At 44.2% G+C, this 72089-nt stretch overlaps 1 protein-coding gene across 1 annotated transcript; it reads right to left on the bottom strand.

Moving 5' to 3' along the window:
- Positions 1-44948: 44948 nt before the first annotated feature.
- On the bottom strand, positions 44949-66537 carry LOC136633596 (5-hydroxytryptamine receptor 3A-like). The gene is made up of 6 exons (XM_066609355.1): positions 66510-66537; positions 65761-65918; positions 49652-49696; positions 46927-47036; positions 45231-45400; positions 44949-45094 (listed from the first exon to the last, which is right to left on the bottom strand). Exons 1-6 carry the CDS (start codon positions 66535-66537, stop codon positions 44949-44951), a joined length of 657 nt encoding a protein of 218 aa, XP_066465452.1.
- Between the last annotated feature and the right edge of the window lie 5552 nt (positions 66538-72089).

Below are 72089 nucleotides of genomic sequence, written 5' to 3'. Positions count from 1 at the left end.
TAATACTTATTACATAAGAAGATTTGAATAATCTTACTTGAATGAATCCAACTTCTGAATGAGAGAGAAAAGTTCAGCAGATCAAATGGGAAATAGTAGATGTTAAGATTGCAGGAAGTCGTTAAGCGCATTGGATTGTTCTTGAATATAACGCCTCGATAGTTCACATAGACATAAGGGATATCTCTATACTCTCTAGAGCCCACACTGGAGACAAAGAGCAATCATCAATTATTGGGAAATACAGTAATTGATCAATGATGGTGATAGTACATATGTAGTATGGACAGAAGGCTTATGTAACAGGGTAAGCATTGTCTACTGTGTGGAGGTTGTTTGTCTATGATAATTGTGACTGAATTCATGCATTTGACTTTTGCAACCTTGAGCCAGCATCTGGGAAGGGGGGAAAGTGCAGCTAAAATGTAACGTCTGCGGTAAGGACAGCTAAAGTGTAGTGTCTGCAGTGAGGACAGCTTAAGTGTAGTGTCTGCAGTGAGGACAGCTAAAGTGTAGTGTCTGCAGTGAGGACAGCTAAAGTGTAGTGTCTGCAATTAGCAGCATTGTGCTGCATAGGAAAAAGCAAAGCTACGGTGAACCATTTGGACAAATATGGGGTGATTGCAAAGCTCCACTGCGCAAAGATGATTAACAGAGCATCCGCATGATAAGCAGATTACTGCAGCCCTGTGTCCTGCTTTTGCTATACAAGTTGATTGCTGGAAATCCCTGATAAATAAGGGCAGGCTGTGAGATACCCCCGAAATAATGGATTACTGTTTGTGTTTGCTTATTACTCCCCCGGATTAGGAAGAAAGGGCTTTCGGACTCTTGCTGCACAATGAAGAGACTTTACTTGCAGTCAGCCCGTATATGGTTTGAACCTGTTATGTCTGTTGCACTATTAAAATAAAAGTTGAACTGGTGTTCCCAGCATAGAAGATGTCTGATGCCTACGTCAGTTATTCATGATAGAAGAGAACAGCCACATCGCCCCGCGTGTATTTCAGAGACATCTGGTCACAGCCTAAACTAGATTTATCGTGACCCAAGCCGGGACACAAACACCTTGTGACCCTACTACCCACTAAAGCTGATCAGAGTACTAAGACTCGGTGTTGGGCCAAAGGGGTATGCAAACCGACACTATACTAGCTCAACCCCCTCCTGCGGCCCAGGGTAAACACCAGCCCGATCCTGATAAAAGTAAGCTGACTAGTAAACTGCCATTGGTTGAATGATTGTCTAGTGAATGATCATTACGCCAACACATATTAGTCCATATTGCCGATTACTATTATTCATACTGGCCAAACATGTTCAATAACAAAGTATAAATGATATTTCATCATGGGAATGTTCCTCCATAGAACATATGCATAAAAAGGCTTCTGTCAGGGATTGAATCTGGGTAAGGGGGCAGTCCCTAATCCTAACCGCAACCCCTGTCCCTACCTGCTTGCCCCCCAGGGCGACAACTGGGTGGCGGTCCCTACACTTACTAAGGAAGGGGGGCACAGGGACCGAATACAGACAACACTGGAACAAAACAAACACAGAGGGAAGTCAGACAGTCTGAGGCAGCAACAGGAAGGTACTCGGTACAAAAGGGTCAGGCGAGGGCGAAGTCTGGGTCAAGCAATAGTCAAAACTGGGAGGCAGGCAATACAACAAACGTGGGTGCAGCAAAGATCTAACTAACACTGGCACCAGCAGAAAGACACAGAGGCATTTAAATGCTGTCAGAACTCCCTCCCCAGCAGCTGATTGGGGCGGAGAGCCTGATAGCAACAGAATAGACTCAATGAGGCGCTAGGGAACCCACCCCCAGCCCTGCAGGACAGGCGTAGATCAGGGATGCGCGCCTTGTCGCCATGGTGAGAAGGACATGGCGTGGGGTGGCACCTGCCGCGTCCCTAGCAACCCGGCGGCAAGGAAGGATGTGGCGGCCGGGGGAGGTTACCAGGACCGGGGCTCCCCTGTGCCGCACAGCAGTAGCCTGGTTGACAGGGCCAGCGGTGCGGGCATGGAGGCCCCATGAGCTGCCGGTCCTGACAGCTTCTGTCAGCACCTTTGTGCAACATAAGCTACATTATGGTGTTCAAAGGTGAGAAAACAGGGAATGGTTTGTACTCACTTAGTCCCCCATTCCTGTGATGTATCCCTGCAAACATAGTGTATATCCCCTACTTCTCTTGGTGTTCCCTGGTTAGGCTTACAGCGCCTTCTGGTAACACCAGCGCTTTTGGGTATATTCTCCAGCCCCAAGAGTTATGTCTAACTCAGCTTAACTGATAAAGGGGTCTACCCCAAAATGCGCATCTGCTGGTTTTAATTGACACATTAAAAAGAGAAGTTGGATAAATCTTATCCCACTGCCTGTTGAAATTCATTGGAGATCAGCACCTAAATACCAGTATTGTTTCTCTATTTGCTTGACTATTGGCTCAGTGCTGTGATCAATCACAGGCAACGCTCAGCTGTCATTCAATGAATGGCTGAGCACTGCCTGTGATTGGCTGAGCACTCAGCCAATTAGACACAGCCCTTTCAGGAGGCAGGGATTTTATATCCCCGCTTGCTAAAAACTTCAGTACAATCTCGGGGAGCCAAGCGTCAAGACGCGCCGAGCCCGACAGTGGCAGAGAGGTGAGTATATATATTTTTTATTTTTTTACACAAGCTAGGGATGATTTTCAGGGAAGAGCTTATATTTCAAGCCATTCTCTGAAAGTCATTGCGGGGGTTGCATGCATCCCACTGCTTTCAATGGGGCGGTCCTCTGTGACAGCCATGGCAGGGGATACCTTCGTCCCCGCAGGGAGTCCTCTCATCACTGAACACTGTGACAGTATTAAGGGAATTCCCCGTGGGGATTCTTGTGGAGCACGGACCTATGTGCTTCACGCATGTCCTATCTTTACAGCTGCGAGCATTTTAACGCCTGTAAAACACGGACATGTGAACATATCATAGAAAACCAATGGTTCTAATAGACGCGCGGTTTTATGCGCACATACGTGCGCACAAATACACGCTCATCTGACTTCGCCCTTATACTGCAAAATCTGCAAAATAAATAGAGATGAGTGAGCACCAAAATGCTCGGGTGCTCGTTACTCGGGACGAACTTTTCGCGATGCTCGAGGGTTCGTTTCGAGTAACGAACCCCATTGAAGTCAATGGGCGACCCGAGCATTTTTGTATATCGCCGATGCTCGCTAAGGTTTTCATTTGTGAAAATCTAGGGAATTCAAGAAAGTGATGGGAACGACACAGCAACGGATAGGGCAGGCAAGGGGCTACATGTTGGGCTGCATATCAAGTTCCCAGGTCCCACTATTAAGCCACAATAGCGGCAAGAGTGCCCCCCCCCCCCTCCCAACAACTTTTACTTCTGAAAAGTCCTCATTAGCAATGCATACCTTAGCTAAGCACCACACTACCTCCAACAAAGCACAATCACTGCCTGCATGACACTCCGCTGCCACTTCTCCTGGGTTACATGCTGCCCCCCCCCCCCCATGACCCAGTGTACACAGTACACACCAAACTGTCCCTGCCCAGCCTTCAGCTGCCCTCATGCCATGCCACCCTCATGTCTATTTATAAGTGCGTCTGCCAGAAAAAAAGCAGGCACACACTGCAGAGGGTTGGCACGGCTAGGCAGCGACCCTCTTTAAAAGGGGCGGGGCGATAGTCCACAATGCTGTACAGAAGCAATGAGAAATCCAATCCTGTGCCACCTCCATCTGGAGCTGCACACGTGGGCATAGCAATGGGGAACCTATGTGCCACACACTATTCATTCTGTCAAGGTGTCTGCATGCCCCAGTCAGACCGCGGTTTTTTATAAATAGTCACAGGCAGGTACAACTCCACAATGGGAATTCCGTGTGCACCCACAGCATGGGTGGCTCCCTGGAACCCACCGGCGGTACATAAATGTATCCCATTGCAGTGCCCTGGACAGCAGAGCTAACGTCAGATTAAATGCAGCTGGGCTTCGGCCCACACTGCATGCCCCAACCTGACCGGGGTTTTTAATTCATAGACACAGGCAGGTACAACTCCCTATTGTGAAGTCCCTGTGGACCGACAGCATGGGTGGGTGCCAGGAAGCCACCGGCGGTACATAAATATATCCCATTGCAGTGCCCAATACAGCTGAGGTAATGTCGTGCTTAATGCAGGTGGGCTTCGGCCCACACTGCATGCCCCAGTCAGACTGCGGTTCTTTAGAAGTGGACACATGCAGTTACAACTCCCTGTGGACCCACAGCATGGGTGGCTCCCTGGAACCCACTGGCGGTACTTAAATATATCCCATTGCAGTGCCCAACACAGCTGATGTAACGTCAGCTGTAATGCAGGTGGGCTAAAAATTAATTTGATTACACTGTAGGCGAGGGCCCCCAAAAATTGGTGTACCAACAGTACTAATGTACCTGAGAAAAATTGCCCATGCCCAACCAAGAGGGCAGGTGAAACCCATTAATCGCTTTGGTTAATGTGGCTTAATTGGTAACTAGGCCTAGAGGCAGCCCAGTTAAAATAAAAATTGGTTGAGGTGAAAGTTTTTAACGCTTTAATGAGCATTGAAACGTATAAAAATTGTTTACAAAAATGATATGACTTGGCCTTGTGGGCCTAAGAAAAATCCGTTCGGCGTGATTATGTGAGGTTTCAGGAGGAGGAGCAGGAGGAGGAGGAGGAATATTATACACAGATTGATGAAGCAAAAAGGTCCCCGTTTTTGATGGGGATAGAGAACGATGCTTCCATCCGCCGGTGCAGCCTACGTATTGCTTAGGTATCGCTGCTGTCCGCTGGTGGAGAAGAGAAGTCTGGGGAAATCCAGGCTTTGTTCATCTTGATGAGTGTAAGCCTGTCGGCACTGTCAGTTGACAGGCGGGTACGCTTATCTTTGATGATTCCCCCAGCCGCACTAAACACCCTCTCTGACAAGACGCTAGCCGCAGGACAAGCAAACACCTCCAGGGCATACAGTGCGAGTTCAGGCCACGTGTCCAGCTTCGACACCCAGTAGTTGTAGGGGGCAGAGGCGTCACGGAGGACGGTCGTGCGATCGGCTACGTACTCCCTCACCATCCTTTTACAGTGCTCCCGCCGACTCAGCCTTGACTGGGGAGCGGTGACACAGTCTTGCTGGGGAGCCATAAAGCTGTCAAGGGCCTTAGGGAGTGTTCCCCTGCCTGTGCTGTACATGCTGCCTGATTTCCGCGCCTCCCCTGCTACCTGGCCCTCGGAACTGCGCCTTTGGCCACTAGCGCTGTCGGATGGGAATTTTACCATCAGTTTGTCCGCCAGGGTCCTGTGGTATAGCATCACTCTCGAACCCCTTTCCTCTTCGGGTATGAGAGTGGAAAGGTTCTCCTTATACTGTCGAGCAGTGTGTACACCCATTAATCCGTAGTGGCCAGAATGCGTGTAACGCGAGGGTCACGAGAAAGGCATCCTAACATGAAGTCAGCCATGTGTGCCAGGGTACCTGTACGCAACACATGGCTGTCCTCACTAGGAAGATCACTTTCAGGATCCTCCTCCTCCTCAGGCCATACACGCTGAAAGGATGACAGGCAAGCAGCATGTGCACCCTCAGCAGTGGGCCAAGCTGTCTCTTCCCCCTCCTCCTCATCCTCCTCCCCCTCCTCCTCCTCCTCCTCAACGCGCTGAGATATAGACAGGAGGGTGCTCTGACTATCCAGCGACATACTGTCTTCCCCCGGCTCTGTTTCCGAGCGCAAAGCGTCTGCCTTTATGCATTGCAGGGAACTTCTCAAGAGGCATAGCAGAGGAATGGTGACGCTAATGATTGCAGCATCGCCGCTCACCATCTGGGTAGACTCCTCAAAGTTTCGAAGGACCTGGCAGATGTCTGCCAACCAGGCCCACTCTTCTGTAAAGAATTGAGGAGGCTGACTCCCACTGCGCCGCCCATGTTGGAGTTGGTATTCCACTAAAGCTCTATGCTGCTCATAGAGCCTGGCCAACATGTGGAGCGTAGAGTTTCACCGTGTGGGCACGTCGCACAGCAGTCGGTGCACTGGCAGATGAAACCGATGTTGCAGGGTGCGCAGGGTGGCAGCGTCCGTGTGGGACTTGCGGAAATGTGCGCAGAGCCGGCGCACCTTTCCGAGCAGGTCTGACAAGCGTGGGTAGCTTTTCAGAAAGCGCTGAACCACCAAATTAAAGACGTGGGCCAGGCATGGCACGTGCGTGAGGCTGCCGAGCTGCAGAGCCGCCACCAGGTTACGGCCGTTGTCACACACGACCATGCCCGGTTGGAGGCTCAGCGGCGCAAGCCAGCGGTCGGTCTGCTCTGTCAGACCCTGCAGTAGTTCGTGGGCCGTGTGCCTCTTATCTCTTAAGCTGAGTAGTTTCAGCACGGCCTGCTGACACTTGCCCACCGCTGTGCTGCCACGCCGCGTGACACCGACTGCTGGCGACGTGCTGCTGCTGACACATCTTGATTGCGAGACAGAGGTTGCGTTGGAGGAGGAGGAGGAGGAGGAGGGTGCTTTAGTGGAGGAAGCATACACCGCCGCAGATACCTCCACCGAGCTGGGGCCCGCAATTCTGGGGGTGGGTAGGACGTGAGCGGTCCCAGGCTCTGACTCGGTTTCAGCCTCCACTAAATTCACCCAATGTGCCGTCAGGGAGATATAGTGGCCCTGCCCGCCTGTGCTTGTCCACGTGTCCGTTGTTAAGTGGACCTTGGCAGTAACCGCGTTGGTGAGGGCGCGTACAATGTTGCGGGAGACGTGGTCGTGCAGGGCTGGGACAGCACATCGGTAAAAGTAGTGGCGACTGGGAACTGAGTAGCGCGGGGCCGCCGCCGCCATCATACTTTTGAAAGACTCCGTTTCCACAACCCTATACGGCAGCATCTCCAGGCTGATAAATTTGGCTATGTGCACGTTTAACGCTTGAGCGTGTGGGTGCGTGGCGGCGTACTTGCGCTTGCGCTCAAACACTTGCGCTAGCGACGGCTGGACGGTGCGCTGACAGACATTGCTGGATGGGGCCGAGGACAGCGGAGGTGAGGGTGTGGGTGCAGGCCAGGAGATGGTAGTGCCTGTGCCCTGAGAGGGGGGTTGGATCTCAGTGGCAGGTTGGGGCACAGGGGGAGAGGCAGCGGTGCAAACTGGAGGCAGTGAACGACCTTCGTCCCACCTTGTGGGGTGCTTGGCCATCATATGTCTGCGCATGCTGGTGGTGGTGAGGCTGGTGGTGGTGGCTCCCCGGCTGATCTTGGCGCGACAAAGGTTGCACACCACTGTTCGTCGGTCGTCTGCACTCTCAGTGAAAAACTGCCAGACCTTTGAGCTCCTCGGACTCTGCAGGGTGGCATGGCGCGAGGGGGCGCTTTGGGAAACAGTTGGTGGATTATTCGGTCTGGCCCTGCCTCTATCCCTGGACACCGCACTGCCTCTTGCAACCTGCCCTGCTGCTGCCCTTGCCTCCCCCTCTGAAGACCTGTCCTCAGTAGGCGTAGCAAACCAGGTGGGGTTAGTCACCTCATTGTCCTGCTGCTCTTCCTCCGAATCCTCTGTGTGCTCCTCCCTTGGACTTACTGACCTTACTACTACCTCACTGATAGACAACTGTTTCTCAACGTCATCGTCCTCCTCACCCACTGAAAGGTCTTGAGACAGTTGCCGGAAGTCCCCAGCCTCATCCCCCGGACCCCGGGAACTTTCCAATGGTTGGGCATCAGTCACGATAAACTCCTCTGGTGGGAGAGGAACCACTGCTGCCCAATCTGAGCAGGGGCCCGAGAACAGTTCCTGGGAGTCTGCCCGCTCCTCAGTATGTGTCATTGTAATGGAGTGAGGAGGCTGGGAGGAAGAAGGAGCAGCAGCCAGAGGATTCTGAGTTGCAGCAGTGGACGGCGCAGAACTGTGGGTGGACGATAGATTGCTGGATGCACTTTCTGCCATCCACGAGAGGACCTGCTCACACTGCTCATTTTCTAATAAAGGTCTACCGCGTGGACCCATTAATTTTGCGATGAATGTCGGGACGCCAGAAACGTGCCTCTCTCCTAATCCCGCAGCAGTCGGCTGCGATACACCTGGATCAGGAGCTCGGCCTGTGCCCACACCCTGACTTGGGCCTCCGCGTCCTCGGCCGCGTCCACGTCCTCTAGGCCTACCCCTACCCCTCAGTATGCTGTATTACCAGTAATGCAGAAACAGAACGCTGTAATTAAATGTGCCGCTTATTGGCCTGTGGTTGGAGGCTGACTTCGCATACGGAACGCCAGGAAATAATTTTGCGCAAGCCTGCTGTAACACTTAGCTGGCTGCGTATGAATTTGGAGAACTACTACACCCAGCAGAGACCCAGAACACTGAGGACAGTGACAGGCAGCCCAAATAGATATTTTTCCCCAAATTTTTTTGCAAAGGCCCACTGCCTATATTCAATCAATATGTCTTCTGTCCCTGCCTAAGCGCTTCTGGCCCTGGAGTATGTCAAAGAACTGCAGAGTGTTGCACTGTGAACTGCAATACAGCGGTGATTTCACAGCCCAGACAGAGCCAGGAAATAATTTTGCGCAAGCCTGCTGTAACACTTAGCTGGCTGCGTATGAATTTGGAGAACTATTACACCCAGCAGAGACCCAGAACACTGAGGACAGTCACAGGCAGCCCAAATAGATTTTTTTCCCCAAATTTTTTTGCAAAGACCCACTGCCTATATTCAATCAATATGTCTTCTGTCCCTGCCTAAGCACTTCTGGTCCTGGAGTATTACTGCAGGGCGCAATGCTCTGCACGGCCGATATACCAAAAAAAAAAAGTGCAAAACTGCAAAAAGCAGCCTCCACAGTACTGCACACGGTTAGATGTGGCCCTAAGAAGGACCGTTGGGGTTCTTGAAGCCTAAAATACTCCTAACACTCTCCCTATAGCAGCTCCACCAAGATACCACTTTCCCTCCTCTATGTCAGAACGCATCTGTGGCGAGCTGCGGGAGGGGCCGATTTATATATTTGGGTGACACCTGATCTCCCCAGCCACTCACTGCAGGGGGGTGGTATAGGGCTTGAACGTCGCAGGAGGAAGTTGTAATGCCTTCCCTGTCTTTGTATTGGCCAGAAAAGCGCGCTAACGTCTCAGAGATGAAAGTGAAAGTAACCCGAACATCGCGTGGTGCTCGTCACGAGTAACGAGCATCTCGAACACGCTAATACTCGAACGAGTATCAAGCTCGGACGAGTACGTTCGCTCATCTTTAATAATAATCCTTGTAAAAAATCTGGGGGAGAATAGATGCCTTCTTTCCCCCTGCTTTCAAAAGAATGAATAAAAGTTCATTTAAAATAATCAATAAAAATTACAGCTCATCCTTCAATGAACAAGTCCTCCTCATATGTCTATTTCGACAGAAAAATTTAGATTATGACTTTTGAAAAGTGTTGTGTGCTTAGGTTCAAACTGGGCGGCGTCTTTAAGGGCTTAGTCACACGTGCGCATCGGTGCCCGTGTTACTGCAGGTAGGAGATGGCTGCACTTCAAGATGGACGTCTCTGTGCAGCGCCGGGAGAAAGAACATGTGACCGGCTTCATTGCCGGTCATGTGTTTTTTCTTCAGAGCTGCGGGGAGTTGTTTATCTTGAAGTATGGCCGTTTTCTTCCCTCAGTAATGGCTCAGTCACACGGGCACATCGGCTCCTGTGTACGGGTGCCGATGCGCCCGTGTGACTAAGCCCTAAAGGATTAAAGAAGTTGTCTAGTTTAAAACTATTATTGGCCTATTGGCGGGAAAGCTTGTTAACAGAGATGAGCAAGCACACTCGTCCGAACTTGATGCTCGATTCAAGTCGAGTACCATGCGGTGCTCAAGTAAATTTCATTTCCCCTCCCTGCATGTTCAGCTCCATTTTTTAGCCACTAAACATGCAGGGAAGGCATTACCAATTCCTGCTGTGATGTACGAACCCTCTGCACGTCTACAGCAGTGAGTGGCCGGCGGGATCAGGTGACCTCCGAGTACTTAAACTGTTGCCGCCCGCAGCTCGCTTCAGATGCATGCTGGCAGAGGTTAGGGAAAGAGCTGCTGCTGATATAGGGAAAGTGTTAGAGTAGGGATCCTGTCGTCAATAACCCAACAGTCATTCTTAGGGCTACTCCCCACTGTGTGCATTACTTTTTTGGCTGGGAGCAGTAGTGCACCAATTTTTTTTTTAAGCATCTAGCCTTGTGCAGAGCATCTCATATCTACCATTCTCTGTGTGCGGTGAATTAGCCGTAGTTTTTATCGCTAAACAGTGGGTTAATTTTTTGCTGGGCCAGTGCAAAGCGTCTTACATCTCCCAATCGCTGTGTGCGGTGAATTAGCCGGAGTTCTCATCGCTTACCAGTGGGCTAATTATTTCTGGGGCTGTGCAGACTATCTCACATCTCCCATTCGCTGTGTGTGGTGAATTAGCCATAATTCCCATCGCTAAACAGTGGGTTAATTTTTTCTGGGGCAGTGCAGAGCATCTCACATCCCCCATTCGCTGTGTGGGGTGAAGTAGCCGCAGTTATCAGCACTATCCACCGAGTTAATTATTTGTGCCCCTGTGCAGAGTATCTCACATCTACTATTCTCTGTGTGGGGTGAAGTAGCCGCAGTTATCAGCACTAACAACTTGTTAACAGTAGATCAACAGGTGTCTACTGCCTAGGATCCCCACTGCTCAGCTGTTCCCAGGTCAATGTGCTTGTAAACTGAGCTGACCTCTGCAGGAAGCAGACAGCTCCATTCTCACTGCAGTGGCCAGGCTGAGTATCACAGAAAAAGTTCCCATTGAAGTAAATGGGAACTTTGCCTGTAATACCAATCCTAGCTACTGCAATGAGAAATCAACTCAGCGCATGGATGCACGGCCCGGTGAGCAACTGATATGCGGAGATCCTTGGCGGCAGACCCACACCAATTTTCTACTGATGGCCTGTCCTATATCTAAATAGTTTGAGACCCCTAGACAACCCTTTAACTGTACCATTTTCAATATTTGTAGCAACTTAAGAAAGTGTTCATTAGTTTAAAAATACATATTTCACTTACGCTTCTTCAATCATAATATCTGGAAGCCATACTGAACTTGTGGGAAGGGAGACATAAGTGATGTTATCAAATTGGATCGGATCCCATGTAAGAAAATCATCCAACCATGACTGCATAAGGTAAAAATCAAACGAAGAAGTAGAAAAGATTACTACAGTGCAGTTTAATTAGCTATTTGTGTTTATGTTATAGTTAATAATTTTTGTCAAAATGTTAATAATTTTAAAGGATTTAGCTTTTTTTTTTTAACGGGAATTAAGATTAACATGCTATTATAAGGGTGCTGTTGAAGGAGGTTCCCTGTGTAGTGAACTAAAATAAAAGACTATACGTTATTGTCAGGGGTACTGTTTCTCCTTGTGGAGAGCGCCAAGTAGATGTAAGAAGACTTTTAGGCCCATTAATGCTCTTCTGGGAAATTTGGCATGCAATTTAGAGATGGTACAATGCCTCTGCACCGCCACGTATTGGAAGGTAACTTCCTTATAAGTAAATCTCTCATCTTCTAATAGGCCTTGCAACACGACAAAGGATATACTTTAAACAGCGGTTCCCAAACTGTGCTCTGCGGAGCCTTTAGGGCTCCGCGAACGACAGACATGGGCACCAACTGAGGGTCTCTGTGGTGAGCAGCCAACGGCGTGCCACAGCTTCCTGGCTGGTAATCACGCTGCAACGCTGATCCCGGCGCACACTCTGATGTCAGTGTGCACCCGGGATCCTCCTTCCCTGACTCCTCTCCTCCTCAGTTCTGCAGAGGAGGACTCAGGGAGGAAGTGTTCTGGGTGCACACACTGCTGTCAGTGTGCAGAGGAAGAGTGGTGCTGACTACAAGGAGAGGGTAAGTATATGGGTTGGGGGGTAATATTACTTCTGGAGCTACTGTAAGGTTAATATTATTGAGGGGGTTACTGTGACTTCTGTGGGGTTAGCATTACTGAGGGGGTTTATATTACTTTGGCTACCGTGGGGTTAATATTACTGTGGGGTTAATATTACTAAGGTGCTTTATATTACTGTGGAGTTAATATTACTGAGGGGGTTAATATTACTGTGGCTACAGTCAGGTTAATATTACTGAGGGGGTTAATATTATTACTGTGGAGTTAATATTACTGAGGGGGTTAATATTACTGTGGCTGCTGTCAGGTTAATATTACTGAGGGGGTTAATATTATGAATGTGGCTAATGTGGGGTTATTATTACTACTGAGGCCACTGCGGGGGTCACTATTACTACTGGGGCCACTGCGGGGGTCATTTTTACTACTGGGGCCACTGTGGGGGACATTATTACTACTGGGGCCACTGTGGAGAACACTATTACTACTGGGGCCTCTGTGAGGGCCACTATTACTACTGGGGCCACTGTGGGGGACTCTATTACTGATGGGGCTACTGTGAGGCACACTATTACTACTATGGCCACTGTGAGGGTCGCTATTACTACTGGGACCACTGTGGGATCACTATTACTACTCAGGCCGCAATAGGGGGTCACTACTACTACACAGGGCAGATTTGCTGTGGAATTTACAATAGCTGTAGCAGCAAAGTGGATGAGATTTTGAAAATCTGACCGAAACACTGTGGAAAAAGACTGCACAAATCCTGTGCGGATATTGACATGTGGTCTGGGATTTAATTCCGCAGTATGTTAATTTATATATAATGTATATCAATCGCCCATTCAGTGCTCTAGCGTTCCGCCCTGTTTTTTTTTTTTTTTAAACGGTCCTGTCCTTTTTATAACGATGTAGTTAAAAAATGATATGTTGTGATAAGATATGCCCCTATTCCCTACCCTGACGACACCTTGAGGCTCCACAAGAAACTTTTGCTTCAAAAAGGGCTCCATGGCTGAAAAAATTTGGGAACCACTGGTCTAAACCAAAGCATCTTCTCAATGAGGAAAAAAAACATGTATAGACAGCTGTTTCAGGGTTCTCGACACTCATCTTTGCACAGGGTTGGCTGGGTGAGAGGCCCACATTAGAGACCTCTCACAAAATCAACCAGAAACCTACTGTATAATGATAAGGGACAAGAACCCTGATACTGCTTGTCTGTAGAAGGTTATCTGTTCCTCATTGAGCAGATTTTGCTTTGGCTCATGTTGCAATACCTGATAGGAGGTCGGACATTGACTTATAAGGAAGATCCCTTACAATAGTTATGGCTTTTGAAAAGTGGAGATAAAAATCCTCCAAAAATCGTTGTGTCCTTCGGGCCAAACTACCAATCTGTACAAGGTTATCTGTTCCTCATTGAGCAGATTCTGCTTTGGCTCACGATGTAATGCCTGATAGAAGGTCGGACATCGACTTATAAGGAAGCTACCTTACAATAGGTGACACCGCAGAAGCATTGTACCATCTTCTATTTGCAAATGAATCATCTGTAACATTACCTGGTTGTACCAGATATAACTTTTCACAATTTGGTCTTTCTCATCCTGTTAAAAGAGGAAAAGTATGAAAGATTTAAAGAACTATAAAACAGTAACATGACTCAAATCATATAATGTCATAGAGAAATGTCTAATGTATTTCCTAGCATTATGTTTTGATTTCGGAAACTATTTTAAGGTGTGGTCAGACTTGAGAGTTTAGACTGTGAAATTGTGGCTCTTGTCACAGTCTTGGGCCCTATTCACACAAGCATTATATCACAGCTGTTAGCAGCGCAATAAAATTGCGACCATCAGAACCAATGGTCTCATATGGATTCTTTCAGACAAACGATTTTTTGGCACACAAAAATATCGTACAAAAAATATAGCACATAAGCGCGTTATTTCAGCGACCAAAATTCCACACTGCCGAAAAATATAGTTCTTGCCCTATCTTTGGACTGCACAACACTGGAGGCTCTATGAACTCCTATGGGAGTCTATGGGAGCTGTCAGAAAAAAGAGGGGGAGGAAGTTCAGCAGCGGCTAGTGCTGTTAAACACTGACAGGTGCCTCTAGTGAGGCATTTAAAAGTGATTAATAGCAATTCTGTAGACAGAGGGATTTTGGATCTGTGGTGTAATTTCCCTGCATACAAAAAAAATTGTAAATATTAGCCGCGACTAGGTCAAGGTATTTTTTTCATTGATGCGATTTTCAGCTGAGATGGTTGCAATTGTTTTGCACTATTAACTTAGCTGTGATATTAAAGGGGTTCTGACATTAAAAAAAAAAAAATTTTATTCACCTTGCCTGGCTAGGACCGATCGCCAGGCATGTCCCCTCCAGCCGGCATCTTCTTCTGTGGCTTGTAGAAGCAGAGCAGGAGCGGTCAAAATGACCGCTTCCGGCTCTGCTCCGTCCGTCAGTCACTTCCGAGGTGAACGGACGGGCCGCCCACAGCAATCACGTCACAAGCAGTGCTTGCTGTGGGCGGCCCGTCCGTCCTCGCTGAACTCCGAGATTCTGCGCGTGCGCAGTGGAGACGTGGCCCGTCCTGACTCCTGTCAGAGGGCACCTCTCCACTGCGCATGTGCGCGATCCCGGAGCAGCGTGGCTCATGGAGGAAGAAGAGGAAGAGCAGCGCCTGCCGGGAGATGACCCCCCCGATGACAACAACAACAGGAGACAAGGTAAGTATTATGTGTTTATGTTTTAGCAGCCATTAAATCGTGGGTTCCCTGTGTCCATTAGGCAGACCAGGGAACAATGGCTGCTAAAGTATAAAAACCTTATTCGTGTCAGAACCCCTTTAACGCTCCTGTGAAGTAGGCCTTGGAGTGGAAATTCACCCAAAATTATTCTCTGATAATACGTCAAAGAGGCATGTGAGAGATTAAAGGCCCATTTAAAGGCCCTGCACATACTCACTCTCGTGCTGTTGCACAGGCACAAGTATCGTTGGCTCACAGCAGGGAGGCTGCAGGGGATTTCCCTCCTTGCTCTCCCCCGCCCCTCACCATTGACTTAAAGGGGTTGTCCCGCGGCAGCAAGTGGGTCTATACACTTCTGTATGGCCATATTAATGCACTTTGTAATGTACATTGTGCATTAATTATGAGCCATACAGAAGTTATAAGAAGTTTTTCACTTACCTGCTCCGTTGCTAGCGTCCTCGTTTCCATGCAGCCGACTAATTTTCGCCGTCTAATGGCCAAATTAGCCGCGCTTGCGCAGTCCGGGTCTTCTTCTTTCCTCAATGGGGCTCCGTGTAGCTCCGCCCCGTCACGTGCCGATTCCAGCCAATCAGGAGGCTGGAATCGGCAATGGACCGCACAGAAGCCCTGCGGTCCACCGAGTGTGAAGATCCCGGCGGCCATCTTCAGCAGATAAGTAGGAAGTCACCGGAGCGCGGGGATTCAGGTAAGCACTCTCTGGTGTTCTTTTTTAACCCCTGCATCGGGGTTGTCTCGCGCCAAACGGGGGGTTGAAAAAAAAAGAAACGCGTTTCGGCGCGGGACAACCCCTTTAACATAGCGGCTGTTCAGTCCTGAACGGCTGCTATTTACACTGAGCGATCAGCGTTCAGCTCATCATCCTCCCCGCTGTAAACCAGCGATACAAGCTCCTATGCAGCAACAGTACATGCTGTGACGAATGTCGGGCATCGTTTGCCTGACATTCCTCCAGTGTAAATGGAGCTTTGCATTGATGAAGTCTGATTGCAGACTTATTAGCTCCAAAAAAGTGCTCTAAAGCACGGACATCAAGTGGAAAATTGAATGTATGTTGTCTTGTTCACATTTTTTTTGCTCTAAACACTAAAACCAACTTTACAGTCTGAATTGAGGATTTGATTGCAACACCACCTGCATTTAACAGATGCATTGAAATCGGTCAGTTGCAAAGGTGCACGTATACCTTTAAGAATAGCTCTGTTGAGTTAGAATAGTAGGCGATTTCAATAAGTACAGTGGAAACTGTACAGCCTGGAAATCTTAAGTCTACATCAACATTTTTCTTTCAGTAAATGATTCAATCTGCCAAATGTTTTCTGTATTAAAATTCAAGGATTCTAATCTTGTTTTCCTATGGAGACGACTGGTATGAAGGGTAATTTGCAAAACAAATGGTTTGTTGCCTAGATTTCAGATACACTTGTGTATAGCTGTTTTTATCAAATAGTTAACATATCATGGTTTTGAAATGATAAATTAGCACATTTTCTATTTAAATGGATGCCTCTCTATGTAGGTGCTAAGCCGGTTTGTACAGGATGAATTTTACAAGTCGTCTGAACAATTTAAATGGGTTTTCATCTTTAGTCAACCCCTACTTGTTAGCAAAGTCCCTTAACAAGAAAGCAATGTTAAAATAATAAACCCCCACACCCCGATCGGATTTTCAGTGACCATCTGGAAAAGCTGGCAATAAAGCCCCCTTTAGACACAACAATTATCTCTCAAAAGTCGCTCAAAAGCCGTCTATTGTTTCAGCTGGTATCCCTCTCGGAGAGCACAGCAGGAGTATGAAGAAGACAGTGGTCCAGCTGTGTTCTGCATACCCCGCTTGGAGCGCTCAGCTTTATATCAACTAAGCGCTCCGTGAACACAACAGGAGTATGCAGAAGACAGTGCTCCTCCTGTATTCTGTATACCCCGCTCAGAGCGCTCAGCTGTATACCAGCTGTGCGCTCCATGAACACAGCAGGAGTATGCAGAAGACAGCGCTCCAGCTGTCTTCTGCATACCCCACTTGGAGCGCTCAGCTGTATACCAGCTGAGTGCTCCGTGAACATAGTAGGAGTATGCAGAAGACAGCACTCCAGCGGTCTTCTGTATACCCCGCTCAGAGCGCTCAGCTGTATAACCGCTGAGCGCTCCGTTAACATAGTAGGAGTATGCAGAAGACAGCACTTTCAGCTGTGTTCTGCATACCCCGCTTAAAGCGCTCAGCGGGATACCAGCTGAGCACTCTGAGAACCCAGCAGCTGTATACACAAGACAGCATTTCAGCTGTCCTCTGTATACAGCAGGAGCCTTAATTTACATACTAATAAGTTCTTAAGTAGCTTATGTAAAGTGAACGCTCAAAACTGTCACTCAAACTGCCGTTTGAGTGAATTTTGAGCAATCATCTTGCCGTGTAAATGCACACAACGATTATTGCTCAAAAGATTGCCTTTGAGCGAATTTTGAGCGATAATCGTTGTGTCTAAATGGGCCTTTAGTGTTCATGTTCACTGCAGTGCCACCACAGGGGAACCTAAGCATTGAACAGTGTCCACATCAAAACACTGGACTGTCTGTGTAAAGGAACTTTTACACAGAATGACTTGTTGGGCGCAAGATGGCTGACAAGTCTGCCCAGTGTTTATCGCTCCTGTGCTTTTACACAGAAAGGATTTTTGCTAGTGATTGGAGGCAGAGCGAGTCGGGGATCATTCCGGCCCACCTGCTTCCATTCACAGTAAGCAGGTAGTCCTTCATAAGTGAAAGACTGCCTATTTACACAGGCCGATTCATCGTTTTGTTTTCTGCAAGCAGAAACTGAACAAGAAGCGAATGACTTTTCATTCATCGTTCAGTCGGTGCATTTATTTACACTGAACGATAATTGATCAGATTCTCACTGGATCGCGAGAATCCAAACTATTATCGGCCCCTGTAAAAGCACCTTAGTCCAGGTCAGGTCATGTCCTCCAGAGCAAGAGATAAGCTACACATCTACTTTCCACTCTGGCTAAGAGATCAGGATACTAATTCGGAATTCCCTAATAGCAGACATGGGCTTTTTTAGACTGGCAAACCCCTGTAACCACTTCAGTAACCACTTTACCTTCATTATTGAGTCTGTTTTGCCAATTTTTAATTTTATTTATTTATTTTTTGTATCACCATATTCAGAGAGCTATAACATTATAACATTTTCAATCACCATCGCGGTATAAGGGCTTTTTTCTGTACATATAAATCATTAATTATATTTTACCCTGTTTCCCTGAAAATAAGACATACCCTGAAAATAAGACATAGCATGATTTTCCAGAATTTTTGAGGATGCAAAATGATTTTTCAGGCTTTTTGAGGATGCTTGAAATATAAGCCCTATTCCAAAATTAAGCCCTAACAGTTCATTAAAAAAGTCAATTTAAATAGTATCCAGGCAGCTATACATGTAAAAAAAGTTAAACCTTTTTGAACAAAAATTAATATAAGGCACTATCTTATTTTTAGGGAAACAAGGCATTAACTTTTTTGAGGGTGGGGGAACATAAAACAGCAATTCCGCCACTATTTTTGGAATTTTCAAATGATACCTTTCACTACGCAGTATAAATAGGATACACATAAAGTGTAGCCTGTGGTTTTCGGGTCGGTACGATTAAGATGACACCGAGTATCTATTTATTTTCATGGTTATTTTATGTTTTACTTCTTTTGCGCAATAATAGCATGCCTATTGCTTATAATAATAAACTTTATTTGTATAGCGCCAACTTATTCTGCAGCGCTCATAGTGGTAAAAAAAAAGTATTATGTCCACAAGAGCCAAAATATTTTTCTGTTGATTTAGCCGTACCGAGGCATGTTGGTCAATGGATGTGTTATGTGTTACAATAAAGCCATTTTGAGGTACAGATACAAATTATTGATTAACTTTAATAGATTTTTTTACATCATTCATTGTACAGTTTAAGGCCTTAGTCAGACGGGCGTTTTTTCGCGCGATTTGCGCATGCGATTCGCGCATATATAGAACCAATGGTTCGCTATGGTATCGGTCACATGTCCGCTTTTTATGCGGATATGCGATAAATTATAGGACACGACGATTCGCAGATCGCGCCTATCTGCGTTCGGCGTTTTATGTGCGCACCAAAATCATTTACTGCAGCTAGCTGCGTTTTTTGCGTCGGCCAGTCTAAGTTTCATGCGCATTTTGATGTGCACGGCGATTTTTCTCCGGTCAGACGGGCGTTTTGCTGCGACGATTAACGCGGCTAGGTGTAGATTTTTCCCGCGATTTTTCGCCCCCGGTCACGCGATTTGCACATGCGCATCCGTCATGCAATCCGCAAATCGCGCGAAAAAACGCCCGTCTGACTAAGGCCTAAATGTCAACTTAACTTTATTCAATGGGTGTCTTTTGACACTTTTGCAAAATAAAACCCTTTTTATGAAAGAAAAGTTTTTTTTTACTGTAAAATTTAATAATTTAATAAACTTTACTAAATTTTATCCATTTTTTTCAGTCCCACTAGGGATTTTCACAATGCTATCTGCTGACCTAGTACTTTGGTACATTCAGTAAATCAAAGCATTATTGTATTTCAACAGTAAACTAGTGAAGTCCTAGTAATGTAGTAGTTGTATAGCAGTTCTCTAGTGGTTGAATAGGTCATGATTAGAGATGAGCGAGCATACTCGTCCGAGCTTGATGCTCGTTCGAGTATTAGGGTGCTCGAGATGCTCGTTACTCGAGACGAGCACCACGCGGTGCTCGTCTCGATTAAACGAGCACTGACCATTGAGTTCAATGGAGCCGGCAATACAGCCGGCTCCATTGAAAGCAATGGGCTGCCGGCTAGCGCGGGATGAATTTTCGGGAAGGGCTTAAAAATATAAGCCCTTACCTGAAATTCATCCAGAAATGTGTAAAAAGTAAAAAAAAAAAATATACTCACCTTGTCCCGGCAGCACGATGTTAGCCCATTGAATTCAATGGAGCCGGCAATACAGCCGGCTCCATTGAAAGCAATGGGCTGCCGGCGATCGCACAATGAATTTTCGGGAAGGGCTTAAATATATAAGCCCTTCCCTGCAATTCATCCAGAAATGTGTAAACATAAAAAATATATATATACTCACCTGGTCCCGGCAGACGGAGTTCAGCCATGGCCAGCTGGCAGTTCTCCTGAACTGCTCTCTGTAGTATTCAGCAGCCAGGGATTTAAAATCCCCGCCAGCTGAATGAGCTGCCTCTGATTGGTCACAGCCTGACCAATCAGAGGCAGTTGTCACTCACACCCATTCATGAATTCATGAATGGGTGAGTGCTGCCTCTGATTGGCTCAGTGCAGCACTCACCCATTCATGAATTCATGAATGGGTGTGAGTGACAGCTGCCTCTGATTGGTCAGGCTGTGACCAATCAGAGGCAGCTCATTCAGCAGGCAGGGATTTTAAATACCCGGCTGCTGAATACTACAGAGAGCAGTTCAGGAGAACTGCCAGCTGGCCGCAGCTGAACTCCGTCTGCCGGGACCAGGTGAGTATATATATATTTTTTATTTTTACACATTTCTGGATGAATTGCAGGGAAGGGCTTATATATTTAAGCCTGTCCCAAAAATTCATTGTGCGATCGCCGGCAGCCCATTGCTTTCAATGGAGCCGGCTGTATTGCCGGCTCCATTGAATTCAATGGGCTAACATCGTTCTGCCGGGACAAGGTGAGTATATATATTTTTTTACTTTTTACACATTTTAGGATGATTTTCAGGTAAGGGCTTATATTTTTAAGCCCTTCCCAAAAATTCATCCCGCGCTCGCCGGCAGCCCATTGCTTTCAATGGAGCCGGCTGTATTGCCGGCTCCATTGAATTCAATAGGCTAACATCGTTCTGCTCTGCTACAGCTGTTACAGCTGTGGCAGAGGAGAACGATCGTTATGCTGACAGTGCGGGGGGGGGGGGGGTCTCACTCTTGCCACTATTGTGGCTTAATAGTGAGACCTCGGAGCCCGAAATGCAGCCCTGCATGTTGCTCCTCACCTGCCCTATCTATTTCTGTGTTTTTTACATGACTTTGGTGATTTGCTAAGATTTTCACAAATGAAAACCTTAGCGAGCATCGGCAATATACAAAAATGCTCGAGTCGCCCATTGACTTCAATGGGGTTCGTTACTCGAAACGAACTCTCGAGTATCACTGAAAGTTCGACTCGAGTAACGAGCACTCGAGCATTTTGGTGCTCGCTCATCTCTCGTCATGATGCAGAAAATAATTGATTTTTCAATCGGAACCCAAAGCTTCCAAACTTTGTATGAACAGTTGCCTGTACTTCTAGATACAGAGCATAACAGGAAACCAAACGAACATTTAATCAATTGCCGAACACAATATTAGGACAATTCTAATTTCTCTACGTGGCACAGAGAAGGGAAAGAAAAAACTTACCACTCCAAGAATTGCATATACGGTTGCATCTATAAATACCATGGTAGCTTTTCTCCAGTCCTTCACAGGTCTCACCCCAAGATGGTAGTCATCCATCAAGTAGTCTGTAAGCTCTACTAATGACGATTTGTTGGATTTCAGACCATAAGACTCTGATTCACAAAGGCAAATTACAAAAAATAAATACATATATATATATATATATATATATATATATTTCTGTTGCAATGACTAACTAACTAATGTCACACAGATACTGCTAATCTCTTCCTGCAGTAGCAGTCTGTTACAGATATGTAGAAATCTCCTACTTCTGTGTCAACCATTGACTAGTATATACAGTAGTGCTTCCTCTTCTTGAAAGAAAGGTTCTCCAGCAGTTCTGCTTTGTATCATACAATATTATACACATCTTAGATGCTGCAGACCTTCTTTATGAAAAGAATGACAGTATTTTATAATAGTCAATTAATAATCTGTGTTCCAAAATTTCTGCCTTACTTTTCAAAAAGAAGTTCTGGAGCTCCTGAGCTTTACAGAATGAGGAATAATAATCCCCTGGCAATAAATTATATTGGCTATTAGAAGTCACCATAGATAACTGTACTCAAGCAGCTGCATGCTTTTATATGGTCACAGAACTCCTGATAACTTCTGATAAACCTATATATAAACTTTTAGAAAACTTCTGGCACATCATAGAGACATGTCAGAAGTTTTGATAAGTGCACGTCCAGATCCTGGGAATCCCACCGCTCACTAAAACAAAGAGGCAGAGGTGCAGCCGAGTACTGCACCCCTTTGGCTGTGATTGACAAGTGATTATGAGCTCATAGACTTTCTATTCTGCCTGTACACTGCTCAAGCACAGTGAGAAGAGCCAGTTGGGCAAAGTGCTGGAAGAGTGCTTCTACCACTTCATTTTAGCAATTGGTGGGGGCTCAGCACCCAGACTTCCATGAGACTGATGAAACATTCTGACATGTTGCTATGGCATATTAGAAGTCTTCCGAAAGCTGCACTTTAAATATAGTTAAAGGGAATATTATCACTTATATATTTTACAGAGCACATATATGAACTGTGGAAAGAGAGAGAGCCTGAAGCCACTAGAATTCATGGTAGTTAAAAAGGAAACAAAATAAGTAAAAGTGGGACCTGAAAACATATTTAATAAACAAATAAGCCTAATCTAAACAAAAAATGTAACAATAGTAAACTTCAATAGTAAATTATTTGTACCCGAAAAAGTTGACAAAACATGATATAAAGGGGCAGTTAAATATTGTTAGACACTCACCTAAGAAGCCGGATGCTAAGAGGGCAAGCTGGATAAGTGTACACAGCATGGTGGCAGTCCCTCTGAAGAAGGGTCTGGGTTTATTACTCCTCACCCAGTACCTGCTGATCTGGTGATCTGGTTTGGTTTCCACACAGGACTTCTTAGTCCTATTTTTGCTTAATTTGTTTCCATAAAGGTGTTCTTCACGATTCTCATTCCAGTTCTCTCTTGATTATGCAGTTTTTTACATTACCTATACATTCAGTAGATATTATATATTACTTCTTAAAGTGTTTCATGTACTATTTGCTGCACTTGTTTTATCCTTCCCGAAGGATTCTTTATGCCTTTATGATCTCCTTATATGTATTTATATCCATTCACGTGAACACTCCTCCTTTTGTGGTATACATATGATCCCTTCCCCTTACTTTCGTAGTAATTATTCCGTCATGAGATTTTTTTCTGTAGATCATTTATGTATTTTCTCATTTTGGTTGTTCACTGTCCTGCATTATTATATACCAAAGGTCAACAGAAGCTAATTAGGCTTTGTTTACATTGCTTCTTGAAGCCTCTGCAGGGGGGTTCAGCCTCTCTTGATAACAGGAATAGGGCCGTATGTTATTAAAACAACAGAAACCTTGAAAGACAAAATTCTAAGTCAAAGCTATTATAAACAAAAGATATGACTCCAGGCTCTTGGGTGGAGGACCTATATCTGGCAGTGTGGTCCCTTACACCAGCACGCTGAGTGGAGAGGCGGACGCATGTATAGATCAGCTGTCACGCTCCAAATACATAATGTATACATTTCTATGTTTTGCTCTACAGAGTAAATGTCATTCTTTATTTTGTAATTTCACTATGTTAATATTACCCTAAAATATTTACATTATGTTAAGAACAATAGTAGCTACTAAAAAGTAATAGAGAAACGATAAACGACTGTATTACATACCATAAAATGGTGAAAGCAAAAAATGCAAATACTCTATAAAATACAGAAGTTTTCAGACGAACACAACTTTGAGAATAAATACTTTTATGCCAGTGTAATCACAGCCAATCACAGGCAGCTCTCGCCTGTCATTCATTCGGCGAGAGCTGCCTGTGATTGGCTGAGTGCCTCAGCCAATCACAATCGGCTCTTTCAGCAGGCGGGGATTTTAAATCCCCATCTGCTGATAGATCAGCACTACAGAGCAGGGGACAGCGCAGAGAAGATGCGGCAGAGCCGCAGCTCCATTGAAAACAATACAGAGCATGGGTCACCTTGAAAAATGCTCGAGTCTCCCATTGACTTCAATGGGGTTTGTTACTCGAAATGAGCTCTCGACCATTACAAAAAGCTCGGCTCGAGTAACGAGAACCCAAGCATTTTGGTGCTCGCTCATCTCTAGTGCTGAGTATTCCGCAAGAGGGCATATTCCACAACGCTGCTGCAGAATAATTCCACGCATGCGAAAGCACCTGTATTGCTATGAAACATTTCAAGATTTATGAGCATAATTAATATTTTCTGCCGCTTAGGGCAGCTGCGCATGGGTGCATTTGCATGCGTATTTGCACCCACAAAATCTGCAAATGGAATATACAGCGAATAGAACCCATTGATCTAAATGGATTCTTTCACACTTCGCATTATGAGCACCGGTGAAAAACCATGGTGTGCTCTATTTTGGTGCGCAATTGTGATTTTGCACTTATAATCGATAACACCTGGGACTAAGTGGACTGGCCCGCCTACTAAATCAGCTGGCTGCCAAGACTGCGCTGATGTGAGCTGTACTTTTTGTGCATGCGAACCCTGTTCATATGCATGCACAAAACACCCTCACCCTGATTTACAGACATGTTCTGTTTTTCATGGAATTTTGCACCGTATTGCTCATGTTCCTGCATTTTGAGCGCACATTTGTGTACCTCCTGTAGACTTCGATGGGGCCCTTGATGCACAAATATGTAGGAAATTAGATCAGGTCCGATTTTTTTTTTCCATACAACATACAGAAATAGGAACGAACCCACAGAAATCAATAGGTTCTATTCTCTGTGTATTGCATGGGCAAATTTCGTCTCAAGGAGGTCTTAGGCCAACTTTACACGAACATATGCATTTTTGCGCATGCTTTAGTGCAGCGAATTTGCGCTATGAACGAGGCTTTTTTGTGTGTGTATCTGCGCATTCTACTGCACTTTTTGCTCATGCAGGGAATGTCCATTGGTGCACAGCAGATAAACATGCCCCCGATTTAAATGGCTTAGCCTAATGAGTTCCAGATTTGTTCTTTTGTTCACAGAATTACGCAGTGTATCGTGCACCAACATGCACAGAGATGCACAATATGCTGCGCAATTCTGTGAAAAAAAGAACACATCTGTATGAATTGACTTGTGGTGCAGATCTTCAATCTACAGCGTGTCAATTTATTCCCGAGATTTTCACTGCAGATTTCACCTCTTTAAATAGAGGTGGGATATCAGCACCAAAACCCAAGTATTTTGATGAAGATCCAGACTGCTATCCTCATGTAGTGGCCCATAAATGGGTCCTACAAAAGCGTTATCGCCATTATTTGTCTGCGTTTAGTTTCTGAAGGGCAAGCAGGGGTTAACCACTGGTTCACCTACCCTAACTGAGCTATTAATAATTTGCCTGGTGACTAGTTAATTCTCATTGGTTGCTGGCAGATTCAGCCCTGATAGGACAGAAGCACAGATGAGCTGAGCAACCTGATAGGCTGTCAAGCCATGAGGTGACAGGAGCATGGCAGCTTGTGATTGGAGCATCCATTGCCTGGTGACACGGGAGGAAAGAAAATTAAAAGCATGCGTACGCTGTGAGGTGACAGTTGGTCCACACAGTTAGTCCAGTGAGTTGGTCATAGGAGGAGACAGGAGGAAGAGGTTAGTTCAGTCAGGAGTCTAGTCCGAAGCGAGTAGAGGAAGAGAAGAGTCAGGTCAGTCATTCCTGTGAAAAGATAGTCCATCAGTGAGTTTACTACTAGCCAGAGAGGAGTCCAGCCAATATGCTAGATAGTGCAGTCTATGCCGTGTGTAAGAGCAGGAAAATAGTGAGTGGTAGTTGACAGATAGTGAGATAGATCAGCTAGTGTACAGTCAGCTGTCTCTTAATGTGCAGCAGAGACCAAGTCAGTGTCGGTATTGGAGAGAGTGAATAGAATAGTGGCAGTCGTCGGATAGTGAGGAGAGGGTTAGTGGCAGTGTAAGCTGTTGTCAGGAGAGTCACTAGACCCTCTGGTGGGTTGTGGAGAACAAGCGACCACTGAAGAGGGATAAGTACCAGCAAAACCCCCCTGCCATACACAATCTATCATCAGGATTTCCCAGGAGACTGTTTATGTCAGGAGGCCCCTTCAGCAGCGCCCCCCCCTTACAATCAGGAGAGATAAGGCTCCAAATTTCTGTTAAGGCCTAACGGTCCACTAGTGCCTGCACGGAGGAAAATTAATGTGGATTTATAGGACTAAAATTGTTTAATTGCTATGGATTTATTGTACACCAATATAATTTCTGCTATAATCTCCATCACAAAGGAGGAAAGAAGAAGAAGAATTAATGATGTTTATTTTACTAAACCCTGGCTTGGTGTGGTTAATTCGTCATCTTCATCACCTATTACATTTCGTGCTGTAAAGCACTGGCGTCACGGACAAATTAATAGCAATAGTAAACATATTCTGCAACAACACCCATTTATCATGCCACATGGAGGCTGTTGGTGTGGGATCTGCTGGACGGCCGCCAGAGAGTTCAGGAAAAGCAGACCCCCGTCAACATAACCAACCGTCCCTCCACACACAGTGAATTTTCAGGCTGCAAAAATTCGGCAGCATTAGTGCATAACCTAGAAGAGGATATCCGGGATTAGAAAAATATGGCTGCTTTTTTCTAGAAACAGTGCCACACCTGCACAAGGGTTGTAGTCCTGAGACCACTGCTTATTAGCAGAATGAAGGGGTTTAGGACTTCTTCACACGACCGGGTGTGCGTGGGTATTTGTGTAGGCAATGCACCAGCAAAATCTATGCACATTAAACACAGAGTATAGAACCCATTGTTTTTAATGGGTTCGTTGTCATTAGTGCGTTTTGTGCGCGTGAAAAAAGTATGACCTGCTCTATTTTTCTGTGTTTTACACAGCAAAGGACACAAAGAAGTCTATGGGAGGTTCGCAAATATGCAGGGTGAAGTGTGAAACACTGCGTAAACACAGGGAAAAGAACATATCTATACCTCCCTTAAGGATGCAGACCTTTTTTTTCCATTTTCGTTTTTTCCTCTCCCCTTTTAAAAAATCGTAACTGCTTTATTTATCCATTGAGGTCGCTATATGAGGGTCTGTTTTTTTTGAGACAAGTTGTATTTGTCAATGGTGCTATTTAATGTGCCATATAACATACTGAAAAGCTTTTAAAAAATTCTAAGTGGAGTAAAATGAAAAAAAAAAAAACAACCTTCCGCCATCTTTCAGTGCATCTTGTTTCTATGGAGCACAAACTGCAACAAAAACGACATGATAACTTTATTCTATGGGTCAGTACGATTACTACGATACCAAAATTGTAGAGTTTTTTTTTTTTGCTGCACTACTTTTATTTTTTTTAAAGACTTTTAATTTTTTAATTTTCTGCCGTCATTTTCTGCGTGCAATAAATTTTAATTTTTCCGTCGACCTAGTTGTGCAAGGGCTTATTTTTGCGAGACATCCTGTAGTTTACGGTGGTACCATTTCGGAAAACATATGACTTTGATCGCTTTTTATTCCATTTCTTCTGGGAGACAGGGAGACCGAAAAAGTGTGTTTCGGGCGTTCTTTCTTTTTTTTCAGACAACGTTCACCGTGTGGGATAAATAATGCGCTACTTTCATAGATCGGACTTCTACAGATGTAGCAATTCTAAATATGTATTTTCGTTTAAAGATTTCAATTTTTTTTATTATATATATGGCAAATTTACACTTTTATTGCTTTTTTAATTTTTTTTCAATTAGTAAAACTTTATTGATCTTATTTTTACTTTTTTTTAGCTCCCCTAGGGGATCACAACTAGTGATGCTTTGATTGGTCCTGCAGTATGATGTAATGCCATAGTATTACATCATACTGCATTTTGACAGGCAGTCTATCAAGCCCACCAACAGGGATAGCTTGATAGGTGGTCTGCTAAGACAGCCCAGAGGCCTTGCAGAAAGACCCCAGCTGCATGACACCCGCAATCTCATCGCAGGGGGCCGTACAGGACCCCCAGACATCATTCTAGGCATTTAAAGGGTTATAGCGCTGCTCAGCCATGCAGCTGATTGAAGCTATTGCCTGCGGGTGTCAGCCCGCAATCTCTCTTCATAAATACTCCGATGCTGCATGACATAAATGTATCTCCTGGAGTGTTAAGGGGTTAAGCTAATTAGCCTTTTTACTCCACGGAAAGAATGGCCCTGCGTGCACAAAAATACAGTTAAAAGTGGAAACGCGCACACAAATCTACCTCATCCAACCTCATTCATACACAAATATACTGATGGACACAAATGGACAAACATTTTTGCAATCATCTGAATAGGCCCTTATATTGTTACCACAGAGGCATAGCTATAGGGGGTATGAAGGTAGCAGTCGCATTGGGTGCCTAATCGGGAACAAAGGCTCCTTTGCCACATATGAAGACACCAGTATTGTCAATGGCCCATGATATGTGGGGTCCCGGGGAAGATTTTGCATTGGGGTCTAGAAGCTTCAAGTTCACTTACCTGTTGCCAATAGCCTTGGTCTTTATTAGGTATGTTTAATTCATTCTTAGGTGTAACTAGATGTCCCTCTAATGACTAATTAAAGTGTCTGACTATTAGGCCTTCTTCACCCGTACACGCTGTATAATCACATGAATGAAGAATTGCCATGATCAGGTCCCAATCTTTATTCGTGTATTTTCAGCCATTTACATTGGCTACACTAAGTAGTAAGTGCCTTGTGTGGTGCAGAGTGTTAAGCTCTCGCTCACAACCTGAAGGTTGCAAATTCAAACCCCGCATAGTTCAGGTAGCTGTTGACTCAGCCTTCCATCCTTCTGAGGTTGGTAAAATGAGTAACCAGCTTGCTAGGGGGTAATAAATAAATTACCACTGCAGAATAAGTTTGTGCTATACAAATAACAAGTCCCTTAATGTATGCATAGTTTTTCAAAAGGCAATACAATATAATGATGTTTCGGACCACAGTATCCTGCTTATTCCATAAGGTCCATAGTATCCTGCTTATTCCATAAGGTCTCTCTTCTCCATATAGGGAGCCTAGTAGTTTGCATAAAGCATTATAGTTTGGGGGCCCCAATGCAAAACCTGTAACAGGGCCCCCAAACTACAATGCTTTATTCAAACTACTAGGCTCCCTATATGGAGAAGAGAGACCTTATGGAATAAGCAGGATACTATGGAGAAGAGAGACCTTCTAGGCCGAAGTACAACATCATTCTTTGTTACGCCCCTTCTGCTTATCATGGAACCCTAATGGTTCCTGTTCTTATTCTGTTCCTGTTCTTAGGGGCTTTCTGCTTACACCCCTCCTTTGTTCTATTATATGTCTGGTATCATTAGGGTTCCATCATATGCAGCTTTACCTCTCAATTGTTTGATGATTGAGGCTGCTGTTCAAAACATCACTACGCTGTATTGTCTTTTAAAAAACTATACATACATTACTTAATCTATGGAACCTTTTCATGTGGATTGAAATAAAATTTAAAAAAATAATGTCACTGGAGGGCAACATGACCAGACTCAGGTATTTTGGCCATGTAATGCGAGCAGAGTCCCTAGAAAAATTTATAATGCTTGGACAGATCAGTGGCAAAACAAGATCTGACCGCCAAAGGACACGATGGCTGATACTGTCAAAGCTGATGCTGGTATGGATATCACACAACTGAAAGAAGCAGTGCAAAACCAAAAAACATGGCGGGAGCTTGCCTTTAGGGTCACCATGTGTTCGGGAATGACTAAATGGCTAACAACTACAACTAAATCTAGAAGTATGCGGTGCAATTGTTTTTAGTCAAGTAATTGGCCAAACAGTGGATATCTACAATTGCATACAACATTCAGTCTTTATACTATTTTTTGTTATGGCGGTTCTGCAGAGAAATCAAGCACTTGCTGCCAGGTTCTTCCACAAATTAAAGCTAATTATTTGGACTCCCCCGTAATGTGATACTTTGTGGTCAGTGAATCACTTTGGGAAGCGTTTCTAAGAAATAGGGTTGACTGAAGTGAAGATACTTTTTAAGGATTGAATCTAAGTAATACAATTGAAGCAGTCGGAAACATTTTAAAGCTATCCACACTTTAATTTTTGCATCTATTTTATAAACTTTGTACTTTTTTTCTACTTGAACAATTGTATGTGAATATCCAAACATAACACACAAAAAAGCAAACGGAGAAATAGCAAAGCAAAAAATATGATACGTGAAAAGAAAGCAGAGATTTGCATTTTATAAAGAATCCTGTTGGAGCCGAATGAGATGGAGAAATAGATGCAAAATTGATGGGATGCAAATGATGCTTAAAAGTAGACTATGTTTAAATGTCATCTTTCACGCTACGTGACCTAAGAGAAGCCATTATACATACATTGTTAAACTAATCATCCTGTATGACTTTGGAGCCTTTAGAATCTCATTTTTAAATCTTAAGGTTAAAAATATAATTAAAATGCAACTAAAGAAATTAATTATGCAAAAAATCTTTCATTCGAAACCTGTACTCATGATGACCAGGAGTGACGGCCTTCCATAGATGCACGGAGACTCCACAAAAATCAGTTGTTTTTTATGTGCTGCCTCTATAGTGCGGCAGAAAAAAGCATGGTTTGTGTTTTTATTTTAAAATTGCTCACTATTCTTGTGAGGGAGCCAGAAGGTGAGGGAGAGAGAGAATGGAGAATATGGTCACTGAGCCAATCATCACTACCAATCCAGGCCAGCTCACTATCTGTGCCAAGGATGGCCCAGTCAGAATATGCTAGAGTCAATATGCACTCCCAGCCACAGCTGTAGATGCTGAGCATTCCCCTACTTCTCTATAGCATCAGGGATTATTAGTAATAAGAGTAGTACTGCAGTTCCAGTAGGCTAAGGGTATGAACCAGGGGCAGCAGTGTGTATTACCCACATCCTGGAACAGCAGAGGGTCAATAAGAACAATAATCTCAGCATGTAAGGAATACTGTAAGAAAGCGGATCTAGATCAACTTAGACACACACTATTTTGAGTTTGGGCTAGATCTGGGGTAGCACTTGAAGAACCCCAATTTTAATCAACTACCCCTGCAATTGAGATCTAGTCTTCTATGATGGATCCTTGGGCCATTACTCACAGTAATAGTCTCAGTTATGTGGTGGCTGACGATACACAAAGCCAAGGAGCCATACCTGAGTGCGTGAACAAAGACCGAACCACGAGACTTGGACAAGGTCAAGGCAGGCAGCATATACTTCAATCTGTTAATCAAGCAAGAGGTCAAGGCTGGCAGAATAGGTTCAGTATGATAAGCAGTCTGGGTTAGGACAGACAGAGTGGTTCGATAAATGTAGCCGAAGTCAGGAATGGAGAAGTCAGGATTGTCAGAAACAGGTCGGAGTAAGGAAACCTGGAAGTCACAGTAATCACTAACATAACTAGAGGAACCAAATTGCTTATGTATCCTTCTCATGGAGAGGATGCGTAATAAAGCCAGGGCTGACAAGTAATAGATCGAAACAGGTCAGTTAAGCATGCCCGGCCCAATGGGGTCAGGAGTGTGCACAAGACTTATGGGTAAGGGGAAATGACTGAATGCTGGGGAGCACACAGTAACACCCCAGGAATGGGGACAATTATCAACCGCAGCAGCATTTGAGCAGAGGCTGCAGTGGTGTGCCATGAAACATTCATTACTCATGTTTGATGGCACTCCAATACTTAAATTTATATACATATATGGAAACAGAAACTCAAAATGTTCTTGTTGCACTTGACACACATGGAGCCACTAGTCGAGTTCCAGTCATACGTGTTGTATCACGATTAACTGATATAATGGCTTCTTTGATGCAACAGATCATGCATAGTGGGTGGTGAGGGGGGCATGTTTACTCTAACACTCCCCCATGAGTAACAAGAACAGTCTTACTGTTAGGCAGTTTTGCTAAAAGAAAATTTTGGAGTTTCTGTTTCCATTGTTTTCAATTTATGTATCTAAGTGTCATTAAACGTGAGCTATGAGGGTTTCAAATCAGGAAGATACTTATAAATAAAGACCGCTGTCACCCATATATTCTGCACTCTGTGTGTATATAGACGTAAGAGCAGTAAATAAATGGTTGAATTAATTTTTGGAGACGGAATTAATTTTGAGTTTCGATGAAGGGCTTTGAAAGGCATCTACTCATGATTTAGATCTGGGTGTTTTGGTGGCATTGCCCATATAAAAGACAGGGGACATTTTCCTAAAAATGTTCGCCTGTCTTTAATTTTTGCCTGTTATTCGTATTGACTGAAGAAGAGTTTGCTAACTCTGATAGTGACATTGGGAAGCACAGTAGCTCAGAGATGACCTGGGCCTTAATGCAAAATCTGCAACCTATAGCTCTGCTGCCTTACAAAACTATAGTTATGCATTTGAATCTGACTAAAGCAACATCTCAGGCCAGGCTGAGGCTCACGGATTTTGGCCATGTAACGCAAATAGAGTCGCTAGAAAATGCTTGGACAAATCAGTGACAAAAGAAGGCCTGGCCGCCAAAGGACACAATGGCTGATACTGTCAGAGCTGACACTGGCATTGATGGCACCCAATGGAAAGAAGCTGTGCAAAACTGAAAAACATGGAGGGAGCATGCCTTTAGGGTTGCTGTGGGTCCTGAATGACTGAAAGGCTAACAACAATGCAACATCTGAATGCATATATTGTATTTCAGTCGCACTGCAGTAGCGGTGAGCGATTTCAGCGACCTAATTGGTTGTTGGGTACACACCCCCCTTTGGAGATGTGCACGAGTGCTACTTTACGAGACCCGCGGGGGGTTAGAGTTTAGGGTTAGGTTTAGGGTTAGGGTTCGGTTTAGGGTTAGGTTTAGGGTTTAGGTTTAGGGTTAGGTTTAGGGTTAGGGTTTAGGGTTAGGTTTAGGGTTAGGGTTTAGGGTTAGGGTTTGGGTTAGTTGCTGACCCTCCTACGGCCCTGCTGCTGCTTATTTAACGGTCCGGCCACTCGTGTACATCTCCAAAGGGGTGTGTGTACCCAACAACCAATCAGGTCGCTGGAATCGCTCACCGCTACTGAAGTGCGGCTGAAATACCAAATATGCCATCTGAATAGTCTAGCCATTTCCAGGTGTGTAAAGGCATGCAGTTATATTGGGCCTGTCTCTCAACCCAGGATCCTGAGATTAGAATGAAAATTAAACTGTGAGTCCTATGGAACATATTTATTTTTTCCGGAAAGTTAATTTACAGACAAAACTCTAGATACACAAGACATATGTGCCCACTTTAATTGCATTAACCCATAATATTATATATTTAATAATATTTTGAGATCACTCTCTCTTATCAAACTTTTAAAAATAATTGCAAACAAAATGGCATACACTTACTGCAGTGCAAAACAATAGAAACTTTAAATTATAGATGTAGCAGAAATTAGCAAATTTGTAATTTACCATAGTTTGTTATATATACACTGAATGACCACTTTATTAGACACTTATTTAGTAGCCCATTGGATCTTCTTTGGCATTCAGAACAGCAACAATTTGTCCTGGCATCCATCCACAGATATTAGAGGCTCAGGTTGTGCCAAAAGAATAATTCCCCACATCATTACTTCCCCTCCATAGCCTGAACTGCTGACACCTGACAAGAAAGGTTCATTGATTCATGCTGCTTTGCTAAATTCTGCCGCTCCCATCTGCACGGTGCAACAGAAATCTGGATTCATCTGACCAGATGATGTGTTTCAGTGATACACTTTTTGTGCTCCTTTGTCCACTGCAGTCTTGCCTTTCTGCTGCTCTTAGACAACAATGGCTGGAACTGGTCATCCACTGTTATAGCCCATCTGTGCTAATTAACTATGAATTGTTTGTTCAGAGGCATTATTTAGAGCATCAGGGTTGTGTGGCCGGCTGCAATTTGTTTGAATGTTCACCACCTGGAGATGATTCATAGACTGGACAGACATCTGTCTGAAATAATTTAGTGAATCCTGCATTGAGCAGGGGGTTGGACCCGATGACCCTTGGAGGTCCATTCCAACTCTACGATTCTATGATGACAATTCTTGACACCCTTCTGTGATCCCTTTCGTCAACAAGTCTTTTACATCCACAGAATCCCCTATTACTGGATATTTCTTATCAATCACACCATTCTCAGTATACTCTCCACACTTTTGGATGAGATAACCCCACAAGGTTGGCAGTGTATGAAATTGGTCATGGCAAGTCTAGCTTCAATGACCAAGCGTCATTGGAAGTAGCTCACATTGCTGGATTTTCCCATTCAAATGGGGATTCACACTGACACTGATCCGTGGAAAACTTGTCACTTGATTTAAAGCTGCACTCCAGGACCACGGGTAAAATTTCAATACAGAGAAGCCCTAATCATGAAAGGACCGATGTTTCTAATATAGTGGCCATTCAGTGTAGTTTGACATAGGTAAATCTACTGCCCTACGGTATTTTAACCTAAAGTATTATCATGCAAAAAAAGCTCAGAGTAAATGGCAAATTCAGTTGTGCCATAGCCTAACTTAGCTTGGTAGGAAAGTAGAGTGCGATATTCACTTTGATGTGCAATAATTTATAACTGACATCATGCGGAGGACCACATAATTGTCAAAGTAAGAATAAACATTATTATTATAGAGAAATAGATTCGGAAGAGGAACACATCAAGAATGTATCCAACCAGCAGCCATTCATTGGCGCCATTCTCATCACAAGTTTTATTGATATGCTGCCTAATTGATGCAACCTCCTTCAGGATACTGGACAGAAACTTCATATTTTCCATCGTAGGCAAAACTTCAATTGATGTTCCTTTGTTGTCCTCTGAATCATAGTTTTTAAAGTAAGGGAGTTCCACTGTGGAAAAAAATTACACAACAACAGTAATTATAATAATACGATACACCAAAAATACAGTTTACACTTGGAGTGAAAAGAAGATGATAAGGCCGGTGACACATTACCATATTTCAGCCACATTTTTACTTCTGTAATGCAGATGTGCATCCCAGCTGTAGTCACCCAGAAGGTCCTACAGAGCAGGCTTCAAGTTGATAGGTCCCAAGGACTTTGCTATGAGCCCTTTCAGGTACATAGGAGGCACCCTTCAGGAGACAAGCACTGTATTCCTCCATGCAATGGGTTAAACAATAGCTGCCCAGCAACCGTGCCTTTATTGATTGGTTACCGGCAACTAAGACCCACATTGGTCAGCCACTCCAAGAGAGAGGATTATCCCTATTGGAGTAATATGTCCAGGTGACTCTGTAGAGAGAAAACCCCGGTGACTGGTTGAGGGGCCAAGTCAGCGCAAGCATGGGAAGAAGCAAAGTAGGAGATGACAGTTGGAGGAGAGATATGAGTAGAAGGAGACGTGAGGAGAGTGGCAGTTAGGAGAGACTGTATCGACCATGTCAGGGTATGAGTATAACGGGGAGATACACAACGGGCCAAACACGCCAGAGCCGGAGGGAAAACCAGACACCGCAACTGTGAGTTGAAGATGTCCTGTTGCTGTTAGGAGTTTGTGATCCCTCAGAAAGGCCACTATTTTCTCCTCCTTCAGCTTCCCCAGGCCATTCAGTACTACAAGTTAATTCCTTCATTACAGTGCCAGTTTCATTTAGTAATGTTTCTCTTCTGAAGTTCAGTCAGGACCCAGTTCAGCCTAGCTACCCAAATCACAGACCACAGGCAGAGTGAGGAAACTAATGGTGGATCCACACTGTGTTAAAGAAATACAGTGTGTGATGATCATCTTTGTTGGCTGTAACTCAAAGCTGTGCACTATATTTCTGCTACCAAGCTTCAGTAAACTGTGTGCCTTCAGTTTTACCAGCCTACCAACCGACTTGTTTCTTTATTCCGCTAAGAGAATAGATAATAAAAGGCACTCGTGTCAGGAAAATAGACAAGTCTAGTTTCATTCCCCAAAAATCCCTGTTAAAAATCCTATCTGCAGCTTGAGCTATTCAAAAGAGGCAGAGTAGCCACAACCGTGACCAAATTAGAGGTAACGCACCCACTCGAGCTACTCCCGCCAACTCCTGCTCGCTGCACAGCTGAACCAGGGCTCTCTTGACCCAAAGTCCGAGCATCATAGATTTCTATAATGCTTGGAGTTCGGATCTGGAAACCCTCGGTCAGACCTGGATTTACGTCCATATTACAGATCGTATGTAACAAGCGATAAGGCATTGCAGGACAGAAGTCCTGCAATGCCTTATCATAGCTATAATAGGTGCTATTGTACAAGTTCCCTACAGGGACATAAAAAGTATAAAAAAAAGATTAAAATAATATTTTAAAAAAATGTAAAATATCCTCTTCTTTGTGCTTTTCCCCATATTAGCATAAAATAAATAAATAAAATCCCACATATTTGGTATTGTCAGGGAATATAAGAAAAAATATTGTAACAGCCTCTTTCACACGGGCGACAGTGATATTGGTGCGAGAAAATCACAGCGATATTGCAGCTGTGTTCTGTGTTATATCGCTGCATTTTCTCGCCACAATATCACGATTTTGTGGTGCTATAAAGTCACCCATGTTGCACGACTTTGTAGCACTCTTTTATTAAGATTTTTGAGGGGGAGGGGGGGGGGCAGGGGCTTGAAATATAAATCTATCTGCCTTAAAAAAAAATATACATGATTTCCGCTCCACCACACTTCTCCTCTGCAGCTCTGGCACTTGTCTGTAGTCTTCAGCAAGTGCTTGGAAAAACCCCGCCTCCTGTAAGCGCTAGCTCTGATTGGTTCTTAAAGCACGGGTCAGCCAATCACTGCAGTGCTCGATGAACCAATCACAGCCATTTAATGTGATGGTTTATTTTAGGGCTCAAACAGTAGGACTTTCTACTATAAAAGTTGCATTGGACGAAAATCTGCGTTTTCATGCGATGTGATAGAACACAAAGGAAGGCTTTGCTATAAAACATCACAAATCACAGCTGTATAGAGCATGCCGCGATTTTGTATTCTTGCAATGTAGCAGGCTGTAAAATGGGAATTAACCCATTGGAAAGCATGGGCTTCACATACATGTGATTTGTAGCGCTGTCACATCGTGAGAAAATCGCACAATTTACTCACCAGAGTGAAATCGGTCTTATTTACATTTCCTAAACAGTTGAATAGTTGCCAGTTGAACAATAGCCTATTGCAAGATGTAAACTTCAGCCAATTATATTTTAGATCATGCTATAGGCAAGTGGTCAACTGAAAACCTCTCAATGTGTATTAATTGCAAAGTCATATCACAGCTACTTTTAATTTGAATATGCATTGCGTAATTAATTTGTTGGTTACCAGTTGAGCAACTGCCAACCATTATATAAAATATAAGTAGTCGTAACCCAAATTGACCATCAACCACTCAACAGCCCATTTTGGAGAGAAAAACAATCTCTTAAGTGTCAATTGCTCAAATGACAATTTTAGAGAGAGCGCCAATAGTTTGACATGCAAGCTGAACTGGACACATAAGCATTTTGGAAGAGGAAGCAGGGGGAGAGGAGAGGTAAAAGCAGCATATGGAGGAATTCTGTGAGGTTCAGTGCTGAGGCTGAAGGATCCATATAAAGTAATATATTTATACATTGGGGACAGGCATAATTGTATTTTCTTTCTCAGAATCCATTAGGCTAAGTCCCCGAATACCTCTTTAAGGATACAGTTGACAACAATTTCTCAGCATTCTGAAAGCCATAACTTTTTCTATTTTTCCACTGATGTAGCCATGTGAGGGCAACTTGCAGAACGAATAGTACTTTTCAGTTGCCACAATTTTGGGGTTAATTTAAACATGTTTTCCTACTTGCATAATAAATACACAGAAATTGTGTAGACTTTTTCCAAGACCTGTAACATTTGATTTTTGCAGTTATAAGAAGGTAGTGATGACAGCCCTCTCTCCTACAATAAAGTGGCTTGCCGCTGTCAAATGCACCCAGGAGTTGCGACATGTAGCCTTGCCCCTTTCAGTTCGGGACTTGGCCGGGAGGGGAGCAGAATATTGTAGACAGACAGAGTTGAAAGGTGCTTGCCCGGCAGTGAGCAGTAAAGAACCTGTGGCGTTGTGCCAGGGACCCCTTCTTCACACTAGAAAGGGCATCAACTATCATTTTCTTGTAAGCTTGTGGAGGCTGTAAGAAGGGTTCTGCCCCCATAGTGATGTGGGTGGTGACATTGCTAACATGTCACCACGCAGGCAACTCAGGGGAATGTGGAGAGGGCTAAGCCTACCCCCAGTTGCAGGTTCTCTAAATCACTAGTGGACCTGCAGGTACACTATAAAGGCACATAGAGCTGCATCACAGGAAGAGTGTGGCACAGTCCAGCAGAGAATATCAGCAGCAGTGTGTGGTGTGTGCTGCTGGCCCAGTAGTGCTTACAAAGGGTAGCAGTAACTCATAGATTTCTGAGCACTGATTGGAGCACTGTGCCCTTGCTGTGGAGGCAGCCCACTGGGAGGTCATAGGTGAAAATGAATACACCAACGGAGCCCTGATGACCCATGGGTCGCTATTGACAAGCCACATAGAACAAGAGGGAGTCTCCCTTTCCACATGGGTAGGCGCCAACAGTACCATGGTTCTGGATACAAAGCTACCAGACACGTGAGGCCAGTCTCGGATGACTAAGTATTAGGACTATTATGGAAATATGTGACTGTTCGTTTTGGGATAGATGATATGCATTAATACGTTGTACTGCAGGGGTTAAGTGCTGTGTAAAATATATGTAATGCGGTGGCAAGGCACTTTACAGAGGAGGCAGGCAACCAGTAAAAGTTGTGAGAGATGGAATTGATGAACCACATTCAGTGCAGATGCTTTTTATGTACTATGGCATCTACGGTGCATAATTAAACATATTATAATAGACATTGAATATAAACATTAAGCCAGTAAAAATGCTTAGAGATTTCAACTCTGAAACCAAAAATTAGTAATTGAAACCACATAATACCCCAAAATCTAATGCAGGGTCAACACAAGATAATGCAACATATTTACAAAGCTAGTCAACATTTTTGTAGAGTAATTATATATTTTAAAGCTGTACATAGGAAGTACTAATACTCTGCTTCAAGTACAGTTAAGCCTATTCAGAATAGTTGATATGTTAAAACTTACCAGTATTACAACCATCTATTTTCTGAGAGTATGCTGAGCTGTAATTCCGTACCATATCCTTAATAAAGAGTAAGGCGGCCATCTTTTCCAGGACTAAAGTCTTCACCCATCCTGGAATTTGTTTATGGATATTTTGCTGGTGGACCATCCGGACTATAAAGATACTTTCTATCAGGCTGACAACAAGCAGTGCCATGCAGATTGTGTAGTACGTTCCTGTGAAAATGTGATAAAAGTAATTATTTACACTATAAAAGAAGATTGTGAAAAGTGTTGAGCAAACTGAAGCAGTAAAACGCTGTTTTGAGTTGAACTTTGCTAAAAGTTTGGTTTGGCGAACATCTGAACCTGATGCGGTTTGTTTTGCCCAAATCAAAAGTTCATAAAAACCCCTACAATTAGTATTAGACACTGTCTAAGAGGGAGAAGGAGAAAAAGGCCCTCAATAAATGTGGCTCAGTGGTTATTACTCTCCCCTTGCAGTGTTGGGGTCCTGGGTTCAAAGCTGACCTAAGATAACATCTGCATGGACCTTGTAAAACTCCATGCAGATGTTTTTGGCCGTATTTGAACCTAGTACTGCAGCATTGCAAGGCAACACTGCTAACCTCTGAGCCACATCCACTGAAGAACCACCAACATTGTTTCAGGGCACTTAGATAGTGTTCAATACTATTCTTAGGGGTTTTATGAACTTTTGGTTTGGTTCAAATTAATTTGGATTGAATAAAACATTTGATGAAATTTGGACCAAACCAACTGAACCAAACTTTTTAGACGTTTCTTTATTTCTAGTTGTTAACACAATATGTTGTTTCAAACTATTTTTTTTATATTTTAAAAGGGTAGAAACTTGAATCGGACAAAAAAACCTAAGGAGGTCCCAATATACATCTATAATTGCATTATGTTAGCTCTGTACAACTTGGAGATTGTACAATATAAACATCACCATGAGCCCATTCTCTGAAAAAAGACTTCTACTATCTATCTATCTATCTATCTATCTATCTATCTATCTATCTATCTATCTATCTATCTATCTATCTATCTATCTATCTATCTATCTATCTATCTATTAATCCTGCACTGAGCAGGGGGTTGGACCTGATGACCCTGGAGGTCCCTTCCAACTCTACCATTCTATGATTTTATGATTTGCTTATCAAATCTAAAAAAGTTTTTTCTCCTTTTACATTTTTTCTCTCTAATTCTTACCTATTAATGGTGTTCCAACCGCAGGCAAAGTATCCGATATAATTAGAAGAAAGACAGAGTAGCCCAGAAGAAGGGTAATCTTGAATGATATCCTCTCTCCGCTCTCTGGTGGCAGGTAGAATCCAGCAACATCCATAATCATGAGCAACAGACTGGGTATAATCATAGTCATAGCATAGAAGAGTGGTTTTCTGCGAATGACCAGCTATAATTACACAAAGAAGAAAAAGAGGAAATGCCTTATGGAAATAATGAAATGGGAACATTCTTGTCTGATTTTTTTCCTTTGTAGACCAAAACATGAACAATAATACAGTAAACATGATAAAACTGAAAAGAAAGCTTTTTCTTTAATATTTAATGTTATATCTAGCCTTCATATATTAGTAGAATAATACTATCTGCTTCTTGAGTATGATTCAAGACATTCAAAGTGTGTGTGCCATATCAAGTATAATACAACAAGTTCAATGAGCTTTAGCTCCCTTGGGGAGAGGAGACCTGTACAAATTTTCTCCACCTAGTTCACTTTTTTCTTTTTATCCTCTCTGCACAGTGCTTTACTTGTTACAGCAGCAATTTGTGTTTAAGAGTTATTGTTCCCATTGTAACCAAGGGTTGAAAGTTGGTAGAAATGGACAATTTCAAATAAAAGGATGACATTTAAAGGACCTTTGTCAACACCTTTGAGTAGCATAAACTATGTTATGGGGCTCAAAGGTGAGAAAGTAGGGAGTCCAGGGAGGTATATTTTATACCAATCCATTCCCCTGCTCTTGTGCTGTCTCCAACAAACCTAGCGTCTGCACACAGTTTGACTCTTTTCAGACAGCTCTGTGTGCAAACTTCCCCATGAAGAAGAATTGGAGAACACATGAGTGGTCAGAAATGGCTACACATCCAAGTGGAAGAATGTCTCAAGTGGGGTACCGCAAGGCTCTGTCCTAGGCCCAGTGTTGTTCAACATTTTACAAATGATCTAGAGAAGGGAATTAAGTGGAAACTGATCAAGTTTGCCACTGACATAAAGCTAGGAAAGATTGCTAATAATAGAGAAGAGAGAGAGGATTCAAAAAGATCTGGACAAGCTTGAAAAGTGGGTGGTGACTAATAGAATGGTATTTAACAAGGCAAAATGCAAAGTCCTACATCTGGGAAAAAAAAAACACATCCAGAAGGTGAGGGATTGAGCTAAGCAGCGGCACATGTGAAAAAGACCTGGGTGTACTAATAGATCATAGACTGAACATGAGTCAGCAGTGTGATGCAGTAGCAAAAAAGGCAACCACAATTCTGGGATGTGTTAAAAGAAGCATAGAGTATAGATCACATAAGGTAATTATCCCCCTTTACTCTTCCTTAGTCAGGCCTCATCTGGAATACTGTGTCCACTTCTGGGCATCCCAATTTTAAAAAATACATCGACAAACTGGAGTAAGTTCAGAGAAGAGTTACCAGGATGGTGAGTGGTCTGCAAACCATATTCTATGAGGAGCGGTTAAAGGATCTGGGAATGTTTAGTTTACAAAAAAGAAGGCTGAGATGAGACTTAATAGCTGTCCACAAATATCTGAAGGGCTGTCACAATGCAGAGGGATCAGCCTTATTCTTATTTGCACAAAGTAAGACTAGAAGCAATGGCATGAAACTGAAAGGGAGGAGACACAGATTAGAAATTAGAAAAAAACTTTCTGACAGTGAGGGTGATCAATGAGTAGAACAGGTTGCCACAGGAGGTGGTGAGTTCTCCTTCAATGGAAGTCTTCAAACAAAGGCTGGACAGACATCTGTCTGGGATAATTTAGTGAATTCTGCATTGAACAGGGAGTTCGACCAGAAGACCCTGAATGTCCCTTCCAACTCTACGATTCTATGATTCTATGCACAGAGTCATCTAAAAAGAGTCAAGATGCTTGCATCTGTCCAGTTTGCGGGGATACAGCACAAAAACGGGGAATCAGTTGAGTATAAGAGTATAAAACCTCCCCAGACACCCTGCTCCCTCACGTTTGTGCACCAAACATAGTATAAGCTGCTCAAAGGTGCTGGCAGAGGCCTTTTAATGATGTCATTTTAGCTGCTACTGTCTAGAAATCAGCCATGTTTGAGTTATTCATCCAATATGGGGTCAAAAGCTCATTCATGAAAATGAAAGATCTTTACTCCACAAATGATTTTTCTTTAAAAGAACACTCTCAGAAAAATTGTTTCTCCATCGCCCAGTGCCATTCAACTTGTATTACCAGTTTGAACAAAGTAAACAGTCAATATGGACTAAAATGTGTATGGCCGAGCCGATTGTTTGTTCAATGCATGTCCAACCATCACCATGGGAGAAATGAAGCATTATAACAATGCTTATTGAAGTCAATAGGCTGTTATGTAATGCATGGATGTGTTAGTTCCTCCAAAAATGGAGATGCCTTTTGTAGCTTTGGCCAATTAATGGAGACTTGTCATTATTATGATCACTATCACTAAGCAAGTTTGTATTAAAAAATATAGTCTAATGCCTATTCATTTCATGTAAAACCTTAAAGTCTGCATTGGAGCAATATTAAGGTAACTTACAATGAATTCTAGCTCTCCAAGGTTTGTGACACGATTTTCAAGAAATGTGAACCTTTTAATCAAGTTGATAAGATCCCATTCGCCATCATTCATGTAAACAGAATGGAAATCTGTAATTTTGTCATCTAGCTCCATTGCTGTTACATTTATCTCCTTAGCTGCAAAAAGAAAACATGTTTTAATTTTGTAAATGAATTACAAAAAAACAATGGTATCTGCACCAATATCGAGTGAGCTAGGGGCGTAGCTGAAGGCTCATGGGCACGGGTGCAAAAGTTTATCTTGGGGCCCCCCAACTTCTCTGAACCCCTTAACGCAGAGGCGTAACTTGAAGCTCCTGGGCCCCAATGCAAAACCTGTAACAGGGCTCTAACTATAATGCTTTAGTTATAGTACTGGGGTCCTTATATGGAGAAGAGAGGCCTTATGGGCCCCCCCTAAGGCTCCTGGGCCCGGGTGCAACCGCATCCCCTATAATTATGCCAGTGGAGTGAGCAGTAAACCCCCGATGATGCATCTACTGAGCCATTAAAGATGAGCATTAGTGCACACCAAGTATAGACCTGTGAAATAGAATGGGTCAAAGCGCAACAGCCTAATCTAATAACTCAGATCAAATAATGCTTGCAAGTGTACAGTCAAAGCTTTCTTAAATAAATCAATCACAAATGATATTATATAACTTAAATCAAACTTAATAATTGCCAAAGGCAAAAAAATACCCACAGGTAATATCCCCTAAAATATAATCTAAATACTTTATTATGCAAAAAAGACAAATACAACATCGAATGATATTTAAAATAAAGGGGCAAATGGTGGTAGCAATGAAATGTGACCAGCAGTCATCAGTAGGTATCATGTGTGTAATTGTGCAGATACACACTAAAACATAGGCTGGATGGCCAACTTCCAAAAGCCTATGTGGAAATTATTAACTAATATTTGAAACCAAAGAAGTCACTCAACTCATAGATAGTATCCAGATTATACTAGTTAAATGTGCTTTATTTATAGACCAAACTGATCCAATAGGGATTTAGAAAATTGACCTAATGCACTGACCAAGCCTGGACCCTATAGTGACCTGGGGCCTGTCATCCAGCCCTACAGCTCCCTCTAGATTGTTATGGTGGTCTAGTAGCTGTATATCATTTCTAGGTCTATTTTCTACCCGTATAATAGCTAGGCCCCCACTTTCAAATTCTGTCTGTTTGTTTCATTATTAAACAAGCAGGAGGGCCTATAACCCTGAACAATATACCCCTTTTGGGGAATTCAGACTGGTGGATTGTTTCTGTAAGGACAGCCATATGTATTTTGACACCTTTTTGAAAAGCCTATGTTGTATGTGTGTCCAGGTATTCATGTTTTTTCTTCTACTGATCCAACACACTAGTCATTGACCATTAACCAGTAAGATCAACGTGACATCCTTGTCTGTCTTTAGCCCTATCTTTTAATCTACTTTAAAAAATTGAGTTTTAATACTCTCCATATTGTGAAAAATTTATCACAGTGGCTTATGCTGTGTGATAAATTTGAGATGTGGATACCTTTGCTTAAAGGGCATCAGTCACAACCTTTGAGCCTGTTCATGTCTATGGGAGAGTGTGCACACACAACCTTGGGAAAAGAGTTATGTTTTGTGCGTGGGGTGATTTAGTGGGGACACAGCGCTGGAGCGGGGCACCCAGTGAGTATGAAACACAGCTTCACGGACACCTAGATCCCTCACCTTTGAGCCCCATAATGTAGTAGTAGGGCTCAAAGGTGATGACAGATGCCCTTTAACTTTACACCACTCTTAGTTGGCTATATTTAGGCAAATTTTTTCCATGCCAAAATTATTGCTCCATTTGGGATATTTTAGCCGCAGCATTTCTGCTAAGTCCCACCTTCCCCAAGAGGCTACTCACCTTGACTAGTGAGGTGCAGACAATGTCTAAAACATCTAAGAAATCTGACAGATTTTTGAAGCTTGTTGAGACAGAATTCCATCTCATTTAACTTGGTAAATATCCCCCAATGTTTTTTGTATCCCTAAGAGGTTGTTCACCTACCATCCAAGGGTACTGTCCTGGTTTTTAATTCCAAAAACATGATTGGGGTAGAACAACTAGATGGAATTTAGCTCTGCAATTGTAGACATCTGCAGAAACAGACCAATAGGTGGCATCTGACCAATTATGGTAATATTTGCAAAAGCTACATCATATCTAGTGTTTTGATTCTGTGAAAATATGGGAGGTTCTCTAAAGTGTTTTTAAATTAGTCTCTTTCACTACCTGCATTTGACCACTGAGGCCATCACAATCAAAAATGATGAAAGATTGCATGCTCTTATGAACACCGTGCCCCTACGGCTTTCATTGGCCTTACTTGACTTTACTTTGGATACACCAAGTTGACCAAATTGTATTCCATGGCCTGCATAGAAGTAAATCAAGTGCTTTAATGATCATTGAGAAGCCCCGCAGTCTTACCCTCATGATCACAAATCTCCACTTATCTCCAGAATATGGTCAGTTAGTGTCAAATCACAGTAAAAGGATAGTCTACATACCATCGTGAAGCCAACTAGTGAAGGAGACTGAACACCTTTGTGTATCAAATGGGAAGTAGAAGATGTTAAGCCTGCAGGTAGTTGTTATAAGCAACGGTTTGGGGTTAACGACTCTTCCTGTGTTGTGCACATAGACATATGGAGTTTCTGGAGATCTTGTAGCTTCCACACTAAGGCAAAGATATTAAGCAATGGTTACATTTAACCTCAACTATGACATTCTACTCAGGATTTCACTACCGCATATAGAATAAAAGTATTGTGTATCAGTAAAACTTCAGCCTGCTCAATTGAAAGATTATCCTTTTTTTCATTTTTATATACAGTGGGACCAGTAAGTTCTCCTGACATGACATTTTTAGTAAATACTGGCATTCTCCATAAATTAAAAGTTCTGGGGCATTTTTTCTTAAAACTTTGCATTGTGCCAATCCTTTCTTAGGCTGCATACCCATGCTCAGGTACCAACTTGTGGCTGAGATCCCACCCAGCTAAGGCCACTAATATCAGAGTGATCTTGCAAATAAGATGGGCAAGATTGTGTGGCTATTGGAAGCCATGGCTGAGTGGAATCTCATCAGCAAACTGGTACCTGTACATGGGAATACAGTCTTACTGATCCTGTAAATGTATAAGTAAGTTGACAGTTGGGTGTTAACATTTTCTTTGTCAACAATGCTGATAATGTCAGACTGTAGGAACACATGTTATTGACAAGAGGAATGGTAACACCCAGTTCTCAATTTGTCCATACATTTCTGGAAAGAATAACAAAAACAGCACAATGCAGAGTTCTCAAAAAAGCTGTTTTGGTATCATTTTATGGGGAATACACGAACTAGGGCAAAAGCCCCATGTAAAAGAGTTGCCATAGTAGGGGCATGTTTTGATCACTAGGGGTCCAAAAAGCAGAAAAATTGATTAGTAGTTAAAGAGTGTTCCTTGCATTTTGGGTGGCTAATGATCCAATTAGCAGCCAGGTGGGAGAGGGCTGAGCTTATCTCATAATAACTCCAGCTTGGGAAGAGTAATGGGCAAGGGATCCCCCAGGCAACCTGAGACACTGACTGGACTTTCCAATGTGTAAGTGTGCAAACAGGTTGTGCAGAAGCATAGCTGGGGGGTAAGTGGGGCAAATGCCCTTGGCGCAGAAGGTGGGGAGGCACCAGAAGATAGGTTGATTGCATTAGGAGAAATCCTGGTGGGCCAGTCAGGTTACCAGTGCCGCTGGAGATTCCAACAGTGGCTTTTATTTTCAAGTGTGTGGTCCCCACCATTCACTGACATTGGTTGATCTCACACTTGATTGATAGTAAGCAGTGGTGACCACCTACTTGACACATTCACACCCCCTGGGATCCAAATCTAAGAACAGTTCATATAGGGTAAATGGGGGTGAGTATAAACAAAAGAAAGACATAGTCTTCAGGTAATTTATTATCCCCCAGCAAGCTGGGTACTCATTTTACCAAACTCAGAAGGATAGAAGGCTGAGTCAACCTTTAGCTGGCTACCTGAACCATCTGGAGATTGAACTCGCAACCTTCAGTTCACGAGTGAGAGCATAGAACTGCATCTCTGCTGCCTTAACACTCTGCACCACATGAGGCTTATTTGTATGAAGGTTTATACTGCTGTATATTACACATTAATATTCCCTATGTCCAATATCCCTTGGTATGAGATTGATACTTACAACTCTAAAACAATTATGTCAGGAATCCAGATAAGCTGGCCAGGAATGGTAATTTTTTTTACATTGTCATAATCTTTTGGATCCCATGTGAGAAATTCATCTTTCCAAGACTAAGTAAAAACAACAACAGGAATAAGAAAGGAGAAAAGGGTAAAACAGAGCAAAAAGTTGACAAACTATAACTTATATGAATTAATAGTATATAAATTAAATCTACAACAAGAGAGTGAGATGCGGAGTGCAGTTTTCTCTTATAAGCACCCATGGCCAGTCAACTGTTGAGCCAGTTCAGAATTCACTCCACTACTCCCAATCCCTAATAAAACTATGTAGGTGATGCAGTAAGCAGATTATATATACATAGTTGCCAATAGCAACAGGAAGTAACTGCAAAAATGGGCATGATTTGTGAAAATTGATCCCAAAGTTAGACCCCATTTACACTGACAGATGATCGCGCAAAAGTCGCTCAAACAATAGTTTGAGTGACAATTTTGAGCTATCATTTTTGCATAATCTCTAGTAGCTAAGTAGCTACTTAAGAGCTATGCTGGCGGAGTGGGACACCGCTGCTATCACTCAGTGAACAATACAGCTGTTCTGCATAAGCAAACAGCTGTATTGTTCTCTGCGATTACAGCTCGCTGTCAACTACCAGCGGGACACGAGCTGAAAGAATCTTATCAGCGCTGCCAACTGTGATAACAGCCTGCACCACTGATAAGAGTTTATTGCTCAATTCAAGAAAACTAGAATTGAGTGATGAATGACTCGTGCACGAAAATTGCATGATGTCCGTGCATTTGGACACAACGGTAAACGGTCAAAAGACGGCTTTGAGCAAATTTTGAGTGAGAATCGTTGTCTCTAAATGAGCCTTTAGCAGTCTGCAGGCATTTCTGGTTATTTTGGGGGTAATCCTGGGGCAAGAATAACCTTTTTGAATTATGTTGGAAACTGTGAGCATGCTTATGTTGCTAATCTAAATGAGAGCATAACTGAAAAAACAGTTTTTTAATCTACCACGTGTTTTATGCCAATTAGTGGCTAAGTGGCCAGTGGGTGTTCAAGTGTCCCCAATTCTTAGCTGTGAACCTTTCCAAGCATCTTTGCTTTGGTCTTGAGTGATGGCTCTAGTGGTCCTCTGCATCAAAGGTGTCCTATGATGGAGACAACCAATAGACCCTTTAGCCTTCATTTCTTAATCTGCCATGGCAAAATAAAAGTTGTACTGTGCTTGGTTGCTATGGCCAACAAAAACAGTATTTTACATAGTTTTCATAAACGTGCTGTGTCCGTCTAGAGTCCAGGCTGTTTGTCTCATTTTGGAATGGGCTTTGTACAACAGTACCCTGCACACAGCAAGTGACAGGGAATGCCTCAGTAGCTCATAGGAGCTACAGAATTTAACTAGTATTGTGGTCCCTTCACCCCCTGGATGATAGGGTTCTGGCAGTCAGAGCCCCACTGATCAGAAAGTAAATAGCATATCTTAGTTACATGCCATCACTTTTTGGCATCTTGACTTAGATATTTTTAGTGAAGTGGGTCTTCTGTACCAGTTTGACAGTCAGTGTATGGATTAATTTTTCAACGAAAAAATGGAATGTGTTTTGTGGGGCAGATTTTTTAAAGGGGTTGCCTGGTAACAACATTACCCCTCTATCTCCAACTAAAATGACAAAAGAACAGCACTTACTCTTCCTCTTCTGTGTGGATCCAGCGTTGTAGCCCCATCATGGTTCAGATGTTTGTTTTTGCTGAGATGTCATTAGAAATCACTTGACTACTGTAGCTAATCAGAGGCTGCAACATCCACATTCTAAACCCCTGACATCATGCTGGCCTGGATTTGACCACTGATGGCTGGAGAACGGGCAGGGATGTTGTAGTTTCTGGCTGAAACAGTCAGGTGACTACTGTTGGCATGATCAGCAACAACAAAATCCATAAGGACGGCAGGGCTGGATCATTGTGGGAAAGGAGGGGTAAGTACTGCTCTTCCTATTTAAGAGAATTGGAGCTAGAGGGCAATGTTGTCCAGTAAGTGGTCAGCCCCTATAATATAGGTAGATAAAAAGAGATGGATGGATAACCTATTGGTATTTTGCTCAGGGTACAATAACATTTAACAGCCTCCTCCATATCTCAACGAATCATTAGTGTGAGACCATTGCGGAAGGATGAGATAGTAGATGGAGCAGCTTACAAAGAATTATGGCCTGTAGTGGTAAATATGCCGATTTTCTTTATTAGGTGCTAAGAGTTCCAACACATTTTAAGACTGGACTAGTCCCATCGTCAGGAAATAGATGCACTCTTCTATAATTTCTTTGGAAGCAACACGATCTACTATTCAATTTTTCCAGAAAGACAAATACAGATGTGCCCTTCCTTACCATTCTCCTTGGCTCCATATCTGGAGATGTGTGATGACCAGCTTTGAAAAAAGCCTGATTTTGCAAATACTCTATTTGGAAAAGTCTATGCTATATTTATCTGTATACTGACCCAGTGATTGCGATGTAACGGTAGCCCGTTGAGAGTTTTGTTGGCATGGTATGATAATGTGACGAATGTGTGCAATGAGAAATTGGGCTTGTGGAAAGATAAGGGTGGACACATCTGTATCTTCTATGGCTCGCAATCCACATCATTGATTTTCTATTATAAGTATACATGAAGAACTTCAATTATCATTAGAATAATTTGCACTCAAGTTCACCTGTTTAAGCCACATGTAACTTTTTAATAACTGGTCCTTTTCACTCTGAAAAGAAAACAGCAAAATACGAGCAACAAAGAACTGAACGAGTGTGTAAAGATTCATAAAGAAGACATCAAAAACATCAAAAAGCCTTTTTATTACGTGTCACTCAGAGCTTCCCTTATCTCCCATTCACTTAAATAGAGAGACTGCTCATGCACAGACACTTCTCCACTAGTAGCAGGGACTAGCCTATCTTCGGCAGCTGCACTCATCATACTTTATGACATGTCATATTAAGATGTCATAAAAATATTTAACCGGAATCTGACATTTAGAGAGAACAATTTTATTTTCAGATTTTAAAAACATAATGTAAAATATAACAAGCAAAGGAAATATGTTTAATCTGAATTCTAGTTTTATTCATTTCACAAAAATATATTGACATATGCAGCTGAACGAAAAAGTAAGTGAACCCTTTGGAATTACTTGGATTCCTATAATCATTACAAATAAAATGTGGTCTGATTGTTATGTAAGTCACAATTATAGACAAACGCAATCTATGGACACATTCACGCATGATTTCGATGCATGAAAATTATACCAATTTCAGTGAGTATATGAATATGTGTATTTAGAACATTTTTGGTGCATCTGAGTTTTTTAATGCGTGTATTGCATCCATAATCAATGTGCTTTTCATGTGTGAAAAAAATTAATGTAATTATTTTTTTTTACTCAGTTTCCTGCCAATGTGTAAAAATTCAGTTCAGATGCATGTAACTGCATATATTGGTGGGTTTTTGCGCTATCCCATAAACTTTAACGACCTTATCAGACTATGATATAGGCCATTATAGGACAAGCTACGATTTTTTGTTATGTGTTTCAGTTCATCAGTATTTCAGGGACCACATTTTAGTGGTAATTAGTGCAAACACCCAGGTATTTCCAAAAGGCTCACTTAGCTTTTCTTGCAACTGTACCTGACATAGTTTTCATTAAGTTCTAAAAGATAAGGCTCCGTTCAAACTTCTAATCATGTTAGATGCAATAAGGTTTCCCCGCTTTTTGGCCTCAATAACAAACCATTATAATCCAGTAAAAACTAGTGAAACCTGATGGACTCATGATAAGTCAATGGAAACCATCAGGATCCCTTAGATCTGGGGTCTAAGAGGCCACCAGAGTACCAGAAGATCTCTCTGAAGGTCTAGGCTCTGATACTATACTGGACCTCAAAGCTGCAGCAGAATCCTATTTGAAGGTGACTTTAGAGGCAATCACTTGCTACTAGAGATGAGCGAACGTGTTCGTCCGAACTTGATATTCGTGCGAATATTAGGGTGTTCGGGATGTTCGTTATTCGTAACGAACACCATGCGGTGTTCTGGTTACTTTCACTTCCTTCCCTGAGACGTTTGCGCGCTTTTCTGGCCAATTGAAAGACAGGGAAGGCATTACAACTTCCCTCTGCGTCGTTCAAGCCCTATACCACCCCCCTGCTGTGAGTGGCTGGGAGATCAGGTGTCCGCCTAATATAAAAGTCGGCCCCTCCCGCAGCTCGCCTCAGATGCCGTGTGAGTTAGATGAGGGACAGTGCTGTTTGTACCGGAGCTGCTGTAGGGAAAGAATTGTTAGTTAGTGTAGGCTTCAAGACCCCCAAAGGTCCTTATTAGGGCCACTGATAGCTGTGTGTTGGCTGCTGTTAGCAGTGGCAATTTTTTTTCTTCTCAAAATCGTCTCTGCAGAGCGTTGCACCCGGCATTAGGGACAGAAGTGTTGCATAGGCAGGGAGAGTGTTAGGAGTGAGTGTAGCCTTCAAGAACCTCAACGGTCCTTTCTAGGGCCATATTTATCCGTGTGCAGTACTGTGCTGGCTGCTGTTAGCTGTGCTGCATATGTTTTTTCTTCTCAAAATCACCTCTGCAGAGCATTGCACCCTCCATTGATACTGCAGGGAAAGAATTGTGTAGGCAGGGCCACAACACAGTTATTATTCATTGAATATACGCAGTGCTGCCTTTTGGTGGAAAAAAACTGAAAATAATTGTATTTGTCCTGCCTCTGTCCGTCCTAAGGGCGGTGGACACGTGTTGGCTGCGTGTGCAACGTTTAAAAATCAGACGCACCCAGCTACGTTTTACTCCTGGCTTCGCCATTTGCTTTCCTTAATTGGGAAAAAAAATACCTGCTCTGCCAGAGTTAATAACTCTGCTACCCTCACGTTCTGTGACACATTAGCAGGGACACAGCACAGTTATTAAACTTCTCATGTTCATTGAATATACGCAGTGCTGCCTTTTGGTGGAAAAAAACTGAAAAAAAACTATTTGTCCTGCCTCTGTCCGTCCTAAGGGCGGTGGACACGTGTCGGCTGCGTGTGCAACCTTTAAAAATCAGACGCACCCAGCTACGTTTTACTCCTGGCTTCGCCATTTGCTTTCCTTAATTGGGAAAAAAAATACCTGCTCTGCCAGAGTTAATAACTCTGCTACCCTCACGTTCTGTGACACATTAACAGGGACACAGCACAGTTATTAAACTTCTCATGTTCATTGAATATACGCAGTGCTGCCTTTTGGTGGAAAAAACCGGAAAAAAAACCTCATTGTCCTGCCTCTGTCCGTCCTAAGGGCGGTGGACACGTGTTGGCTGCGTGTGCAACGTTTAAAAATCAGACGCACCCAGCTAGGTTTTACTCCTGGCTTCGCCATTTGCTTTCCTTAATTGGGAAAAAAAATACCTGCTCTGCCAGAGTTAATAACTCTGCTACCCTCACGTTCTGTGACACATTAGCAGGGACACAGCACAGTTATTAAACTTCTCATGTTCATTGAATATAGGCAGTGCTGCATTTTGGTGGAAAAAAACTGAAAAAAAAACTATTTGTCCTGCCTCTGTCCGTCCTAAGGGCTGTGGACACGTGTCGGCTGCGTGTGCAACGTTTAAAAATCAGACGCACCCAGCTACGTTTTACTCCTGGCTTCGCCATTTGCTTTCCTTAATTGGGAAAAAAAATACCTGCTCTGCCAGAGTTAATAACTCTGCTACCCTCACGTTCTGTGACACATTAGCAGGGACACAGCACAGTTATTAAACTTCTCATGTTCATTGAATATACGCAGTGCTGCCTTTTGGTGGAAAAAACTGAAAAAAACCATTTGTCCTGCCTCTGTCCATCCTAAGGGCGGTGGACACGTGTCGGCTGCGTGTGCAACGTTTAAAAATCAGACGCACCCAGCTACGTTTTACTCCTGGCTTCGCCATTTGCTTTCCTTAATTGGGAAAAAAAATACCTGCTCTGCCAGAGTTAATAACTCTGCTACCCTCACGTTCTGTGACACATTAGCAGGGACACAGCACAGTTATTAAACTTCTCATGTTCATTGAATATACGCAGTGCTGCCTTTTGGTGGAAAAAAACTGAAAAAAAAACTATTTGTCCTGCCTCTGTCCGTCCTAAGGGCTGTGGACACGTGTCGGCTGCGTGTGCAACATTTAAAAATCAGACGCACCCAGCTACGTTTTACTCCTGGCTTCGCCATTTGCTTTCCTTAATTGGGAAAAAAAATACCTGCTCTGCCACAGTTAATAACTCTGCTACCCTCACGTTCTGTGACACATTAGCAGGGACACAGCACAGTTATTAAACTTCTCATGTTCATTGAATATACGCAGTGCTGCCTTTTGGTAGAAAAAAACTGAAAAAAAAACTATTTGTCCTGCCTCTGTCCGTCCTAAGGGCTGTGGACACGTGTCGGCTGCGTGTGCAACGTTTAAAAATCAGACGCACCCAGCTATGTTTTACTCCTGGCTTCGCCATTTGCTTTCCTTAATTGGGAAAAAAAATACCTGCTCTGCCAGAGTTAATAACTCTGCTACCCTCACGTTCTGTGACACATTAGCAGGGACACAGCACAGTTATTAAACTTCTCATGTTCATTGAATATACGCAGTGCTGCCTTTTGGTGGAAAAAAAACTGAAAAAAAACAATTTGTCCTGCCTCTGTCCGTCCTAAGGGCGGTGGACACGTGTTGGCTGCGTGTGCAACGTTTAAAAATCAGACGCACCCAGCTAGGTTTTACTCCTGGCTTCGCCATTTGCTTTCCTTAATTGGGAAAAAAAATACCTGCTCTGCCAGAGTTAATAACTCTGCTACCCTCACGTTCTGTGACACATTAGCAGGGACACAGCACAGTTATTAAACTTCTCATGTTCATTGAATATACGCAGTGCTGCATTTTGGTGGAAAAAAACTGAAAAAAAAACTATTTGTCCTGCCTCTGTCCATCCTAAGGGCGGTGGACACGTGTCGGCTGCGTGTGCAACGTTTAAAAATCAGACGCACCCAGCTACGTTTTACTCCTGGCTTCGCCATTTGCTTTCCTTAATTGGGAAAAAAAATACCTGCTCTGCCAGAGTTAATAACTCTGCTACCCTCACGTTCTGTGACACATTAGCAGGGACACAGCACAGTTATTAAACTTCTCATGTTCATTGAATATACGCAGTGCTGCCTTTTGGTGGAAAAAAACTGAGAAAAAAACTATTTGTCCTGCCTCTGTCCATCCTAAGGGCTGTGGACACGTGTCGGCTGCGTGTGCAACGTTTAAAAATCAGACGCACCCAGCTACGTTTTACTCCTGGCTTCGCCATTTGCTTTCCTTAATTGGGAAAAAAAATACCTGCTCTGCCAGAGTTAATAACTCTGCTACCCTCACGTTCTGTGACACATTAGCAGGGACACAGCACAGTTATTAAACTTCTCATGTTCATTGAATATACGCAGTGCTGCCTTTTGGTGGAAAAAAACTGAAAAAAAAACTATTTGTCCTGCCTCTGTCCGTCCTAAGGGCTGTGGACACGTGTCGGCTGCGTGTGCAACGTTTAAAAATCAGACGCACCCAGCTACGTTTTACTCCTGGCTTCGCCATTTGCTTTCCTTAATTGGGAAAAAAAATACCTGCTCTGCCAGAGTTAATAACTCTGCTACCCTCACGTTCTGTGACACATTAGCAGGGACACAGCACAGTTATTAAACTTAGATTATTCATTCACTAGAGGCAGTGGGGCCTTTCGTTTTCAAAAAAGGGAAAAAATTATATTTGGCTGCAGTCTTGCGCCAATTTATTTCCTGCCTGTGAAATCAAATCACTGGTAATACAGCATGCTGAGGGGTAGGGGTAGGCCTAGAGGACGTGGACGCGGCCGAGGACGCGGAGGGCCAAGTCAGGGTGTGGCACAGGCCGAGCTCCTGATCCCGGTGTGTCGCAGCCGACTGCTGCGCGATTAGGAGAGAGGCACGGTTATTAGAAAATGAGCAGTGTGAGCAGGTCCTGTCCTGGATGGCAGAAAGTGCTTCGAGCAACCTATCGTCAACACGCAGTTCTGCGCCGTCCACTGCTGCAAATCCGAATCCTCTGTCTGCTGCTCCTCCTTCCTCCCAGCCTCCTCACTCCACTACAATGACACCTGCTCAGGAGCTGGAACACTCCCAGGAACTGTTCTCGGGCCCCTGCTTAGATTGGGCAGCAGCGGTTCCTCTCCCACCAGAGGAGTTTATCGTCACTGATGCCCAACCATTCGAAAGTTCCCGGGGTCCGGGGGAAGAGGCTGGGGACTTCCGCCAACTGTCTCAACAACTTTCTGTGGGTGAGGAGGACGATGACGATCAGACACAGTTGTCTTGCAGTGAGGTAGTAGTAAGGGCAGTAAGTCCGAGGGAGCAGCGCACAGAGGATTCGGAGGAAGAGCAGCAGGACGATGAGGTGACTGACCCCACCTGGTGTGCAACACTTACTCAGGAGGACAGGTCTTCAGAGGGGGAGTCAAGGGCATCAGCAGGGCAGGTTGCAAGAGGCAGTGCGGTGGCCAGGGGTAGAGGCAGGGCCAGACCGAATAATCCACCAAGTGTTTCCCAAAGCGCCCCCTCGCGCCATGCCACTCTGCAGAGGCCGAGGTGCTCTAAGGTCTGGCAGTTTTTCACAGAGACGCCTGATGACCGACGAACAGTGGTGTGCAACCTTTGTTGCGCAAAGCTCAGCCGGGGAGCCAACACCAACAGCCTCACCACCACCACCATGCGCAGACATATGATGGCCAAGCACCCCACAAGGTGGGACGAAGGCCGTTCAGCGCCTCCGGTTTGCACCCCTGCCTCTCCCCCTGTGCCCCAACCTGCCACTGAGATGCAACCCCCCTCTCAGGACACAGGCACTACCGCCTCATGGCCTGCACCCACACCCTCATCTCCGCTGTCCTCGGCCCCATCCAGCAGTGTAGTTCAGCGCACCGTCCAGCCGTCGCTTGCGCAAGTGTTCGAGCGCAAGCGCAAGTACGCCGCCACGCACCCGCACGCTCAAACGTTAACCGTCCGCATAGCAAAATTCATCAGCCTTGAGATGCTGCCGTATAGGGTTGTGGAAACTGAGTCCTTCAAAAGTATCATGGAGGCGGCGGCCCCGCGCTACTCAGTTCCCAGTCGCCACTACTTTTCCCGATGTGCCGTCCCAGCCCTGCACGACCACGTCTCCCGCAACATTGTACGCGCCCTCACCAACGCGGCTACTGCCACGGTCCACTTAACAACGGACACGTGGACAAGCACAGGCGGGCAGGGCCACTACATCTCCCTGACGGCACATTGGGTGAATTTAGTGGAGGCTGGGACAGAGTCAGAGCCTGGGACCGCTCACGTCCTACCCACCCCCAGAATTGCGGGCCCCAGCTCGGTGCTGGTATCTGCGGAGGTGTATGCTTCCTCCACTAATGCACCCTCCTCCTCCTCCTCCTCCTCTGTCTCGCAATCAAGATGTGTTAGCAGCAGCATGTCGCCAGCAGTCGGTGTCGCGCGGTGTGGCAGCACAGCGGTGGGCAAGCGTCAGCAGGCCGTGCTGAAACTACTCAGCTTAGGCGATAAGAGGCACACGGCCCACGAACTGCTGCAGGGTCTGACACAGCAGACCGACCGCTGGCTTGCGCCGCTGAGCCTCCAACCGGGCATGGTCGTGTGTGACAACGGCCGTAACCTGGTGGCGGCTCTGCAGCTCGGCAGCCTCACGCACGTGCCATGCCTGGCCCACATCTTTAATTTGGTGGTTCAGCGCTTTCTGAAAAGCTACCCACGCTTGTCAGACCTGCTCGTAAAGGCGCGCCGCCTCTGCTCACATTTCCGCAAGTCCCACACGGATGCTGCCACCCTGCGCACCCTGCAACATCACTTTAAGCTGCCAGTGCACCGACTGCTGTGCGACGTGCCCACACGGTGGAACTCTACGCTCCACATGTTGGCCAGGCTCTATGAACAACGTAGAGCTATAGTCGAATACCAACTCCAACATGGGCGGCGCAGTGGGAGTCAGCCTCCTCAATTCCTTTCAGAAGAGGGGGCCTGGTTGGCAGACATCTGCCATGTCCTTGGTAATTTTGAGGAGTCTACCCAGGTGGTGAGCGGCGATGCTACAATCATTAGCGTCACCATTCCTCTGCTATGCATCTTGAGAAATTCCCTGCAAACCATAAAGGCAGCTGCTTTGCGCTCGGAAACGGGGGCGGAGGAAGACAGTATGCCGCTGGATAGTCAGGGCACCCTCCTGTCTATTTCTCAGCGCGTACAGGAGGAGGAGGAGGAGCATGAGGAGGATGAGGAGGAGGGGGAAGAGACAGCTTGGCCCGCTGCTGACGGTACACCGGCTGATTGCCTGTCATCCTTTCAGCGTGTATGGCCTGAGGAGGAGGAGGAGGATCCTGAAAGTGATCTTCCTAGTGAAGACAGCCATGTGTTGCGTACTGGTACCCTGGCACACATGGCTGACTTCATGTTAGGATGCCTTTCTCGTGACCCTCACGTTGCACGCATTCTGGCCACAACGGATTACTGGGTGTACACACTGCTCGACCCATGCTATAAGGAGAACCTGCCCACTCTCATTCCCGAAGAGGAAAGGGGTCGAGAGTGTTGCTATACCACAGGACCCTTGCGGACAAGCTGATGGTAAAATTCCCAGCCGACAGCGCTAGTGGCAGAAGGCGCAGTACCGAGGGCAAGGTAGCAGGGGAGGTGCGGAGATCGAGCAGCATGTACATCCCAGGCAGAGCAACAGTCTTTAAGGGCCTGGCCAGCTTTGTGGCTCCCCACCAAGACTGTGTCACCGCTCCCCAGTCAAGGCTGAGTCGGCGGGAGCACTGTAAAAGGATGGTGAGGGAGTACGTAGCCGATCGCACGACCATCCTCGGTGACGCCTCTGCCCCCTACAACTACTGGGTGTCGAAGCTGGACACGTGGCCTGAACTAGCGCTGTATGCCCTGGAGGTGCTTGCTTGTCCTGCGGCTAGAGTCTTGTCGGAGAGGGTGTTTAGTGCGGCTGGGGGAATCATCACAGATAAGCGTAGCCGCTTGTCAACCGACAGTGCCGACAGGCTAACACTCATCAAGATGAACAAAGGCTGGATTTCCCCAGACTTCTGTTCTCCACCAGCGGACAGCAGCGATACGTAAGCAATACGTAGGCTGCACCCGCGGATGGAAGCTATGTTCTCTCTCACCATCCAAAACGGGGACATTTCTGCTTCATCAATCTGTGTCTAATATTCCTCCTCCTCCTCCTGCTCCTCCTCCTGAAACCTCACGTAATCACGCTGAACGGGCAATTTTTCTTAGGGCCACAAGGCTCACTCAAATAATTTTTCTGAACAATTTTTATAAGTTTCAATGCGCTTAAAAGCGTTGGAACTTTAACTTGAACCAATTTTTCGTTACACTGGGCTGCCTCCAGGCCTAGTTACCACTTAAGCCACATTAACCAAAGCGATTCACCTGCCATCTTGGTTGGGCATGGCCAATTTTTACTGACGTACATTAGTACTGTTGGTACACCAATTTTTTGGGCCCTCACCTACAGTGTAATCATAGTAATTTCTATGTTCTTCGCCTGCACTCATGGTACAGAAAGGTGTGTGGGGTTGGCCTACACTTTAGCTACATAAATGTAACTTGTGCCTTGGCTATACTAAGGCTACTGAAATGGAACTAAGACTGCGCTCCCACTATACTGCTGCTTCAGAATTGTTACTGGGGCCTGTCTTGAGTGCTACTATTGCTGACATGGAACGAAGACTGCGCTCCCGCTATACTGCTGCTTCGGAATTGTTACTGGGGCCTGTCTTGAGTGCTACTATTGCTGACATGGAACGAAGACTGCGCTCCCGCTATACTGCTGCTTCGGAATTGTTACTGGGGCCTGTCTTGAGTGCTACTATTGCTGACATGGAACGAAGACTGCGCTCCTCCTATAATGCTGCTACTGATATGTTAGTGGGGCCTGTCCTAATGCTACGGCTGAAATGTTACGAATTCTGGGCTCTGCCTATACCGCTGCTAATGGTATGTCTCTGGGGTGTGGAAACAGAGGCTTCACAAAGACATGATGGCGGCGAGGCCATTTCCCACCGACGCAGTTACTGTTAAGGTGCATATAACCACGGACACGTGGAGAGGACACGTAGTGCCTCAAAAACATCCCCCTCCTCCTCCAACAGGGAAAACATTCTTGGCAAATGCCTTTGCATTGGTTCGTCTGGTGGCAGTCCAAGAATTTCACCTTTACCGACACTACAAGAGAGCCCCCACACCATCCCCCCGCCACGGCCCACTTAATCCTGGCCACATTCCGAAAACCAACAAAATACAACCGTGCTACTAGGTCCGCAGTCACCACCACATTACCACCAACGCGGTTACTGTTAAGGTGCATATTACCACGGACACGTGGAGAGGACACGTAGTGCCTCAAAAACATCCCCCTCCTCCTCCAACAGGGAAAACATTCTTGGCAAATGCCTTTGCATTGGTTCGTCTGGTGGCAGTCCAAGAATTTCACCTTTACCGACACTACAAGAGAGCCCCCACACCATCCCCCCGCCACGGCCCACTTAATCCTGGCCACATTCCGAAAACCAACAAAATACAACCGTGCTACTAGGTCCGCAGTCACCACCACATTACCACCAACGCGGTTACTGTTAAGGTGCATATTACCAGTCTGACTGGGGCATGCAGACACCTTGACAGAATGAATAGTGTGTGGCACATAGGTTCCCCATTGCTATGCCCACGTGTGCAGCTCCTGATGGCGGTGGCACAGGATTATATTTCTCATTGCTTCTGTACAGCATTGTGGGCTATCGCCCCGCCCCTTTTAAAGAGGGTCGCTGCCTAGCCGTGCCAACCCTCTGCAGTGTGTGCCTGCGGTTCCTCCTCATGGCAGACGCACTTCTAAATAGACATGAGTGTGGCGTGGCATGAGGGCAGCTGAAGGCTGCGCAGGGACACTTTGGTGTGCGCTGTGGGGGGGAGGGGGCGCGGTTGGGCAGCATGTAACCCAGGAGAAGTGGCAGTGGAGTGTCATCCAGGCAGTGATTGTGCTTTGTTGGAGGTAGTGTGGTGCTTAGCAAAGGTATGCCATGCTAATGAGGGCTTTTCAGAAGTAAAAGTTGTTGGGAGGGGGGGGGGCCCACTCTTGCCGCTATTGTGGCTTAATAGTGGGTCCTGGGAACTTGAGATGCAGCCCAACATGTAGCCCCTCGCCTGCCCTATCCTTTGCTGTGTTGTTCCCATCACTTTCTTAAATTGCCCAGATTTTCACACATGAAAACCTTAGCGAGCATCGGCGAAATACAAAAATGTTCTGGTCGCCCATTGACTTCAATGGGGTTCGTTGTTCGAAACGAACCCTCGAGCATCGCGGGAAGTTTGTTCCGAATAACGAACACCCGAACATTTTGGTGTTCGCTCATCTCTACTTGCTACTATGGTCTATGTCTTATATGTTGATTCACAAATAACCTATTAAATCTTATGGATGAAATGTCCTGTGTGTGCAATCATAATAGGAATGTCTCATTTTCTGTAAAGGTGTAGATTCAACCTACAGAATAATTTCCTCCTGAGGCCTAATAAACCCCAGTCTGACACTGATTAGATCTGTTACAAACCAAATTCTTCATATCCATAGAGAGAAATGGATACTAAATGATGGAGCACCCTAAGGGGTTCTCTGCAAATAGTGCAGTGGTGGTGGTCCTAATGAATGGCTTCACTAATAGAACAAAGCAGTGCTGCTGGCCTGGGCGATTGCTACCCTATAGGTGAGTGAGCGTGGTAAGTCACAGGGTGGATAAACGCAAGGAAAGGAGGATATGGTGCACATGTATAATAACTAGAGATGAGCGAACGCGTTCGTCCGAGCTTGATATTCGTGCGAATATTAGGGTGTTCGGGATGTTCGTTATTCGTAACGAACACCATGCGGTGTTCTGGTAAATTAAACTTTCTTCCCTGAGACGTTAGCGCTTTTTTTTGGCCAATATAAAGACAGGGAAGGCATTACAACTTCCCCCTGCAACGTTTAAGCCCTATACCACCCCCCTGCTGTGAGTGGCTGGGGAGATAAGGTGTCACCCGAGTATTGAAATCTGCCCCTCCCGCTGCTCGCTATGGATGCATTCTATATGCGCTCAATGGGGCCAGCGGCAGCAGCGCTGACCCCATTGAGAACATATAGAAGACAAATCCTTCTTCTCTGGCACAGCTGTAACAGCTGTAGCAGAGAAGAACGATGTTTGCCCATTGAATTCAATGGAGCGGCAATACAGCATGTTCCACTGAATGCAATGGGCTGCCGGCGATCGCAGGATGAATGGTCGGAAAGGGGTTAAATATATAACCCCTTTCCTGCAATTCATCCAGAAATGTGTTACACTAAAAATATATACCGGCGTATAAGGCGACCGGGCGTATAAGACGACCCCCCAACTGTCACCTTATACGCCGGTAATACAGTGGAGCAAAGAATAAAAATCATTACTTACGTTTTTAGATGATCTGCGGCGCTCCGGCAGGCTGTCACTCCCTCCTGGTCCACGGCAGAGTATTGCTTTCTCCACGAAAGACTTTAAATCCCTGCCTCCAGAAGCACATGTGCCTTCAGCCAATCACAGCCAATGACAATGATGTCATTGAATGGCTGTGATTGGCTGTGTTTCTGGAGGCGGGGATTTCAAGGCTTGAAATCCCCGCCTCCAGAAACACAGCCTATCACAGCCATTCAATGACATCATTGTCATTGGCTGTGATTGGCTGAAGGCACGTGTCTTCCTGGAGGCAGGGATTTAAAGCCTTTCATAGAGAAAGCTTGTCTGCCGTGGACCAGGAGGGAGTGACAGCCTGCAGGAGCACCGCAGATCATCTAAAAACGTAAGTAATGCTTTTTATTCTTTGCTCCACTGTATTGCCGGCGTATAAGGTGACAGTTGGGGGGTCGTCTTATACGCCCGGTCGCCTTATACGCCGGTATATATTTTTAGTGTAACACATTTCTGGATGAATTGCAGGAAAGGGGTTATATATTTAACCCCTTTCTGACCATTCATCCTGCGATCGCCGGCAGCCCATTGCATTCAGTGGAACCTGCTGTATTGCCGCTCCATTGAATTCAATGGGCAAACATCGTTCTTCTCTGCTACAGCTGTTACAGCTGTGCCAGAGGAGGACGATCTTTATGCTGACAGTGGGGGGGGGGGGGGGGGGCCACTCTTGCCGCTATTGTGGCTTAATAGTGGGACCTGTGAACTTGAGATGCAGCCCATCATGTAGCCCCTCGCCTGCCCTATCCGTCACTGTGTCATTCCCATCACTTTCCTGAATTGCCCAGATTTTCACACATGAAAACCTTAGCGAGCATCGGCGAAATACAAAAATGTTCTGGTCGCCCATTGACTTCAATGGGGTTCGTTGTTCGAAACGAACCCTCGAGCATCACGGGAAGTTCGTTACGAATAACGAACACCCGAACATTTTGGTGTTCGCTCATCTCTAATAATAACATGTAATGAATCACAGAATAAAGTTGCAACCTGACTTTTCTTTTATTTAAATCAGTGAATAATTGGGACAACCAAACCCGTTCATCGTATAAAGTGGGGCAGTGCACATTTATAGCTGCACCAAACACTTATTTGTACCCAGTGGAAAGAGAAGTAACAGGATTGACAATCTTGCTGTGTCTCTGTCCATTGGGCACAGTTAAGCCTTTGGTGCAGCTATAGCTGTGCACTGTCCTGCTCTATCTGACAAAAGGGTTTGGTTGTTCCAAAACCCAATATATTGACTGGTTTAAATAAAAGAGAAGTCAGATCGCAACTTGATTCTGTGATTCATTCCAGGCTATCATATCCATAGTTGCTCCTGTAAAATTGTAATCCTTCAATGTCATGGTCAGCTGCCAATGCAATAAATCTGCATCCCAGGGTATTATTCTTAATTGCATTTTGTAAATATTACTTTTTACTCCAACTTCATTTCTAGGGATGTTAAGAAGGAGAAATTGTATAGACCGCAAGCAGGCCTACAGATAAAACGGTTAGCAATGGATACTTTTGTTGGGGAATGAGGGTGGGCTGGGGTGTTCTACTTGGTGTTATGTATAGATGTAGAAAATATTAACTTGACATTTAATGAGTTCTAACTTGACTACAATGTACCATGAGGTTCATGACTGCTATGTCTATACCATGGGAGAAGCTAAGCTTACTACTGAATTGATGTTTCTAGGGACATATAGAACAGGTATGGAGAAATAAAAGCAGGAATTGTAGTTTGTTCCCTTTCTGTTGTGCTAGCTCCAAATTATGTTTGGAGGACAAATCTGTTTTGCAAAAGAAATCATAAGTAGTCAAATGGAAATGGACATGGCTTTATTTGTATAACTTTTGTTTTTGAATAATGTTTAGCAAATTGTGGGAAATATTTGCGGCTTGTTCTAAGTGGTTTATCAGAGGAATGATTTGCCAGAAATTTCCTGTAGCTTTGAATATTATTTGAAGACTCAGGTTTGAGGTGAAGTACCAGGATGGTTATTTGTTTAAGTACTCTACTTACAGATTAAAATATTAACATGTTTAACCTTTGGCAACCCACATGATTATCAGTGATGAATGAAAAGAAATATTCTTGAAGCAAGTAAAGAGCTACGGTAGGACTTAGTAAAAAAAAATCTAGGTCTGAAGAGAAGAAGCTATTGTAAGAGTTAGCAGAATAAACTATTGCAAGAGTTAGAGGAAGATGATATGGTAAAAGTTAGTAGAAGCTATTATAAAAGTGAGTCGGAGAAGCTATGTTATGGTAAGAGTTAGTATGGCTTAGTGGAGGAAGTTATTCTAAAAGTTACTGGAAGCAGCTCTGGTAAGAGATATATTAAAAAAAGACACAGGTCCATCAAGTCCAACCTTTCTCGATCGATTATATATTGCTAATTGTTAGATTAATTATAGACTTCAATGCCATTTATGAGAAAAGCTTGCAGTACATTTTTAAGGTACTGGTACATCTTGTCTCTACCAGAAGTGTGGGTGGAGATATGGTTATGTCCTGGTGGAGATGTAGTGAGTGCCCACAGCTGGCGATTGGCTGGCTTTACGTCAGCTGAAGAGTAAGACTGTGGATGACACAGTTTGTGGGACGTGGAAAAGGAGAGCATGGACCCGGCTTCTGCATTGGCGGGAGACCGGACCAGGCTTCAGCATCAGCGGTGAACGGGATGATTGCAGGCCCTCCTTCAGCATTGGCGGTGGACAGCAGGAGACATTGCAGCACAGATGGGTGGCCGCCGGGAACAGAGACAGCAGGGGATGGGAGCACAGCTAATCTGGTGCTATTTACAATGATGCTGACTTCACTGCGGTTGTCTCAAGAGAACCAGCAATGTGACAGTGGGCCCAGAGATAGGAGGGCTAGTGGAAGACTTACAGCACCAGAGCCGGAAGGGTAGAAGGGAGAGTGGCTTCAAAAAAGACACTAGCTGGGAGAGGATATGATGTGCGAACGGCGGCGACAGTGACAGGAGGCAGGAGGTGAGATGCTTCATGGCCGGCTACAGTGACAGTGGCTAGGACCTGACATGCTGTGTGTGGTGGAGCAGCTGAAACCTAGGGACCTCAGATACTGACAGGCGGGAGAGGTGGAACATGAGATGCTGTGTGCGGGGAGCAGCCAATACATTGTTGGGGTCGTTAACTGCTCCCTCCCCTATAACACAACGCAGCCAACCTCTGTTCCCACCCTTTCTTCCGGTGGAGACAAGATGCACCAGTGGCGCTTTTTTACATTTTGACATTAGTATATCTTGGGGTTGATCATTACATAGCTTGACTAGTCTAATTGTAAAGAACTATTTCCAACATTGATGTCTAATTTGCCTCTCTTCCACATATAATGAAAGCCAGTTCTTTGTACTGACCACACATACATGTAAATGAGATTATCTTTAAGATGTTATTTTCCAAGCCAAACAAGCCAGATTTTTCTAACATTTCATAATAAGTGAGACCTCCCATTCCATTTACTAATCCAATTACAATTATTAATCTAGTTGCCTTTGTACCCTCTCCAGTTCTCTGACAAGCTTTTTAGAATGTATAACCTAAAACTGAGGCCTTATTCACAATAAAACGTTGTCCGAAAATCACGACCACTTGAAGCATTGGATTCCAATACATTCGTTCAGATGGGTGACAGTTAAAATCATCCGTCCAGAAAAAATATCACATACAGTGCCAATTCCGGCTGCCATTTTTACACGCAGGTGCAAAAGATAGGACTTGCAGAGGGGAGGGAGTTTAGCAGAGCTGAACTCTCTACCCCTGGCTGATGGTATGGTATCTATGCCAGAGCCCGGCCATCTGAACGGGCGAGAAATCGGGAGATGCAGTACTGACTTGGTCATGGCTGCCTCTCCATGCAATTTTTGGCCGCGATGAGGGCGGCTGAAATGTGCAGCACCCATGTGAATAAAGCCTGAATCCCATAGAGTTAATATAAAAAGATATGGTGCGAGTTAGTTGAATAAGCTCTTATAGAAGGTGATAGAAGAAGGTTTGTTAGTAATTACAAGAAGTTGTAGGAGTTAGTGAAAGAAGCTATGGTAGGAATTAGAAGAAGAATCTTGTGTAGGACTAAACTGAAGCTATTGAAGGTGTTAATAGAAGACAACGTCCTTTGCTAAAGACAGTGAGAAGGAGCAAAAAAAAAAATAACAGACAGACAAGAAATTTTATAGCTTACCACACCCAGAATGGCATAAACAACCATATCTATTTGCACTATTGTCGTTTTTCTCCAATCATAGACGGGCCTCATTGACTTCTTGTATCCATTCAACAAGTGCTCATTGAGCCTTGCAAGAGTTGGCTTAAGGGGTTTTGAATGGTTAGTGTCTTGGACTTCAAAACAAAAAATGTTGAGCCAGTTCAATAAAAATAAGTTCATGGCATTGTCTATATCATTCAAACATTAACCTTAGATCACTAATAGAGATGAGCGAATATACTCGTTTCGAGTAATTACTCGATCGAGCACCTCTATTTTCGAGTAATTCCGTACTCAGGTGAAAAGATTCGGGGGGCGCCGGGGGGTGGGGGGAGGCATGGCGGAGCGGGGGGTAGCAGCGGGGAACAGGGGGGAGCCCTCTCTCTCTCCCTTCCCTCCCACTCCCCGCTGCAACCCCCCACTCACCCACGGCGCCCCCCAAATATTTTTGCCCGAGTACGGAAGTACTCGAAAATCGCGGCGAAAATCGCTCATCTCTAATCACTAAATATATTTTCGAGTTACGCTGTCTCTACATATTAGTCTCACAGACTAACAAAATTAAACTTCAATATTTTATTTATTTCTCGTATTTAATAGTGAAAAGGTAACTTATATGAAAGGACATTTAATAAACTTACCGAAAAATGATCATCAAACTAAATAAACTTATTTCCTGCAGTCATTGCAAACGGGAACTGTGTGTTTGATACACATGGCCTTACTGTAGGAGCGGCATGAAAACATGGTCATTCTGTGTTTGTGGCATGGACAAACTGTACTCATTTTGCATTTGTTTGGCTGTGCTGGAGAAGTACTTGCCACAACACTTTCAATTTTCAAAATATCTTTGCTTTAATATCCCTCCTCATGGTCGCAGTATCGAAACGTTCCCACAACCACGGCTCAGTGAGAGTATCTGTGAGACTAATGTTTAGTGATCTAGAGTTACTGTATTAACAAAGCATTATTCTATTCTATTTATCTTGTGTTTTAGCCTATATCACCAAGAACATTGTCTATCCAACATATACTCAAAAATAGTGCTGAGGGAACTTTTGAAGTACAGTTCAGCTAGTTTGCCAAGATACCACATACACTTATAGAATAAGAGGAGGAAAGAGGAGCATGGTAGCTCAGTTATCAGCACTGCTGCCTTGTAAAACTGGGGTCTTGGGTTTAAATCTGACCAAGGGCAACATCTGTGGGACAGAAAATATTAAGTGATGTAATATGTATGTGCTATATAGGTAAGGCTGTTTATTATGAAACATACAAGCTCGATGCAGATGTTGTCCTTGCTAAGATTTGAACCTAGGACCCCAGTGTTGTGAGGCAACAGAGCTAATTAATGAGCCTCCGAAAAACCACCATCACCTTAGTAGTGGGTACAGCTGGAACAAACTGTCTTAGGTTCGGCTTTCCTTTGAACTAAACTTTCAGCAGAGGTCTAACCGAACAGGTAACACTACTCAAAAATAATATTTAAATCTTAACTAGAGATGAGCGAGCATACTCGCTAAGGACAATTGGTCGATCGAGCATTGTCCTTAGCGAGTATCTCCCCGCTCGGAAGAAAAGGTTCGGCTGCCGGCGGCGGGCAGAGGAGAGCGAGGAGGAGGGGAGGGGAGATCTCTCTCCCCCCCCGCTCCCCCCTGCTCACTGCCGCAACTCACCTCTCACCCGCGCCGGCAGCCGAACCCTTTCTTCCGAGCGGGGAGGTACTCGCTATGGACAATGCTCGATCGACCAATTGTCCTTAGCGAGTATGCTCGCTCATCTCTAATCTTAACTCGTGTGAAGAACCTTTTTATTAATTTGTTAAAGATGTTTTCCAGAAATGCTTTTTGATGGCCGATCCTATGGATATGCCAACAGTGCATGACCAAAGGAAACCAACTTCTGGGACCTTGACGGGTTGGTGGAACACAAAAACCATGGCAGTCTTACATGGGGCTGAGCAAGGTACCATGGATAGACCGATGTGAAAGCAAACATAATGAAAGACAGTGGCGCTCAATCAAAGTTAGAGCGGGACAGAGGGGTGTGTTCAACGGCAGGGCTTACCATAGTGTATGATTTCACCTCCGTCATTATAAAAAGTACAGGGCCGTTTAAAAAGAGACAGGGAACAAATTCCGTAGCATTTCCGCATCCAAAAACTGTCAAAATCCATACCATTGGTGCAGACTTTGACTGGAAATACTAGGTGGCGCTCCCACTCACCTTCTCCAAAGGCTTCCCACTGTCAGAGCTCTCTGGCTTCTGGTTACCAGTGGTCTGTAGTGGCCTCACCTGATCAGCATCCCCTGTTCAGCGCCGCTGGGAAGTGGAAATTGGGGAGCGCTGACTGCGGAAAGCCTTCAGAGGAGGTAAGGGGGAGTGCTGCATAGTATAAAATCAGCTGGCGATACGCTGCTAATTTTCAGTCAAAATCAGTTTTGACAGTTTTTTGGATGTGGAATACAGTGTAATTTGTCACGGAGATTTCCGCTGCAGACATGCCGCAGGATTTCTGACATGTGTAAACATACCCTAACTCAGCTTGACGTACGCTGCCGTATGTAGAGTGGCCTCAGTAGTAATGGTGTCCCCTATATTGGCCCCTGTAGTAATAATAACCCCCACAGTAGCCTCAGTAGTAATACTATTACTAATGGGACTGATATAGGGGACATCATTACTAATTGTGTCCCCTATATTGGCCCTAGAAAAAATACTGTGTTTACGCAAAAATAAGACCTACCCTGATAATAAGCCCTACTCTGTTTTTCAGGGAAGGTGGTGGGAGGATGGTAAAAGTGCTGGAAATATAAGCCCTACCCTGAAAATAAACGCTAGCTACACTGCGTGTACTTAATACTCACCTAGCAGGCACCATCTGGGTCTCTCCCATTGGGCTGTGGCACTCCAGCAGGCTTCTGTGCAGTCCTCAATGCTGATGGAGCATTTCTTGCTGGTGACGGAGCTTGAATAACCCGCCTAAAGCAAGCGATTGCTTTGACTGGTTCAGGAGCACCATCTCAGCCAATCAGAGCCGGCGCTCGATGAACCAATCACAGCCATTCATTAAATTATATCATTGAATGGCTGTGATTGGTTCATCTAGTGCCAGCTTCAATTAGCTTCAGCAGTGCTCCTGAACTGATCAGACAATAGCTTGTTGGAGAAGGGGTATTCAAGCCTCGTCACCAGCAAGAGATGCTCCGTCGGCATTGAGGATTGGGCAGAAGCCTGCTGCAGCGCCGCGGCCTAGTGGGAGGGACCCAGATGGCGCATGCTAGGTGAGTATAAGACACCTTCAGAAAATAAGACTCTGTGCCTCTTTTGGGGCAAAAAATTTATATAAGACAGGGTCTTATTTCCGGGGAAACACATGAGTGACTCCCACAGTAGCTCTCCTGAGACCGATATGCTCACCTCCTCAACTTCAAAGCACTCCTTTGCTCGGCGCTGCTGCGGGCGGAAGTGTGTGCGCCCGGACGCTTCCTCTTTTCTCCTCTCCTTTCCTTAGGTGGAACAAAGCAGGAGCGATCGGGGGGAGGAGGATCCCGGGTGCACACAGTGCAGTCAGTGATTACCAGTTGGGGAAACATCCCAAAAGACTGTCTCGCTTAGGGACCCTGGGAAAAGCAGGACACATGGTCTCAAAATGGGACTGTCCCGCCTAAATCACGATGTCTGGTCACTAAATATATATATATATATATATGTATATATATATATATATATTATTAGGCCAATAAAGATAAAAACAATTATAAAGCACATAGCTTTATAACTAATCCCAACTGCACATGGCATTTAATAGATGACTGGATGTAAGTCTCTGTGCTAGCTGTAGTTTTGCATATTGACATGAGTGATGAGCCTTCTTCTCAAATACAACTTGATGGAAGGATTAGGGCCCTTTTACGCAGGACGATTGTTGGGGGTGCAAAAGCTCCTGACAATTGTCCCAGCAATAATCTTCCCCGTGATTTCACACAAGAGCCATGATCGCTCCCTAAATGCAGACAGAGAAGACCAGAGATCGCTTCCAGCCGCCCACCTCCATTCACAGATGATTCATAGATAAACGATGGCCTTTTTACATGGGCCAATTGTCTTTTGACTTTTATGCCCACTGAACCTGAACAACGAATAAACAAACAAATTATCATTTGAACAGTTTTCATTCCATGTAAAAGAGCCCTTAGATTCAGAAGACATAACAGATATGACTTAGTTATTTGACACAACTTGTATCAGGATGTATTGATAGTGGTTGTAGATGTACCTACAGGTAAACTCATTCTGCTATGTTAATTGATTAATAATAATAAAAAATATTCTTTATATATTTCTCTGAGGAAATAGGGGCAATACATGAAGAACAAGTGCTTGTTCTGTGCAATGGTCTGGCCACCTTGTATAAATAGGGTACTTATACATAATGCTATGTGAGCTGGTTATCATTCAATATCTGCATATGTATATAAATGCACTCATACGTATGGGATTAGATGAAGATGGGTTAGATTACGGGATGTGATAGGCCTTCCTGAAGAGATGTGTTAATAGGGCACATTTAAAATTGTAGGCATTGGCTTGATTGTCCAGGGTAGCGTATTCCAGGGGACTGGAGCAGCTCAGCAAAAGTCTTTTAGATGGGAGTGTAATGTTTAAACTACGGCAGAATTTAGTACAAAATCATTGGTCAAAGGAGGACATAGATAGGGTGGTACACAGTGATGAGAAAGGACATACAGGGTGATTCAGCAGTGTAGAGCTTTATGGATATGTTTAGAATGGATTGGAGAGGGGGAGAGTTTTCTGAGGGGAAGACCGATTAGTAGTGAGTTGCAGTAATCAAGCTGAGAATCGATTAGAGCAACAATAAGAGTTTTAGCTGCTTCTACAGTGAGATAAGGGCGGATTCTAAAGATGTTTTTGAGGTGCGGGTGACATGAGCAATCAAGTGATTGATTATAGGGAGCGTGGAAAGGTGGGAGTTAAATATAACCTCAAGACAGCGGGTGTGCGAGGAGTTATGCTGATAAGATGAAATAACACAGAAAGATAACAAGATTAAGTAAATTAATCTCGATGTATGAAATAAAATGTTGGCGTGGTTGTTCTATTATTCTATAAAAATATCATATAAACTCGTTTCCCACTTTGTCCATTGACTGGATATAAACATTGCAGTCCATACATGCCATATACTGCTAGACTACATAGCTTTTTTAAACTGCTGATTGTCAGGCGCTTAAAAAAAAGGTTGATGTTTCGATGGCTGCATTATCAGACACAATTGGGCCGGGGTAGTGATGTCTTATACCAGCTTGCATCTCTGTGCTGACCATGTAAGCAAAAAGCTAGAAAAGGTGCACAGCGTATGAACCTGGGGGCAACCTTAGAACAAGATAAGTTATTGAAAAGTACTCTAGCACATTGTATAGCACTCATGGACTACTGTATGGCAGTAAAGAGTATAGCAATATAAAGTCTAGGTTGATGAAGAATGTATGGACCTCTTGAAACCATGTGGTACAATGAAGCATAGTATGCATACTCTATCAGGACCCTGTATTATACAATTTAGTTGGCGCTGCTTATTCTTCGGCATACTTTATAGTGCTGGTTATTTGGACACTGTATGACTATTTGTTTTTACAGTTTATCAGTACATCATACAGTTTATCTGGATACCAGTAAGTACTATATGGATGCTTATAACTGTTAATTCTTTATGTAGGTGTTGTGTGACCCCATGTATTGAGATGCCAAGTGGCACTTATCTCGAAGCTTATCTGGGCACTATGTACACTCTTTTTGCAGATGATTTTTTGACAATAGTTATCTGAAAGCTGTATGGCTGTGGATGACAGAACAAGATTTAGATTGTTTTAATACACATTGTAACTATACAAGACAGTATTCTATGTTAATTAGAAAGCTTTGGAGAGAAGGAATAACATACACTGTATGTTCCTATTATGGGGCACATATTCATTCTTACATCTACACAGTAGTCCTACCTCTGGGGTCTGCACTTCTTTTTAAGCAAAAAGTGAAAAGACCTTTGTTATATCATAGAGCCAATAATTCAATATACTGGGAAACCGCCATGCTTACATTTCAGATTACAAATTATGGCAATATAGGCGGCATAGCCTGTAATGCTCATTTTTTTAAATGATTGCTTAGGGGCTGTCCACATTTTACTTTTAATGAATGTTTAGTGTGTATGTTAAGCGGAAATGAGAAAAAAAAACAACAAAAAAATGTACAGACATATACATTTTAAGCCAATATGCTAA

This window comes from Eleutherodactylus coqui, chromosome 6 (assembly GCF_035609145.1).
Source record: "Eleutherodactylus coqui strain aEleCoq1 chromosome 6, aEleCoq1.hap1, whole genome shotgun sequence".
Taxonomy (NCBI): Eukaryota; Metazoa; Chordata; class Amphibia; order Anura; family Eleutherodactylidae; genus Eleutherodactylus; species Eleutherodactylus coqui.
This window is presented reverse-complemented; position numbering and strand designations above follow the sequence as displayed.

Coding starts and splice junctions, on each gene's coding strand:
- LOC136633596 (XM_066609355.1), bottom strand. CDS start 66,537: ATGACCATGTTTTCATGCCGCTCCTACA. Junction 49,697..65,760: donor TTTATGCCATTCTGGGTGTG/GTAAGCTATAAA, acceptor TTTTCTTTTCAG/AGTGAAAAGGACCAGTTATT. Junction 45,095..45,230: donor CACTAGTTGGCTTCACGATG/GTATGTAGACTA, acceptor ACTTCTATGCAG/GCCATGGAATACAATTTGGT.